We start from the raw sequence: 70,962 nt of genomic DNA on the forward strand, positions 1-70,962 counted from the left end.
CCTTCCCTTCCCTTCCCTTCCCTTCCCTTCCCTTCCCTTCCCTTCCACAAGGTGCCAGAGGGGCCGGACAGCAGCCAGGCATAAAGGGACCTGCAGGGACTGATGGACAGCAGGCTGGACATGAGCCAGCAGTGTGCCCAGGTGGGCAAGAAGGCCAATGGCTCCTGGCCTGGATCAGGAATGGTGTGGCCAGCAGGAGCAGGGCAGTGATTCTTCCCCTGTGCTCAGCACTGCTTGGGCAGCACCTTGAGTGCTGTTTGCAGTTCTGGAGCCCCCAATTAAGAAGGACATAGAGGGGCTGGAGCGTGTCCAGAGAAGGACAACAAGGCTGAGGATGGGTCTGGAGCACAAGAGCTTTGAGGAGTTGCTGAGGGAGCTGGGGTTGCTTATCCTGCAGAAGAGGAGGATCAAGGGAGACAGGGCAGTGTCAGGACACAGGGTGGACTTGATGATCTCCAAGGTCTTTTCCAGCCTTGCTGATTCTGGGATTCTCTGGAACCACCCTTGGAGCAGTTGCAGGAGGAGCCCTGGGCCTCCTCTTCAGAAGCTCCAGCAGCCCAGGCCTCTCAGCTTCTCCTGCCAGCCCCAAAGCCCATCCTGTCAGTCCTGCAGAGCCTCTGCAGCTCCTCCTCACTGCCCAGAACAGGGAGCCCCAGAGCCAGACACAGCAGCCCAGATGTGCCTCTCTGGCCTGGGGTGCCTCTGGCAAGGGAGCAGCACCAGGCACTGCAGGAGCCTGCAGACAATTCCTGCAGCACTTGTAGGATAATCCTGCTGCCCAAGGGACGTTCCCATGGTGCCAAGTCAGGAACTGCAATGGGGAGTGGGGCCAGAGAGGAAAGGGCAAACAGGGATGGGCTGTTTGCAGGGGAGGGGACAGGGCTGGGCAATAGGAAGAAACTTGCGGCAGGAAGAGTGAAAAAAGCAAAGGTGAAGTCAAGGAAATGCTGAAGGCATTTTGGGGGTGGCTGCTAGGCAGCCCTGGCTCTGAGCAACAGCGTCTGCACTGGGACAGGGAACTCTCAGCGGATGGGAACAAACTCTCTGCCTGACTGCAGAAGCCAAGAAAAAACTGAGTGGTTTCCCCGGTGTCCCCCAGCCCTTGCTGGCCCATGGGGCTGATGGCATTTGTGCTCCCTCAGGTTCATGTCCCCACACCAACAGCATGGGGGTGCTCCCTCTGCTCTGTGCAATGCAAACAGGGGCTGCTGAGCCAGTGCTGCCGTGTCTGTGCCTGCAAGGATGGGGCACCTGTGTGAGCTGGGGAGAGGCCAGGGCTGCAGAGGGGGGATGTTGTTGGCAGCTCCATGAGGATGCTCTGGGACGCTGCCCTGAGCTGTGCAGCGCACTGGGGATGGATCAGCCCCTGCTCTGCTGCTCCTTTCTGTCTCCCCCAGGGCCCTTGCAGAGCCCCAGCCATGCTGTTTGCCCCCAGCCTGCCCACGGCCAGCCTGGAGCTGCTCATGGGGGTTTCTGTGCTGAGCATTGGCCTGGGCGTGTTCTTGAGAGAGCCTGGGCAAGGAGCCTGGAGCCCCCAGGCCCTGGGCTGAGGCGTCAGCACTGCCCCAGCAGTGCCCATGGCCTGTCCGTGCTGCAGCCCCGGCAGTGCCACCCCCAGGGCTGTGCCCGGCCCCGAGAGCACTCAGGCCCTACAGCAACACCAGGGCCACCAGGGCAGCGGGGCAGGGCCACGGCAGCAGCACTGGCAACACCAAGTGCTGCTGCTGCTGCTGGGCACAGCTGCTGGGCCAGCCCTGATCTGCCCCCAGCTCTGCACATAGACATTGCTGCTGCAGCTCCAGAGAAGGCAACAAAAGGGTATCTCAGCAGAAAACTTGGCTGGGAGATCCTTTAGTTCCTTTAAAGCCACCAAGACTGCAGCCCCTCCTTGACACAGTCTGTGGCCACAGGAACTCTTGAGATACACAAAATGTGAAATGGAATGAACTGTGGCTTTTCTTTTGGAAAATATGGAAAAACTACAATCAAGGGAAAAAAAACCACCAGCAAGAAAACCAACAAGAGCTATCTAAGATGACTTTTATTACAAGTGATTTGCAAAAACTGTCATCTAATTTAGTCTTTCTGAATGCATCCAGCCATCAGTCTCCACACGGCAGCCTTGAGCTCCTGGTTCCTCAGGCTGTAGATGAGGGGGTTCAGGGCTGGAGTCGCTACCGAGTACAGAACTGACAGGGTCAGATCCAGGGATGGAGAGGACATGGAGGGGGGCTTTAGATAGGAAAATATACCAGTGCTGATAAACAGGGAGACCACAACCAGGTGAGGGAGACAGGTGGAAAAGGCTTTGTGCCGTCCCTGCTCAGAGGGGATCCTCAGCACAGCCCTCAAGATCTGCACATAGGAGAAAACAACGAACACAAAACAACCAAAAGCTAAGGAGGCAGTGAAAACAGAAACTCCAAGTTCCCTGATGTAGGGTTTGGAGCAGGAGAGCTTGAGGATCTGGGGGATTTCACAGAAGAACTGGCCCAGGGCATTGCCATGGCACAGGGGCAGGGAAAATGTATTGGCCGTGTGCATGAGAGCAGTTAGAAAGGCACTGGCCCAGGCAGCTGCTGCCATGTGGGCACAAGCTCTGCTGCCCAGGAGGGTCCCGTAGTGCAGGGGTTTGCAGATGGACATGTAGCGGTCGTAGCACATGATGGTCAGGAGAGAAAACTCTGCTATGATAAAGAAGAGAAAGAAAAAGAGCTGAGCAGCACATCCTGTGTAGGAGATGTCCCTGGTGTCCCAGAGGGAATTGTGCATGGCTTTGGGGACAGTGGTGCAGATGGAGCCCAGGTCAGTGAGGGCCAGGTTGAGCAGGAAGAAGAACATGGGCGTGTGCAGGTGGTGGCCGCAGGCTACGGCGCTGATGATGAGGCCGTTGCCCAGGAGGGCAGCCAGGGAGATGCCCAGCAAGAGGCAGAAGTGCAGGAGCTGCAGCTGCCGCGTGTCTGCCAATGCCAGCAGGAGGAAGTGCCTGATGGAGCTGCTGTTGGACATTTGCTGATCCTTGGCATGTGGACCTGTTCATGGAGAAAAAGACAGTGTAGTGATAGAGGAGACACCCGTAAGCAAAATCAAAGCAATTTCCCATACGCTGTCCCCTGTAAGTGACACGGACCTCCTTTTGTGTTCAAGTGTTCTGCAGTTTTCTTTTTAAGCTCCCTCCATGTCTGTCTTGGTATTCTTGGATATCATAAGCCCTCAGCATTTTTGCTGCCCCCCGGGAGAATAGAGTGATTTCTCTGAGACAAAGTGATGAGTGGAGACTAAGGGGAGGTGTTCTTTCATTCTGATCTGTTCAGATTTTGTCAGGGGTTTAAACTTTAGCAGGTGGAGGGTGATCGACTTCCCATGTTTATTCCCAAAAATGCCTTAGGTACTGCTGAGAGCAGATGGATCCACCACAGCCCAGCTCCACATTTGTGGCCAAGGACTCTCTTTGCTCATTTCACCAACCCAGCAGCATTTTCAGTGTAACAACACCGCTGCCTTTCCCCACCAATCTTATATCTCAGAGATACTCCAGGACAGGTTTGCGCCCTGGATTGAAGCTCCCAGCTTGGACTGAAATCTCAGGGACACTTCCAAGTGTCCTTATGATGGTATTGGATGAAGGGAGATGCAGCTCCTTCCCTGGCTGCACTGACAGCATTGCCCAGAGCCGGGCACTGGGGACAGCGTCACCCTGAGCCAGCGGTGCCCCCTGCCAGAGCCCCCAGGGCCGGGCAGATGCTCCCAGCCCTGTGCTCTGCAGAGGGAACTGGGCCCGGGGCTGCAGAGCTGCCCCACGGCTCTGCTGCAGTTCTGCCTGCACAGGAGGGGCTGTGCACGCCTTGGAGCCCTGGCCCTGAGGGCAGAGGCTGGGCTGGGGCACAGGAGGGAGGGGGCTTGTTCAGAGGGAGGGGCTGCACTGGAGGGGATCCTGTGGGCATCTCTAAACTCTCCCTGCCACAGCATTGCTGGGTTTTGTTTTCTTTCATTCCCTGATCTTCTCTCTGCTTCCTGCAGATTTCCCTGCTGCAGGTGTTTCCCTGTGCCTGATCTCTCTGTGCCAGCACTCACAGACCCCAAAAAATCTCTGTGCACTCTCCTTGGTCCTACAGAACCCTGCCTGTTTGCAGGGCACTGGATGGGGCAGGTTCTGTTTGCAGCTTGGAGAAAGGACAGCTCAGACTGAGCCTGATGGGTCATGCAAAGGTGATGCTGGTGCTGTCCATGGGCAGAGGAGTGGCTGAAAGTACATTAGGAATCTCCTGTGAACCTATTGATCACTAAAAGTAACAGTTCAGATTTCTCAGGTACTTGTCAAAATTCATAATCATCCTTTAATATTTATACCCCCTCCCCGTCATCCTCCAATAGTAGGAAACTGAATACAGTCTTAGGAATTTTCCTCATTTTTATCAAAATCCTTGTCTTGGAAATATTCTGTGACTGATCAGAACCCCTCAGTACATCAGAGCTTCATGAGCATTTCACCTCCCCTGCACCAGAAATACCCAGAGTTGTACTCACAGAGTCTATAGGCATTGGAATGGTCCAGCAGCAGGAGATGGCTCCAGGAGCTGCAGCTGCATTGTCCTGCAGCCAGAGGTTCCTGTGCCAAGGGCTGGCAGTGATTCTGCCCCAGGCACTTCTCAGCACCTTCCCAGCCCTGACTGATTGAAGCTCTCTGTGCCTCTGTGCTGAGCCTGGGCTGGCTGCAGGCAGTGTCCCAGCCCTGCTGGGCTGGCAGAAGAGTGCTCATCATAAGAAATGTGCTTTTGAAGCTCTTCCTGGTTACCAGGAGCTGCATCTGTACCAGGAGCCCAGCTCAGCTCAGCAGCACAGATACAGAACTAGGACTGTAATGAGCCTCTGGGGCTTTGTGCTCAGGCCCTGAACATCAGTCCCTGAGAGGGAGCTGAAGAAACCTCTCCAGAACTCCAAGTCAGAATCCAACTCCAAAGTTTCTTGGACTTGTAATGGGTCCCACTGAGGGACACGACTGAAAAAGTGTCCCCAGACCCCAGGCAGAGCAGAGAACTGGAGGCAGTGATGACAGGTGGGGACAAAGAGAAGCCAAGTCTTGCTGCCCTGGGCCACAGCAGGGTCTGTACCACCAAGGGCTGTGAGGAGACACCTTGTCCTGAGGCCCTGGGGCCTCCTGGCGCAGCCCCAGCCAGGCTGGGCACTGTCAGCCCCTTGTCCTGCCCTCAGCATCCCCCCCTAGCCCACATCCCAGTGGCCTCAAGGATCTGCTGGAAGGAGTCCCTGGGGAGCCTTGCTCAGGAATGGGGACTCCTGAATGCTCCCTGCAGGGATTGCAGGTTTTTCAAAGGACTTTGGGTTTGGCTTTTGCCTTGGAGTCTCTGAGAGCTTTGTGCAATGATGGCCTCCAATTATCTGCTGTAATTAGTCCCTGGAGAGGCTTTGTCAGTAACAACACTCAGTGGGGCTCATTAATGCTTCAAGGTACTTCAGTTCCTTTAAGGTACTTGGTGTTTCTGTTTTGATACAGACTCTGTGAGAGGTTTGTGCAATCATGACCCCAATTATCTACTTTAACAAGTCCCTTGGGAGCTTTGTACTGACACTCAGTGGGGCTCATTAATACTTTGAGATACTCAAGGTTTTTAAGGTACTTTGGAATTTCCTTTCCACGCTGAGTCTCTGAGAGGTTTTTGTGCCATTCTGGCCTTCAATTCTGTCCTCCAAGGAGTCCACGAGGAGCCTGTGTTGGGGATGGACCTCAGTGGGAGCCATGAATGCCTTGAGACACTTTGCGGTTTTCTTCTGACTTTGACTCCTGGAAAGGTTTGTGCAATCTCCTCTCAGGCCCTAAGGTTCAAGGGCTCAGCTCCAAATGCACAGTGAGGCGCATGAGGATCAAGCAAATCCTGACAAACCATGGCTCTGCCTTGATTTCCCTCTGCTCTCATGGAGCTCATCAGGAAGCTGTCTGTAGTGGTTTTTGTTCACTAATTTGAGATTTCTTGGAGAATACAGCAATGATTGTGATGGGTTCAGTGTTGGCTATATACCAGTACACTCACTAGATTATACGTACTTATTTCCTGCTGTGAGGTAGGATTAGGAGAAAGGCAAAGTAGCCTCAAAACTTTAAAAGGGTATAAAGAAAAGTTTATTACCAGTAACTAGAAGAAAGAGTAATATGAATGCAAAAAAAACTTTTGGAACACTTCTCCTCTCCCTGCAAGCTTTTCTTTCTTACTGACAATGAAAGAGACAAAACCTCAAATTTTCAGTCACTTTGCCACCTCTAGAATAGTTTTTCTTCAATTCACGTAGGGAAAGGAGTCTCTCTTCCATGCTATGGAAGCTTTACAAGAAAACATATTTCTCGTGGCTCTCAATTCCCATGAACATCAGCCTCCCAGAAAATCTGCAATCGTGAAGTCCCTCCCATTTTTTCACATCTTTTGCCACATCTGTGTTTATGGGCATGTTAGTTTATGGGGTATTAGTTTAAAGATGAGCTGCTTAGGAACAAAGGTTCTCTTCATCTATTTCTGAAATCATCTTCATATCTACAAACAGAGGTCTTCTTCTCTTCATGAGGCACAGGGTCTCATCACTCGTCTCTCTTTCTCTGTTCAAATTTCTCATGGGATCATAGCTACTTCAAGGTTTGCTTACTTTAGCATGGAGGTTTTTGCTGAACAAGTCATCTTCCCATGCTTTTCAATGCCTTATAGGGAAAAAGAGAGTCTGATGTATCAATGACATCCTTCTCCATTGCTTTACAAGAGGATTTCAGCTCCAAGATCAAGACATCTCCTCATCCCTCCTATCTGGGACTCAGCTTCCACTTCACTGACCTCCATGTCTTTGTGCTGCTCATGTATGTATCTGCACTTTGTCCTTTTCTCTCCCTCGAGGGAGGATGGAAGCACTGAAAGAGTTCATATCTCACCCGGGGCCTGCAGATGGTTCTGTGACCCCAGCCGGGCTCGGTGCTTGTGGCCGGAGCTGTTTTATGATGGAGGTTTCTGCAGCAGCTGCGCTGGGGCTGTGTCAGGATGGGCCGCGCTGGGGCAGGGCCAGGATCTCAGCAGCCAGGCCAGAACTCAGCAGCAGCAGCATGGCCGGGGCCGATGGCTTCTCCTCCCCCTGCCTGGGGCTTGCGGCTGAACCCCAATGGTGGCAGAATCTTGGCCGAGCCGGCCCGGCCCGGGGCTGCTCCTGGGGCCCGGTGGATCATGGCTCAGCCTGGGCTGGCGGCGGGGCAGGGCTCAGCAGAGCCCAGATGGTCACAACTGCAGCCATGGCCCGGCCGGGCCTCAGCCCCGCGGCCTCCCCTGCCCTGCCCAGCAGCCGATGGGGCCTGGCGGGGTCCCTGGGAATGGGCCCGGCCCCACGGCAGGAGCCGCCCGGCCCGGCCTGGCTGAAATGGGGGCCGGGTCGGCCTTGTTACCTCTTTGCCAGCCAGAAGGGAAAGAGACCCTCTGTCCTGGTTTGAAAAGCAAGTGAGTTTTTTGGGATGCTGTAGTTAAACCAATAGGTGCCCAGATTTGAATATTGGCACGTGGTGTAGCCACTGAGGACATGGGTACGCCTCTGAGAACACAGGGGGTTAAAAGCAGAGAACTGCCAAGAAAACTTTCTTTTGGTTCTGGTGGGTGAAAGAAACCTATGTTGTTAGCTTTTTCTGCTATTTGAAATATTCCTGATTGTTGGATCCAAATTATTCCTAATTGCTGTAAGTTTCTTGTTCACTGCATGTATTATTTTGCTATGATGTTTCATCATACTTATAAAAAAAGACATGCATCTCATTCTTAAAAAACAAAAAAGAAGAGGAATGAACGCCTTATGAACATTCAAGTAATGCAATATGTACATGAGAAATTTGGACAACTAATCATTTTGAATAATGCAATATTTACATGAGAAATTTGGAAAAAAGATCATCACATCTAAATCCCAATAGGCTCTATCACAGTGAAGCCTAATTAATTCATTAACTTCAGGAGAAGATGTGCCTGTGTTTTATCATCAGCAGTTCAAAGCAGTCACCTGGTCATTCCATCAGATACTGATCAGTTCTGAAAAAATGAGGCCCAGTGAAAGGAGAAATAACCTCATCACCTTGCAGCCTTTGTGGCCAGAGCAGGAGCAGAAGGAGCACTGCCAAGACATGGCTGTGGCTGGAAACTGACAGAGGCAATTTGCCAACAAAAGCCTCATGGCATCCTCATAGTACAGTGCTCCTACGAACCTTCTGCAGTTATTCCCTGTTCCAGTGCCCAGGAGGACATTCAGTGATGTCAAAGATCAGCATTTCCAGCTCACAGACTTTCTCATCCTTCTCAACTAATTGGAAACAATGGTCATTTCTTTTCATTTCCCTAAGAGACATTGGACATTTTTCTTTTGTTTTCTCATGCTGCAAAACCCTGTGTCAATGACTTGATAGAATTTGGTAAGTTTTGTTGATTGTAATTGGTCATTTATCTATCTTATCCCATATCTAATAGATAACCAGGGACAACTGTGATGAGATAATACCCTCACAAGAGTGAGCTGTTTCAACATCAGAACATAGGAGCCTTTTTTAAATGAACGAAAAGGGGGAGATGTCATAGACCAGTAGAATAATGATAAAAGAAAGGCCTTTTGAAATCAGGCCTTCTTCTGCCATATTAATAGCTGGCCTGTCATCTCTTCTGAGTGCAGCTAAGCAGTTACAAGTTCCCATGTGAAGCTATTTGGAGAATGAGACTTTGTGAACAATCTATTCTGAGGGTGAAAAACTGCAAAAATGCACCTGCAACAACAAGGGATTAGTCCCATGAGACTTGGTGAAGAGAACAGGTAAACAATACAATAGAGAGATTTGATGCACAAGTAAAATCTAATTTATTAACCAATAACAGAAGAACTGCTAGGAAATCTATGAACTAACTAATGTTGCACACGAGGTCTGTCAAACTGTGTAAAACGAATTTTGTGAATAAAGAGTAAAGAGTTCTCCAGCTCAGCTGGGTCTTCTGGGATTGCAGTTCCCCCCTTCTTTAGGGCTTTGCTTTCGCACTTCTTAGGGCTTTGGTTTCGCTCTTCTCTGGAGCTTTGGGTTCCTTCTTCTTTAGGGCTTTGGTTTCCTTCTTTTCTGGCGCTCTGGTTTCCTTCTCTGGGATTTTGGTTTTCTTCCTCTCTGGGAATTTGGTTTCCTTCTTTTCTGGGATTTTGCTTTCCTTCTTCTCTGGGATTCTGCTTTCCTTCCTCTGTGATGCTTTCGCATGGGCTTCTTTCTTCTCCCGGGTCTTGGTTTTCCCCTTCGCTGGTTTTGGAGCTTGCTTGCCAACAGAGACACTCTTCTTTTCCTTCTTCTGCCTCTCTTCCTCCTTCCCCCTGTCTTCCTCCTCTAAGGCTTTTGCCTCCTCCTCGACCTTTTGAGCTGGCTCCTTCAGCTCCCTTCTGCAGACAAAACAGAAAACATGGCTGAGAGTCCCACCAGAAACTTGGGCTCCCTAGTCCTGGCTGGCCCTGCACTTCATTCCTTGACCCTGAGGCCATTTCCATGAATTCTCCTCAACCCACAGAGGTTGGGAACATCCCAAGTGAGGGCATGGGTGGAAGGGGACCTCCAGGACCAGCCAAACCTGAGCTTTGCCATCATAAGGTGTTGACTGTGCCAGCTCCCTCTGAAGGCACAGCCAGACCCCTCCAGCCCCTGCCAAAGGCTGATCCAGCAGCTCTCTGCGCTGGTGCCTGGAAACGCCCTTTGTCTCTTGGCTTCCCAGTTTAAAGCAGAGCACAGATTGCTGACATCTGCTTAGCTCTCCTACAGTTCTTACTCAGCTCATTCAGCTCCCTTCTCCCTGGGCATAGCTGAAGCATGATTTTAAAAAGTTCAGATTTCAGCTGAGGGTTAGAAGCAATTCCCATTGATCAGGATGTAGGTTAGATAGGCAGACCATAGGTTAATGATTATGAGATGCTTAAGCTGGAGCTGATTGTGCTATTGTTTACCATTAGGAGCTTCTTTCTAGAAGGAAGTGGAGGAAGTGAACTGTTATAAGAACATCTTGAAACCAGTAGAACAATGGTTAGCACCTGGGCTTGATGTCAATCAATCACTAAGTTGGGGACCTTGGATGGTGCCAGAGGGTCACAGAGATCTGATGAAGACATTCCTGACTTCATCCCTTAAGACCACTGACCCAATTCGAGACCATTGACCCAATTCAAGGGAAGAATTGCACAGGAGTGAAGGACCAATGACCTCATTTGAATACAGAGCAGGGATGGGAGGTGCTGGGGTTGTGCAGATGTATTGTATGTAAGATCTTGGGAAATAAGGAGAGGGCAAAGAACCTTGGACAGTGTGGTCATGCCTTTTAGGGACGGCTCTGGTGCCGCCCGCCGGTGTTATTAAACATCCCACAATCTAACTTTAATTAGTTAGAGTCTCTGTCCATGATCTTCGGTTTTAATGACTCCTAGCCTGCTCCTTCATGAGAACAATCCTATCAGTCAGAAAGCAAAGGCTGCAGGAACCCCTCTCCTGCAAGACAGGCTCTTGTCAGGCAGATTTCCTGCTGGAACCCAGCTGGGACCAAGCAAACCAGTGCTGGCTGCCATGGAAACCATTGGAAGCAGCCTCATCCATCTCCTCCCCATGAAACCAACTTCAGCCTGGCCTGAAGAAGTCCTGCTGCACAGGCTTGCTTTAAGCACCTCCACTCCCAGCTCCACACTTGTGCCTGTGTGTCCTGAGCTGGGCTGCCTTGCTGGAGCTGAGCTTCTCCTGTGCTTGCCTACGGCTGCAGCTGCAGGGGAACCTAAAGGACAGGAGCTTTTCTGGCTGCTGTCCCACCATAAGGAGAACCCTGGCAGATCAGCAGTGCAAGGACTTCATCTGTGGCAGGAGCAGGACCTAAAGCAAGGTTTGCTCTGTGCCCCACGCTTGCCCATACCACAATCCCACTGTTCTGGTGAAGAAGGCAGATGATGAAGAAGATGCCACTCAACACCATGGACTTCAAGACACCTCTAGATGCGGTGCCAAGGCAAGCCCAGAGCCCAGCTCCCTGCAGACAGCAGCTAAGCCAGGAGGGCTCAGCACTCAAATAGAGAAGAAGATGTTCTGTCTCAACAGAAGAAGGTCCTTCCTCTCTTGGCAGCCAGGGAGCTCAGAGTAGCCATCCCTGTGTTGCTGCTGGCCTTTGCTCTGCAGCTCCTCTGAGCTCAGAGGCCTTGGAGCAGGGAAGCCCTGCAGGGACAATAACCCATGGCAGAGCAGGAACCCACGGAAGGCTGACTCACCTGTCCCTGAGAGGGGCCTGTGAGCCACAGTTGATCTCCTGGGGGCTCAGGGAGGAGCTGACACGTGAGGCCGCCCTGGGCACCAGCACCTCGGAGGTGGAGCCTGCCTCCATGTGGCACAGCTCCGGGACATTGCAGGTGGTGTTGAGCTGGCCAGAGAAGGTGGAGGAGACCTGCTGGCTCTCTCCTGGCTGCAGCACACCTGGCAGTGGCAGGATACTGAAAGCCTGGACGGAAGACAGGAGAGATTGAGGTGTTGAGCATGGAAATGGAGGCAGAAGAGCATCTTGGAGCAATCTGCTGCTGTAGCCAGAGGGGCTTATTCCCCAAACACTGCCAGAATCACCCTCACCTCATCCTGCATCCATGCCATTGACCAGTGCAGGGACCATGGGGAAAATCTTCTCCCATACTCACAGCTCAATGCATTAATTAGTACATGACATGAAAGTGAACTGGGATGGCTCCTGGCAGTAGAAATTCTCTCTGATGCCCAACTTGCCTTTAAAAAGTTTCAAAACTTCCTGCTTTTAGGAAAGGAGGAGACTCAGAGTGAGAGCTCTTGGAGCTGAGGGAAGGAGTCCAGCCCAGCTCATCTGACTCCTGAGGCTCTCCCCCTCTCTCTCTGATTTAAATGCTTCTTTCTAAAGGTGCTACAGCAAAAGCTCCTGCAAAAATTTCCTATGGAGCACCTGAGGAGTTCCAGGGGGAGCAATGCCCTCCACAGGTGCCGCACAGCGTCCTTGGACATCCCTGCACGGCCTCTCCAACAAGCAGCTGCTCCGGCAGCACTTTGTGATGGGCCTGCAGGGATGGGAGGCCCCTCTGTGGCCAATGCTGAGGGCCCCCAGTGGCACTGGCAGCTCCAGCCCTGCTTGCCACACTGACAATGGGCACGGGAGACAGATTCCCTCTTGCCTTCTCCGCTCCCAGGGGAGTGTGCGCCACGTCCAGGGAGCACCTGAATCCCTCCAAGCCTCGAGGGAGGTGAGGGTGCTCAGCAGTTGGTGCTGGCACCCAAAAAACAAGCCATTTTCTATGGTGGGAGGAAGAGACAGCCCCCCTGCAAAGTCTCCCTTTGTCAGACAGCTCCAGGGCCAGCAGTGCAATAGCAGCTCTGGGTGAAAGCAGAGCCCTGCAAACAGGGAGTCTGGCTGCCTTGGGAAGAGGCTCCATGGAGATCAGGATCACCCCAGCTTGCTCTGGGAGGGAAGCTGGAGGTGTTACCATGATGATGCAGAGAAAAGCCTCATCTTACATTGGGAAGGAAACAAGGCAAAAAATCCCACACTCAGCACAGGCCTGTAGGATCTAAGTCAGCTTCTCCAAGGAAAACTGTCCTATTTCTACCTCTCCCTCAGCCCATGTCCAGCCACTGGCCCTGCTGCCCAGCCCACTGTCAGGGCACAGCACAGCAGGGCAGCAAAAAGGGAGCTCAGCATGAGCAGGACTTAGTGCTGGCAGGCTGGGGAGGCAAAGCAAGCAGTAGGTGCACAAGAAAATCTACCTCTGCTCCTGAAGATTGGCTAAAATCCTGCACTTCTTTCAGGGCTCTGGCTGCCTCCTCCTGTCCAGTCCTGAAGTGCCTCCATCCAGTTGCTGCACAATCCAGACTGGTTCTTCTCTCCTTCGGTGGCTGGGGTTTGAATTTAGGTGGGTGGAGCTCATCTCTGGAAAATAAATAACTATGAACAGGGACCTGCAGTGGGACGGAGGGAGGGACACCTGCACGAGCAGCTCCTGGCCAGGATGCAGCCCCTGGGTGGGTGCTGGCACGTTGAACTGAGAAATGGTTTGATCCAGCCCTTCCCAATCCAGGCTGGGGCAGGTCTGTTCTAAAGGCAGCCCAGGGGTGACACTGAGGTGCTGCAGCAGCTGTACCTGCTTGCATTGAGCAACTACAGAGGACAGGCATTTACACCTGGTGGGGATGCAAAAAGCACAGTGGGAGAGGAAAAGACAGAGAAGGCAGCAAAAAGGTGAGATTTGAGACACCGAGGGGCAGACCCAGCCAGTGCCAAGCCAGCACAGCCCCCCCAGTGCCCAAGGCCAGAAACTCTGCAGCTCCACCTGGGATTTATCAGGAACGTTCCCCTGACACCGCTGGGGGATTGGTTGACATTTTCCAACACTCCCAGGTGACTCAGGTCGCATTCCCCATCCATCCATCCTTCCATCCATACATACACAGGCTGTGGTGCTGGGATCCTGCCAAGCTCTGCCAGCCTTGGGCTTGGGGAGATTTCTGCCAGCCGTCCTGAGCTCCGTAATTGTGCCCTCTGTTCCAGGAAGCAAGCAAGAAAGATTTTAAAAAACCCAAAACAAACCACAACAGAGAAACCTAAAAAACCTTCAACAGCTCAACCTGGCTCAAGTTATTTCTTTAGGGACAGCTACCACTCTCCAGCTGAAATGCTGGGCTTTTGGGGAAAAAGAAAATTACATGTTCACCTCCAAATTGAAAAGGATTAAGGTAAGAGAACCTTTCAAACTAAAAATTATTGGCCCAAAGCTTTAATCTTTGCAAAAAATCTCTAGGTAAGACCAGCCTGACAGTTAAACAACTGGTTCTTCTGGTGGGGAGAAACCCTCCTCTTTAAGAGAAGCAGCCTGATAGTTAAAAGCAACTGTTTGGTCAAACTTCAGGCTCCCTGGCACAGCCTGCATTGCCTTTCCTTCCTGTTCACTGATTTACAGGCAGTGCCACAATGGCCCAGGTTCAGAGGTTTGGTGCCATCCAAGGAATTTGGCATTGCCATTTCCATATGTTTTAATCGAAGTTTCAATCCTTTCAACCAGTCTTCAAATGCCAGCTTTCCTTTCTTTTACAGAAAGCTCAAGGTTCCTAGAAGACTTTTGACATCCTCTTTTGTGCTCAGAGAGATGACATTTTCAAACAGATGTTTCCAAAGTTAACAGCATTTGAAAGAATAATGAACTCAAATGCCCCTGGATTCCAGCTTAGCCCAACTCCATTCTGTGTCAGACACTGAGATTCCCACCTCTAAGGCAGGAGCCGTTTGTGCCCCCCATCCCTCCTGTCCTTCTCCCCAGCAGCTTGTGCCTGTTTTCCCCGGCACAATCCCTGTCCCTGTGCACCCTGCCAGGAGCAGCTGCACACAGGCTCACATCTCCCCTTGCCCTCACCAGGGGGTTTCTCTCATCCCCGAACACGCCGATGAGAACGTTGGTGCGATGAGTGCCCAGGGCCTGCACTGCCACCACAACTGGGATCTCTGCTGTGCTCTGGGGCTGCACAATCCCACAGGGCTTGGGGCTGGAGTAGAGCACAGCAGAGTCCTCCTTGCGTTTCTGGAAGGGACACAATGAAATGCAGATTCAGATGGACCTCTCAAGAAACTTTAGGCTCCTTAACATCCACCACAACAGCAACTTACACACACCTTTAAAACTCCCCAGGACAAAGGTCAAAGGCACAAACAAGATGCAAGAATTGTAGGTTTAGCACTCCCAGGGCATCCTGCAAGGAGGCTGCCAGCACAGGCACTGGTGTCTGTGGGTGCAGCAGCTTTTCACAACCCTCTAAGATCTCCCACAGGAAAACACCCTGAGGACTAGAACATCAACTGTTTCCTCAGGAGCTTAAACTGCCTCCTAAAGTTTACAGTTGGGTAGGATCCTGTTCTCAGCAGATCTTTAGGACTGATTAGAAACCAGCAAGGTCTTATCCAAACCCTTTTTTCCCCTAATAATCTCCTCAGGAATATTTGATAGGAGGAGGTGGATGTGATGCCAAACCTGGGGAATAAGCCCGTAGCAGCCAGGAAGGTGGCTGGGATTCCTAATGAGGATCTTCCTCTCATAGGGCACCTTCAGGTGGCACTCATCACACAGCAGCACTTGGGGGGACACTTGGAGCTCAGGAACGAGACATCTGGGCAAAGAGATGACCCCAGGACAATCAGAGATACTGAGAGAATGGAGAATGCCTACCCCCAAAGATTGTGAAATGGAGCAGAACACATTGGTCACTGTCAAATGCACATTGAAGAGCCCTACAGGGATAAATTGCCTTCTACCTCTTCCCACTCCAACATGTCTTGTCAAGGAGGGGCAAACCCTGAGAGGCAGCACCCAGAGGCTGCCAAGTGCCCCAGGCAGAGCACTTTGCCCTACAGCTGCCTCAGCCCCTCCTTTACCCAAGAAGGCTTGCAAGGACTCCTGGAAGAGTCCCAGTGACCCACGAGCTCTGGGGGAGCCTTGCCAACAAGGATCAGTGCTCCCTAAGGCTCAAGGAACACACAGCTCCAGGGTCTCAGTAAAAATGACTCGCTTCTCTGCCATGGTGCTGTTGCCCTGCCTGAGAACTCAGCTCTTTGCCCCAGCCCTGGAGGGCACGAGACAGCAGCTGCCCCACAGAGGGGCTGACCAGCCCCTGCCAGGCCCTGCAGCTCCCTGGCTCCTTCACTGCACAGCTCCAGGCACTGCCTGGCCCCAGCTCCACCTGCTGTACACAATGGCAGCCCAGGCACTGCCTGGATGGCTCTGCCTGGCACAGGGAACAGCACCAGGGAGCTGCATCCCTCTGGCCATCACACTGACACCCACAGCAGCACAGCAGCACAGCAGCATGGAATTCTGCTGCAGCAACAACGACTTTTGGTCTCAACTCTGACAACATTAAAGGTCAAAATGGGAAGCAGAGGGAAGGACAAAAACTGGAGCTGACCTGCCACATCAAGGGCTGCTTTCCCCTTGTCAGACCTTGCCCTCCCCACTCTTGCTGGGAGCCACTTCCCCCCTGCCATGTGCCCCCACAGACAGAGCCAGAGCCTGACTCTCAGCAGCTGCTTGCTGTGGCCCAAACCAGTGCACGGTGCTCACAACCAGCACAACCCCACCTCTTGCAGCCAGAAGGAGAGGAGGCCCTCAGGAAATTTGTTCCACCTCAAGCACCAAAAACAAGGCCAATCAATGATATCATTCCTGGTGCCTTTAGAAGAGGGCCCAGGACCATGCTGGGCTGTGAGCAAACGTGCTTTTCACCAAGGGCTGCGGCCCACGCACTGCTGTTCTCATGTCCAGCTGGCACAACATGAGGGCATTCAGCAGCACTTCTCCTTGGCAGCTGCAGCCAGCACAACCTGGGCAAGGCAGTGCCTGCGGGAGGCCAGGCAAGGGCTGGTACCTGGCTGTGATGATCAGGGCTGCCACTCCCTTGCCAATACCCTCCAGGTCCACCAGCAATCTCCGGTAGAACTCCATCACCGTGTTGGAGCACAGGGTCACCTGGTGGAAGAGAAGAACAGTCAATTCTTCCTTCCAAAAGCTCATTACCCACGGGTGATATCCTCCAGTTCCTGAGGGAGGATTTGCCCTTCATTCTTCTGCTGCTCCATGTGTAGAGCACAGTCTCAGAGTAACAAAAGCCTTCTGGCAATACCAGATTTGTTTAACACACCTTGCTATCAGGGCACAGGTCAGCTACATTAAAACATTAGACTACAGCTCCATGCACCACTGCATTCAAATTAAGAGGCCAATTGCTCATCTGACTACAAAGACATCCATGCAGAGGAAATCTGACTTGACCACAATGAGTTCAGCTTTACAGCAGGAGGCTGAGGGCAAAGTGTGGCCCAGCAGGTGCTGGGCAGTTCATGGCTGCCCTGGGACCCCGAGCCCAGGCTGGCTCTGAGAACTCCAGCCCCAAGCCAGGAGTGGGGAACTGTGCTGGGGTGGGCATTGACCAGAGGCAGAATCCTCAGAACTGCCCCAGGGTGGGCATTGACCACAGGCAGAACCCTCAGAGCCTCTTGCTCAACACCGCAAGAGACAAGCCACCAACGGGACCAGGCAGAGAAGAAAGGAGAAGGATCTCTGTCTTGAAGTTCCACAAGGAAGGGTTTATTCCAAGCAAAAGGATCAGAGCCAAAACAGCCCTGGACACTCCGGTGCAAGGAATTTTGTACAGACACAAAGCAGGGGGTGGATACAAACAGCAAACCAAAAGAGAATCCTCAGCAGAGCACTGAGGGGATTACATCAAGTGTCTGGGGCCACTTTGGATAGGAGGGTGGGGAGGATGGCTCACATGGGCCAATGGGGCCTCCAGGAATAGGGGAATTCCAAAGGGGTGTTGCAGACAGGGATTGGCTCCAGGTTAAATTGGCAAAGAAGGTTGGGGAACAAAAGGGGCTGGGTTTGACAGGAAGGGAAAGAGCTGGAACAAAGGGCAGGGCATGGCATGAGGGACAGCTTTGAGGGAGGGTAAAACCCAGGGGTAAACCAACTCGGGGAGAACACGGGGTACAACAGAACAAACCACTTAACAAGGAATCAATACAATAAATTTGAACCGCTACACATGGCTGCAGATTTTTTGTCTCCACTGGAGCTTCCTGCAGTGAACACAAATCATTCTGCTCCCCAGGAGGAGGGAAATGACACCACGAAGAAAAGCTCACTGCTTTATACAATGACATCTCTCTAACAGTCACCTTCTGCCCTCATCCTTGCTCTGCCCCATTGCAATCAAATCAATCGCTCTCAAAAACACAAGAATGGCTTCAGGCCTTGACCATAAGGTCTGTGAACTCAGGCATATGATTTTGGAAAGCAAACAGTGCTCCCTGAGGAACATCCCGAGTAAGCCAGCTAGCAGAGGCCCCCAGCAGTGCAGATCTCTCAGTGCCAGGATGCTCCAAGCTGGCACCAGAGCTAAAGCCCTCCCACCCTGCAGTGCAGCTCCAGCCCTGGTGCTGCAGCGGCTGTGGCTGGGCTCTTGCCGTACCTCGATGTCCTGGTGTCCCTGGGGGAGGATGGTGCCTTGGCTGGGATTCATGGTGAACTCCCTGGGCTCCACATGGAAATGGATTCCCTTGCTCCAGGCCAGGTCGGTGTCCCTGCGGATCTGATCCACGCTGTCCACAGCCGGCTGCGTGCCATCGTCCGACATGCGGAGCTGGAACGTCAGGGGCACCGCGGAGCTGTTGGTGAGGCGGCAGCGCTGCGTGTAGGGAAAGCCTGGACAAGGACACAAATATCCATTCAGGCACCCAGCAGGGCATGATCCTGGGGGCAAGATCCTGGCAGGATCAAAGTGGGATTGGAGCTGAGCTTATTATTATCTGAACTACAGCTCACCTAGAAGCTGCATGAGGAATTAATCGTCACTTAGTTCCCTTCGACACAAATTCCAGACTGCAGCCTTGAAAATGCCCACTCCTAGCCCTGCTGAACCCTGCAAGCTTCTCTCTTTGGGATGGGGACCAGCTCCCTCACCTGCCCCAAACCAGCACCAGTTCTCTCTCAGTGATGAGTGTGCACCCAGACCCAGCATTTACTCTGAGAATTCAAGCTGTCCAATTCCCTGCTCAGCCTGCCAACACTCCCACCTTTTTCAAGACATATAAACAGTGAGTTGTCAGTGAGAAGAAGCTACAGCGAAAGAAAATGAGGATGGAATCAGGAACTAGAACGTGATGCAAACACCCTAATGCAGCTTCTCTCTGCAGGACCCTTAAGGCATCTCTTGCTTTGGGCCAAACAGATTGAGCACGTGACAGCTCAGAGCCCACTCAACTGGGGGCACAGACAAGCCTTGCTTTGAGATTAGCAATTAGGAACCAGGTCCCACCTCAGCCCACAAACAGGGACATCACAGCCATGATGCTCACTGAGAGTGCTGCCTGCAAGGGTTTACCCCACCTTGGCTCTGAGATATGCTTTCCATCCTGCAAAGCCAGAGATACAGCCACTCATGGTGGGGATGTCCTGCAGAGCGCGCAGAGCAGCCACAGCCTGCTCTGCACTGCACATCTGTCTGGGCAAGCCAGCTCTGTGGGGAGGAGACTTCTCCCCAGGCCTGCTCACCAAGAGTCACTGGGACACAGATGGGGAGAAAAAACAACTGCAGCTGCAGCCCAGAGCTTCTCTGTGCCCATCCAAGTGACCACTGCCAGCTCCAGCAGGGACTCCAGCAGGGAGGCAAGAGAGGCACAAAAAGGACAAACCCAGATGTCAAAACCTCCAATGAGACTGAGGCCAGCACATGCAGACAACAGTCAACAGTTACAAAGAAGCAAAGATACAACAGCTGCCTTCAGCCCAAGAGCCCTTAGGAATGAAATTGGATTCAGCAGGATCTGAATCTCCTGCTTCAGACCCATATTTCCATCTCTTGCCTTTCGTGTTTCATTCCTTCCAAAGGCAACTTGACAAGCGCCTCCATGGTGATGCAGGCTGGGGAAGAAGCAGCTCAAAAAAGACAATGAGTTTCCTTCAGAAGTTCATGAACTTCATTGTTCTGGGTTTAGGCTTGGCAGTGAATGTTGCCCTTGGTCTGGGAAGGGGGATAGGGGTTCTGGGGGGTTCTGGGGGGGTTTGGCCCTGGGCTGGGCTTTTCCCTTGGGGTTTTTTGGCAGTTGTGGCGTGATGCCGTGGGCGGCTGTGCAGTGGGAGCTGAGGCTGGGCAGGGAGCGGAGCTTCCCTTCCTCCCGCTCGGGGATCGCAGCTCGGCCGCTGCTGCTGCGGGAGGTTTGTGCTTGGCCCGGGGCTGCCCTGGCCGCAGCTCAGCGCTGGCACCGACCCTGCCTGCCTGTCCCGCTGCTGCTGCTGCTGCTGGGCACTGCCCACATCCCCCTGCCCTCTGGGGCTTTGCAAAAGGAGCATTTCCTCCTTCCCTTCCCTTCCCTTCCCGCACCGGCTGGGGGGGGATCACTGCCCTGCCAGAGCCCACAGCTCCTCCTGCTGTGACCACAACTCCACCAAAGGGGAAAAACCGGACTTGGCATCTGGGAAATGTCTGTTCTTGTCTTGTCTGTGCTCTCCTGAGATAGTCTAGCAAAGAACTGTTATTCCTTTTCCCACAGTTTTGCCTGGGAGCCCTGTCATTTCAAAGGGATAATCATTTGGAGGGAGGGGCTCATCTTTCCATTGCAGCAAGATTCCCACCTTCCTTGGCAGACATCTGTCTTTTAAAGCAGCACAGAGACACCAGAAAATACTGCCTTTCTATTCCTTGCTTCCATTGGATCTCACAATGGCAAAATGCCCCCTGAGGCAGCAGCAGCAGCAGCAGCCCTGCAGTTCACAGCCTGAAGAGGCTGCTGGGGCAGAGCAGGAGTGAGGGATGCTTTTCTGTTGGAAGGCACAGATCCCTGAGGCTGTGTCCCAGCCCAGGGAACACTCACCAAAGGAGATGTCCCCGAAGTCGAGCTCAGCCAGGTCGAAGTGTAAACTCGGTGCAGTGACGCTGCCCCTGGAGGCCGAGGACAGAGCAGGCAATGGCTCGGTTAAAGGCACAAGACTCTGTGCTTTGATGCTCAGGGACAGCTCAGGGGAAATGTGCTTCTGCCCAGCAGCTGCTGGGCTTTGTGCCCTTCTACAGCCCCAGTGAGGAAACAAAAGTTCCTGGCCCTGGTGCTTTGTTGCTGGTCAATCTGTCACTTCAAATGTGTTCTGGGGACTTTGCTGATGAATGCATCACACACAAAAACAAAGAGAACATCTGCCAAGCTGAACTTTGTTCATGTCAGTAGTAACAACTGATGAACTCACTTCAGGTTCTGCTCATTAAGGACCTTTTGCTGTAATTATGGGCTGACCTGTTCCCATTGCCACTGGTGAGAACATCACTGCTGGCTGATGGAGAGGCCTTGGGCCAGCAATGTTCATGTGCTGGACGTGAGACTTTGGAGGCAGGGGAGGAAAGACAAGGCCCCAGCAGCCCCACAGCCAGATCAGTGCTCATGCTCCTGCATCTGCCCCGGGGCTGATGCCAGCACGGCTGCAGCTCTGCTGGGGCTGGGGGGATCAGGGCCTGCTGGGGGCAAGGCACAGCATTCTGTTCTTAGTCTTTGGCTAGAAATTTCACCACAATAGAGAAGCTGCCAGTTAGGGGAATCCCTGGCCAAGCTTCAGCACTACCTTCCATTCCATTCCCTTCCCACTTCTGCCCCATGTTACATGCTCCTGCCTTCAGGTGGCAGGATGGGAATAACATTTCCAATAACGACTTCAGGGCTTGCCTGAGAAAGAAGGTGTCTTCTTCTTTTCAAATTATCAGGAGAAGAGGATCCAGCCAAGTCCAGGACTCAGCCGTCAGCACTGAAAAACTGAGTGCAAATCAGCCCCCGCATCTCTTCAATCCCTGGGCGGTACCCACCAGACTCCTCTGTTCCTGCTGTAGCAGTCATCTCTCACACACACCTGGCTCCCCAAGACTCAAAGACACAAGCTCTACAAGCCTACAGCTAAACGTAACTCCTCTGAATTTCAGCCAACACCACTAAACTGTTCCCTGAGCCCACAGCTAGAAGAGCTGTGAAGGAGACATCCCTGACACTGTAAGAACCAAAGGAAAATCACTGCCAAGAGATAGGCCTGGAAAGCTAAATTTTGGGCTTTTCTCTGTTAATTGTGAGCTGCTCCCTAAGACACTTCTCATCCTGTTAGATCCATCCTCTCAATGAATCACTGCTGCACCTGACAGGCAGAAAAGATAAGGTATGGAGGGGTTTTAAAAAGGTTGTTTTCTTCTGCTTTTATAACTAGGTCCATTGACATGTTTGTTTTCTTGTATGGCATCTAAAGACAGGTCCATGTCTCCCAATGGCACCTTGCAACCCCCAGACACTGCTCTTGCTTTGAGCAGTGTGTTTGCTCAGATGATTTCCAGAGGTCCCCTCCAGGACCACTGCAAAGCCACGTGCCTGTGGCCTCCCAGAGAATGGCTCTGTTTGGCTGACAGTGCTGAGGAAGCATTTCAGAAGCTGCTTGTGCTCAGCAGGGTGCAAGCCAGCTCCCAACATGTTCCAGCAGCCTCCAGGGAATCTGGGACAGCGAAAGCTCCAAGGCCACTGAAAGCAAGAGCAGATGCCATCCATCCTGCTCACTTCCAGCCAGGCTGCAGGGCAGCAGATCCGATGCTTGGTTCCGTCTGTAGCTCTTTCCCAACTCCGCTCTCACCCAAAGGTGTTTGCACAGGGACAGATGAGCTGCCTCACCTCTGGGTGCTCAGCTGGTACCGAGCTGCCCGGGCACTGACATTGCGCACCAGCCGAGTCTGCTGGGCGCTGACCTTGACTGGACACTTGGAGAAGTCCAGCTGGGCAGGGAAGTCCAGCACAGCTCGGGCACCAATGGCCCGAATTGGCACAACGATCCTTTCCCTTGCAGTGAGGCACACCAGCTCGTGGCAATAATCCTGCAGGAAAAGAAACTGGCTCAGCACAGGACATTAAGTGCCATCCCCATGGCAGAAGAAAAACCATTTCCTATACCCCTTCAAGGCCATCAATTTACCTATTGCACCCTCAAATGAACACTAAGTTCTACTACTATGTCACATTTTAAAGGCACCAGTGCACTTTGCAAAATCTGTCTCAGTGGCATTCAGCTCTTGTGTCACTTGGCTCATACAGATAACAGCCCTAGGCCACCATCATTCCTACTCTAAACTTTAATGATGTTAAAGAATTCCTAAGCCCCTTCTAAGCAACATGGAGCTGGGGAACACAGGACATTGCTCTTTAGGCTTCTATATTCCCACTGTCTGAGAATAGGACAAAGTGTTCAACTGACTCTAAGCAGCAAAAGGAAGAGGAGAAAACAGCTGCACCCAAAGACATCCTGCACCTCTGGCCTGGTGCAGAAACATCAGTTGGCTCACAACTCCCCTCTAACTTTGCCTGTCCAACCAAGTCAGCAGAAGAACAGTGCTAAGAGGTAGCAGGATGCTGTTGGAAAGGGCCTCTCTTTGTTTCCCTGCCAGGCTTCCTCCCTTCCATGCCATGCCCTCAACCCTTCTGTATGAACAAGCCTCCAGATCAGAACATGAACCCTCCAGATCCCAGCACTGAGATCAGACTTGCCAGGGCCTCAGCACTGCTGTTCAAACCTCCCCACAAAAGCACCTTTGGCACGGAATGGGTGCCAGCTGACAGAGCAAGCACAGCGACAGGCATGAAGACAGAGCCCCAGCAGTGTCACTGCCACGGGCTCTGGGCTCACAGCTCTGCCTGCAGCTTGTACCTGCCCTACACCAGCTCCTTCAGGCAGGTGTCCAAGTCCCCTGCAGCTCAGCAATCTCCTGCTGACCAAGGGCACCCAGAGCCCAGTGTGCCTGTGCCAGGCCGGGCTCACAGGCACAGCACATCCTCTGCCCTGGCCCTGCAGCTGTGCCATGCTCACTTGTGCTCTGGGACAGCACAGCTGCAAGGCTGCACAACAGAGGGAGTGAAAAAGCACCGGCTTTGCTCCAGCCCAGGGGCAGGCAGGGAAGCTGTTGGCAGTCCAGGAAGGACGAAAGCTCTCTGACCTCTTTGTTCCTCTGGTGTTTTCCATCAGAATGAAACCCCTTCCACTGCACCTAGAGATGGCCCAACATCTATCAGCAGCCCTCTGTCATTTTCATCCTGTTTCCTGTGCATCTTCCCTTGGCAATGCTCAGCAATGTGCACGGAGGGGAAGCAGAGCCTCTCAGGCCTGGCTGCAGTGCCTGCCAGCAGTGCCCAGGTGTGACTGGCTGCAGGCTGCCTGCCCACGCCTGGAGCCCAGCTCACAGCATGCAATGGGCTGGAGCCAGAGTGCAGGGAAAACAATGGCTGTGGAGATCATTGTGTGCTGTGGCTCCTCCAGCCTCACCCTGTTCTTGCTGGGGGTGAAGCGGATGCGCACAGGGGCAGAGGCACCCGGCGGCACGGCACGGTACGCATCGCTGGAGCTCACCAGCTGGAAGTAAGGTGAGCTCTCCATGGAGACCTTCACCACGTGAAGAAACTGCAGCAAAGACATGAAATTTGATTTTGCCACTTGTGGAAACAGGACGAGAGGAGACCTGTCCATGCCCTGCTACCATCCCTCCCTTGCCCCTTTTCCAAAGCACTTTCAGCTGAGCAGGCACAGGCACATCATTCACAAGGCTGAACTTGAATCCCTTCTCTCTGGCTCCCGCATTTTGGCCAGGGGCAGTAGGGCAGTGCCTGCTGGGAAGGAAGGGCCGAGCAGGTCAGCACCAGCAGGATGGAGACACAGCATCTGAACCAAGTCACCTGCGTATTCAACAAGGCCAAAAAAACCTGCTGGCTTCTGCCTGCACACAGCCATGAAGTTGTCATGTTCCAGAGGGGGAATGTGCTACCTAAAAGCAAACCAGCACATTACTGTGGGGCAAGGAAGAAATTCCCTTCCAGCAGATCAGGTTTGGGTAGGGACCTTCTGGGGATACAGTCAGGCAGGCAGAGCAGCAAGACAGGAGACCAAACACTGTGGTCTTACTGGGAATAAAAGCAAACCTGAAAAGCAAAAGAAGGAATGAACACAGCAAGACAATCCCTAAAACAAGGAGATGGCAAAGAGAACTTAAATGGGCAGTAAAGCAGCAAGGAAGAATCATAAAACCATGAGGGCAACCAGCTTGCCAACAATGACAGAAACAGAGACAGGCGGTGTCTATTGACCATGGGGCTTCAGAGGCATTTTCTGCCTGGAGAAACAGGACCAGCACTGACTGACAGTGTGGTTCCAGTATGCAAAGCCAATCTTGGCTCTCCAGGGCTTCCTGCGGCCTGTGAAGGCAAGCTGGGCTGCTGGGCATTCCTGCCTGCAGCCAGGAGGCCAGGTTCTGCCCTCTGGGGTACCCATGCACAGCACACATGCATTTTCTAACACACTGATATCATAACCCCTGAGCACCAAAATGCTCTCCAAAAGTCTAAACCAGATGATTTGGACTCCCTCCTGTTTCCTCCCACCAGCCCACTCTTGGCACAAGCCTCACTTGAGAAAATGTTTCCCTGACTGAAATTCAAATGGTCTCAAGTTTTCCTCTTTACAGTGGAACACAACTGACATTTTTCAACTTTTCCCCTCTCAGCTCTCTTGGGAAACTGCAAAACAATCCCAATTTCTTCAGATGAAGGTGGAAACCTCCAGGAGCACATGGCTTTGGATGTGCTGTGCTTCTGCAAAGGGAAAGCAGAGCACCGTGTTGCTTTTGGAAAAGCTGAGCAGAGCTGGATGAAGCTGAGCAGGAGCCTCAAGTGGCACCTAAAGGCCTCTCACTGCTTCTGCTCCATCACTCTGATTGCAGGGCTCTTGCAGAACACGGTTCCTGCAGGGCCAATGCCATTAATGAGAAGTGATTCCAGCATAAAGTGCAGGAGGCTCAGCCCCTGAGCTTTGCCTGTGAGCTGCATAAAGGGAGCCAAACTGGCTGAGAGAGGCAGAGATTCCTACCAGGAGCCAAGATTAACCAAGGACACACAGGGTGTGCTATAGACCCAAGGCAAAGCATGAGAGCAGGTAAGAACTGTACAGCCCTCAACATTCCTGTCAATCCAGAGCTTTCAAGAGAAGGAAACTCCTTTAGGATAGACACCATCAATGCCTGGCCAAAATCTGGGCACAATTCCCAGCACAGGAAGATTTCCACCATCTTGCAGAACAAGGTGCTGAGACATTTTCTTCTGCATGTGCTGCAGCACATAACTTGCTTTGCTCTACACTGAGGGAATGACAGCACTCTCCTCTTCCAGCACAGTGTTAAAGCTTCACGTGCCAGAACTTACCTTGTCCTTATTCATGAGAGACAGCACCATTTCAGAGACCTCCCGAGCGACGAAGTTCTGAAATACCAGCTCTGGTGGGGAAACCCCAAACCAGCTCTGTTTCGGAGCAGCTGACGGCAGCTGGAGAGGACAGAGAGCAGGGAGAGCTTCAGCTGCTGGGAGGAAGGTTCATGCAGGAGAATCTTCCACTGATCCCCAGTGAAGTACAGACTCTGGGGGAGCACATCTGCCCAGCCCACACTGGGCAAACAGGGGCTCACCCACCTCTGCTCTGAGCTGATCCACAGCTGCTGGGCCACACAGAGCAGGCTCAAGCCAAGCTGCTCTTCTGGCATGGATTTCTCCAGGTTTCTTTCTCCAGAATGCCAGGCAGAACTTTCCTAAAACACAGCCCTGTGCCCACGTCGTCACAGAGCTCTGGGGCACTGACTGAGCACTCATGGAGTAAGTAAAACCCATGAATTTACAGGAGACTCCATGGGAAAGGATTTGGGATGTCTTTTACTCTGAGACAGGGAAACCGAGGCCCACACAACTGCAAATATCTTTTCTGCTCGACAACTTAGACATCAGTAAGAAGAGCACAGGACCAGAGAAGGTTTGAGAGATGAGGTGACACTTGGCTGAAGCCAAAAGGTTATTAAGCAAAAGAATGGAATTTGTTGGTTCTGTGTGTTATTTTTGGTTTGCATTTGTTCAGGTTGGTTTGTTGAGTGTCACAGTGAGAGGGACAGGGTTGAAGACCTGACCAAAAGGAAGGAGGACGAGAAGGGAGGGCACAGAAAAGTTGGTGCTCAGTAGAGAATGGAAGCTCCTGAGTACCCATCCAATGGCAAAGGGCACAGGGACCGCCCCAGCCGGGTACAAAGGGGATACAAAGATTGCCATTTTCTCAGAGGGTGTGTGTGTGTGCTTGGCTCTCAGGGAGGGAGACATCCCCAGCTCAGCTGAATCCTTACTAAGAAACACTTTTCTTTTGCTTTGATGATTTTGTTCCTTTTCATTGTATTTAAAAGTTAGTGTGTTCCAAAGAGAGGAAAAGGCAAAAATAAAAAGACAAATGAGCTGAAAATAAAAAGACAAGTGAGGTGAATGCTGAATGAGGATAAGTTTCAGTTATTTTCTCAGCAACTTGGGTAAAAGTAGAGTTGGTATCTCCTTTTTCAGTGGCCTTTAAATGGGTGCTTTCTTGTCATTACTGCGATCTTATTTCATGCCATTGCAGAGGCACGTCTGGAATGACACAACAACAGCAAATGCTTCTGGAGCAGAGACATTGCTTGGAGAAAACTCTGCCCTGCTTTGTCTGCCTTCTCCAGCCACACTGCTGTCACTGCAGAGACACAAGCAGGTCTCCTCTGTGACTTCACAGCAGACACATTCTGCTGAAGGGAGTGGCTGCAGCACACTGTCCCTTAGCTGTGCCCTTCCCTGAGGTGTTCCCAAGGCTCCTCTCCAGGACAATCCTTTACCTGGATTGTGTTCCATGTCTCTTGCTTCCAATTTCCTACTCAACAGCCCACCTCAGTCACCTACCCATTTGGACTGTGCTTTATACCAAGCTAGTCCTGCCAGAAAAGCAGCTTTAAACACACCTCTGAGTAGGCACTGATCCAGACAAAGCACATCCATTCCCCTCTGCCCAGAGCCAGTCTCCTGTACATCTGGCAGCCTGCAAAATCTAACACCCCGTCAGGGTCCAACACATTGTTCCAGCCCAAAGCAGAAATGCAATTTGTTGTGTTCAATCTGAAGTAATTCCTGCAGATCCTTGGCCTTCAAAGGCCAACGCTGCCACTCTGCAGCGAATCCTGTGACCCCGAGCATTTGATGGTGACCACACCAAAGTAAGAGGTGGCTCCTTCAGCAGCAGAATGGCAAAGGGCAATTTTGGGTCTCTGTGTCCCCAGCCTTCCTCCCATTGTTTTAGCAATGGCAGCTGCACTCCAGCACACCCCAGCAGCTTCAGCAGAGGGTATTTGTGTTGCCTTAGTGCAGATCAGGACTCCCAGCCCACCACTCCCAGCACTTTGCAATGACAGCAGGACCTGGACACTGAGGTATTTTGCTGGAGGCAAGCCTGTCACAAACACACACCCTCTTCAAACTTCATGTGAAACAGAAAGGAAACGAGCAGGAAAAGGCTACCTTTGGGCGAGTCTCACTCCTGTCTAGAAATGGGCCAATTCTGGGCAGAATACTCCCCCCAGTGCTGGCCTCCTTCTTCCTGCTGAGAAACTTCTCCCTCTGGAACTTAGGGGGAAGCAGCTGAAAGGCAAAAGTAAACCAGCTAGAGCCTCAGAGTTGTGCTTGTTCAGAAAGGCTTTTCTTGAACAAGTGGCACTGGTGAATAACTTGTGATCACAGCCACTAGGACATTCCTGGAAGCCCTGGGGGTTTCCTGCTGAAATACTTAGCATCAGTGAATTAATACAATTAATAATACAGAGTGGAACACACATACTCCAGCCATATGGCTCTGTCCCATTGCCTTCTCCATGATTGGATGGGACATGGTTGGGGATTTCTGCTCTTTGGGCATTTGTTTCCTCTTACGTTTCATTGGACTGAGGCAGTGACCTTTCCAGAGAATGGGGAGGAGCTCTCCAGAACTGCCTGAACTCCATCCCTGCACAACGCTCAGAACTCACAGCAAGGAGATATCGCTGCTGGATGAGTCCAAGAGATGCAAGAAGGGAACACTGTACCAAGAGTGAGGTGCACAGGAATGTGTCCAGGTTTTAGTTCTCCCTGTTAATTGTTTTCTCTGTCTGGGCTGACAGAGCCCTCCACAGAAGAAAACAGAGGCATCTCCTTGACAGAGCCTCAGCAGTGGGGCATCTTCAGCCAAGTGAGCTGCAGACAGCAAGGGACCTTTGTGGCCCTGGCTCCAGCGCTGCCTGCAGGGCTGCATCTGTGCCCACACAGGAGCTGGGAGAGAACAGCTGCTTTGGAAGCTCTTCCAGCTGGGACCAGCCGTGGCTCTCAAGGCTTTGGGCAGAGTTTGAGCTTCCCCCCACCACATGCCCAGGTGCCCAAGGGCAGGATGGTCAGAGCAGCACAGGTGAGTGCCCAGCCTGACAGAAGGAATTCCTGTGGCAAAGGGAAAGGGACAGAACACATGCTCAGGCCTTCAGCTGTGCATTGGTTTCACTTGGCTCTGCTGGCACAGCCAGGCAAGACACAGCTGAAGCATCCCACAGTGTTCCCTATTGCACCAGGACAGCCCCAGCAACAGCAGCACAGCACAAAGGGCTGGGCAGGGGCTCTGCAGCTTCACAGCACTGCTGGACAACAGGGGCAAGGAGAGCAGGGACACCAGGGCAGTGCCAGCCTTAACACAGCCCCAGTGGGTACTCACAGTATGAGGCTTCAGCCCTTCCCTGGACAAAAGACGAGGTGTTGGTGTCTTCTTTGGCAATCCAGACGCCATTTCCAAGGGACGATGTCGCAGGTGAGCGACAATGCCTCAACAAAACTGGAAGGAGCAACAATGGAACTCTGAAAATCCACAACCCAATTCATGGCAGCTTCAAGGCATATTCTGGTGCTAAAAATGGTACATTACTTGAAAGTAGCTAAGTGCTTGTTTGGTGTAAGTAGCTAGTATAGTTAGGCCACTAGTTGGACTTTATTTGAACTATATGGCTACCTTGTGCAATTCAAAGTTAGATCATACTGAAACCTGGAGCTAAAAATCTGAACATTAATAACAGTTCGAAGAGACAAAACTGTAGCCTAAATATTACTCAAAAATAGCTAGAGTGGGCCTCCTCTTCTTTAGGCTAAAGCACCCTTGCTCTATCAGCTGCTCCTCACAGCTGAGAGACTAATGAGAGACTGGAATGTTATGGCTAATGGCTTAAATATCATTATAAAGGACTTTCTGTCCATTGTGACAAAACTGTATAAAGAAGCTGCGACCACCCAAGCCCACCCCTCCTGACTGGAACTTGGCACTGTGAGTTAAGCTGCCTAAGGGAACTTGAGACAAGATCAAGGTGACACTATTGTCCCATTAGCTCAGGTCTGGGGAGAAGTAAACAAGGCTGAGGAGAAAAACCTATCCACAACAAAGCCAAACCCAGCAGCTGTCCTGAAAATCAGCTCTGTCTGGGTTCAGGCTGGGGAAGTCATAGCCATAGACTCTTCTGCTGAGGCCAGGTTTGCACACAAACCTCCCAGCTAAGACCTCCACAGTGCCTCCAGACCCATTCCTGAGGCCTTGCACCAGACGACTGCAGGGCATGCAAAGCAACACAACAAATCTGAAAATCCAGAACCCAACTCATGGCAGACTCAAAGGATATATGGGTGCTAAAGATTTTATATTATTTGAAAGTAGCAAGAGACACATTCCAACTTGCCCCACCCCTGGGAGGTACCTGGGCAAGGTATCACCTTGCCCAAATCTGCATTAACCCAGTGGAGTCTTACATTTTGCCAGACCTCACCACAGAGAAGACCAGAAGAGGATTTAATGGTAGGCCAATGGGATCCATGGAATGGTGATATTTTCTACTAAATCTCTCTCTGTCACTCTCTTTCTCCTCCCCCCCTTCCCAACCTCCATTCCACTCCCACTTTTTCTTTTCTTTCTCTCTCTTTCTCCCTCACATTTACTGTTCCATAAAATCCAGACCATTGGCTTTGGCATATGGTCTCGTCTGCACCTCAATACAGAGGCATCTCCCTAAAAATTTTAAAACCCAGATGATAAAAACCCACTGAAACTTGAACAGAACTCATTCACCTTTAAGCAGTTTAAGCAGTTACTATAGGGAAAAAATGTATAGACTACTATCTTTAGAAAATGTTGCACTTCTTCAGTAAAAAAAGCACAATCAGTAGTCCATTTATTGTTCATCCTCTCAGGTGTACATGTCACTGAACTACTGCGCCAGAAGACTGGCATGATCACATTCTCTGTATCCCTTTGGCATTCTCTTTCAGAGCACAGATGAAACAAAACCAAAAAGTTCAACTTTAGTCGGTCTTTACCTTCAAATGAAATTCAGGACTCCCTAGCAGACACCAGTGTTCTGCACGCTGCGGAGCTTTTCGCAGAGGCCAATGCTCTGCACCTTTAGCAATTCTCTACGCCGACAGTTCCCCTGGCGAATGGCCCGGTGCAGCCGCCTGCAGGAGCCCAGGCTGCGCACACCCAGCCAGGGCCGCGCTCTCAGGCAACTGAGGCCGCGCCGCTGTCACAGACGCTGAGGGCCCGGGCGCGGTTACCGGGCAACCGCGGCACCGAGTGCGGGGCCGGGTGGGGCCGGGCTGGGCCGCAGGGATTTGCAAAGGAGATTGGCACTGCAGCGACCGACTGCAGTTTGGGGCTTCCCAAGAGTCTTTCTGTAACTAATGAAAGGTTAAAATGTGGTGACGAAGGCACCTATGCCAGGTCTGTACATTGCTCTTTGCAGCACTAGTATCCGACCCTGGCTGGAACAGCAGGAGGGGCTGAGGCAGCAGGGAAGGGGGCTCAGCCTGGAGGAAAGGAGGCTCAGGGGGGACCTTCTGGCTCTGCGCAACTCCCTGACAGGAGGGGACAAGAGGCTGCTGCAAGTTCAGGCAGCGCCGGAGCCGCCTGGCTCCCCCTCTCCTCCCCCGCTCCGCCTCTTCCTCCCTCCCTCCTCCTCCTCCTCCTCTCCCGCAGCCCTCGCAGCCCCTGGGAGGGGCGGGGATGGAGCCGGAACAGGTCGGAACGCAGAGAGGCCTGGGGAGATGCCAGGACTGGGAGTGACTGGGCTGTACTGGGATCATCCTGGGAGCAGCTCCTGGGTGACTGAGTTCTACTGGGATCATCCTGAGATCACACTGGCAGGGAGGAGGAGCAGCGCGATGGCTCCAGCACTGGGGCTGAGGGCGCTCCTGGGGGGCCAGGGGCGAGTGGGACCCCTGGCACCGGGACCCTGAACCGCCACTGCCAGCACCGGGACCCCCCTGCTCCCCTTAGCCTGCACAGGGACCCCCTGAATCCCCCTGTTGTGGACATCAGGACCCTCTGCTCCCCTTTTCCCGGGCATCCCATGGCTCCCAGGCTCCAGACTTGGCGTAGGCTTGACTCTGGGACAACCTGGAGCGCCTTGGTCTCCCATTCCTGCCTTTCCCAGGCACACCTTTCTGCAAAAACAGAGACCCCCTGAACTCCCCCTTTCCGAACATCCCGGGTGTCCTCACTCTGGTCCCCACTTTTAGGGAAACCCTGGACTCCCCTTTCCTGGGCTCAAGGACCCCCTGGTACTCCCTTCTACCTCTCCACGTCCCTGTCCACCCCACCCATGACCCTGAGACCCCCTGGCACCCCCATTCCTGAGAACCCAGACCCCCCTGCATCTCTTCATCGAGCACCACACCAACGTTTTCCTCACCCCCCACCTCTCCCAGCCCCCAGCCCCACCCTTCTCTCTTCCCACAAGTGCAATTGACTGAAAACAAATGTGACAGAAAGGAATAATTTTGCACCTTTTATTTACTATTGAAATACAATTTCCTCCCTTTCTCACAAATCTCCTCTCTGTGTCATTCAGCAGGGCTGTCAGAAAGTCCTTAATTCTGAGTGGGTGTTCCAAGCTGCAGCCACAAGGAAACAGAGAATGGGGATTTTCCTGCTCCTGGGAAGTTTGACATCCTCAGCTGAGGAGAGGAGGAGTCACCGGAAGGAAAGGGCAGCTGGGCTTCCTCTTTCCACAGGGAAGAGGGGGGGAAAATCTCTCATCCTGTCTGCATCTTCTCCCACAGGGATATGAGGGCTGATCCCAGAGCCCTAAGGGTCACAGTCAGGGCTGCCCTCAGGGAATGCTTGCCTGGTATGGAGGGGCAGTGTGCGAGCACCTGGATCTTGGGGCACCCAGCTGCCCCTCATGTTTGGAGGTGCCTGAGGAGGGCTAGGATGATGCCAGGGACATCCTGCAGTGACATCCCCTCTGTCCCGCTCTGGATGAGCTTAGTCCCAAACCTGACCCTGATTCTGGTCTCAATCTCACTCCACGTTTACACACACACACAGTTCTGTATTTAATCACATCCCAATTCCAAACTTGTCTAGCCCCAGACCACAACCCAACCCCAGCCCAAAGCCAATCCCATGTCTAGCCTTAACCCCAATCCCAGCTCTAATCCAAATCTCAGCCCCAACTCCAACCCAGCCCCAATTCCAGCCCCTTCCTAAATCCTCAGCCCCAAACCAAATCCCAGGTTCTGCCTTTCTGGGGGTTTGCGGGTGTCTCTGTCCCTCTGACCCCGATGATGTTTGGGTGGGGTCACACCAGGGCTGAGAGGGACAGAGACTGCCCCGACCTCCGCAGGTGTGAGAAGGTTGGAGAGCCCTCCCAGCCCCGAGCACCCTCATCTGTGAGCAGCACCCCTGCCGTGTCCTTTCTCCGGTGACAGCACAGACATTCCTCTGTGCCCGGGTCCCTGCCAGTCCCGCACACGGCGCTGCTCTGCGGCAATGGGGACACGGGAAACGGTGCCCGTTGTGTGTCCCCTTTGTGTTGCTTTGTGTCCCCCCATGTCCGGCTGTGTTCCCCCGGCCAGGTAGCTGCTCTGGCCCGGGATGGCCGGGCCCAGCCGCCGGGCCTCGCCGGCAGCGGGCAGGAGCCGGCCCGGGCTGCGGGACACGGCGGGGCTGCCCAGCTGGAAAGCAGCTCTGGCTCCTGCCAGGGAGCTGTGGGCAAGGGGCTGCCGGATGTGCGGGAGGAAAGCCGCTGGGCCGGCCCCTAACGCTGCCCCGCAGAAAGGAAGGGGAGGAGGGAGCTGACAAATGAGCTCGGAATGTGGCAGTGCAGAGATGAAGGGACAAGTGCCCTTGGCGGCCGCGGGTCGGGGCCAGCCCTCGGGCACGGCTCTGAGCGTCTCCTGAGCCGGCATGAGGGCTGCCTGTAAGGATTGCAGGCAGCAGCCGAGAGCAGCAGCGCCGGCAGTGCCAGCCGGGCCCCATGGCCATCTGCCCGTGCCTTCGCAGCCCGTGAGGGCCGCGGGCTCTGCAGCGCGGCTCCTGCTCCCACAGCCGGCCTGGAGCCTCAGGGCTGCCCCGCAGGCTGCGCGGGAGCAGCAGCGGCCTCAGGGCCTGGCCCGGGGCTCGATCTGCTCAGCCCGGGGGCAGAGCCACAGCAGGAGGGAAGGAGCTGAAGGAGCACCAGGGAGCCCGGGGAGAGACAGGCTGTGAGACAAGGCTCTGCCCGTAATTTTAACAGTTTTTATTAACCTAATAACTATATACAACTAACTTAGTTATTATATACAAGTAAAAAGTCAAGTTCCTTATGACAGTTGTCACAGGTGTTTCTCGCTTCGGACAAGATGTCCCAGGCCGAGCATTGGGCGCTGAGTCCTTTCCAGCTGGCCGGGGCCTGTTGATGTCTGGCGGGGCTGGAGAGGCTGCTTGAGCCCTGGGGCCCATGAGACCTGTCGAGGAGCTGTGCCTGGCTGGTGCTCTCCTGAGGCGGCAGGGCCTGGGTGGTGAAGGACAAGGGTGAGCCGCCACAGGTGCTGGCCCCAGCGCACCAGGACTCAAGGTCTTGTCCCACACTGGGCATGGCCATTCTCCCACGTAACTCCAGCTCCAAGCTCAGTTGCCCCATGTGCCAGTCCTCCTGCTCCATTCTGCCCCTTCCTTCTTACCCCAGACGCAAAATACCCATGCCACATTACCCAGCTCACTACACACTCATCCCCCAGCTAGCACCCTGCAGATAATCAGCCCCCTGTCGTCACTGACCCCCTCGCCCTGACAGGGCCATATCTGACGCATCCTGTGTCCTGATCACCGTGCGATGCTGGTCATTACGGCCCCTCGAGATGTGTCCATCACCGTGCAGCAGGGTCACACTAGGCTGAGGAGGAGAGGGCAGCTGGCTGCAATGCAGGGCCCAATCCAGCACCCCCCAATAATCCTCCCAACCCAGGTCTCCCTGGGGACTGAAGGCACAGATTCCTCCTGGATAGTCAGCAATGCTTAAAGCCTCAGTCACCATTCTGTGTCTCTACCTTCACACCTACCTTGTTGTGGTGTACCAGGAGACGCTGCAGCTGTGCACTTGTATGTGGGGAAGTCTTGATGTTCTGCATCGTGAAACTGCTGCTTTGATGGTCCCCAGAGATCTGAGGCATACGGGGGACACTGGCACAGACCAGTGGCCTCCTGTGGGATGGGACAGAGGAGGCTCAGTGCCCAGCCCTGTGGCATGCAGGGCATCACCCTGCTGTGCCAGGGAGGGCACTAGCAGTGCTGCTTGCAGGGGCATGTCCCTGCCAGCTCCTGTCCACCTGCTGCAGGAGCCCCAAGCCCATCCCACCAGGCTTGATCTGCTGGCTATGTCCCCACAACAAGGTGTGCTGGCCATGGCCATGGCAGGTCCCTGTGCACAGGACACCAGCTGGCAGGAGCTGCGCTGTCCCAGCTGCAGGGATTGGTTTTGGGAACTCCTTTCACAGGAGGCACACAACTCCCCACCAAGCCTGAGCTCAGACTGAAAACAGACACAGCTCATCAGATGTGCTTTCAGCAACCTTGGGACAGAGAGGTGGGCCGGACAGGGCAGTGCAAGGCAAGGAATGCAAAAGCCCCCAGCCCTGGGGCAAGCACTGGCCCTCCACAGCTGCCTTCTGCTCCCCTACGCTGCCCCATCCCCCCAGGCTCCTCTGCCCCAGCCCAGGTGCAGAGCCCTTTTTGCTGTGTCAGGGCTACCCTGCACCCCAGGCACGGGGAATGTGTCCTCAGAGCCCTTACCTTTGGCTGGGCGGTGGCTCCTTGCTAGGGGGCATCGGCTGCAAATACAGGAGTTTTTCGGGGTACCTGGGGAGGGCAGGGGTCACAGGTGTGTGGCAGGGGACAACGAACCTGTTCCTGTTGGAGGCAGCACCCCCAAAGCCATGGGATTGTAGCCCATGGCATCTCGCTGCCTGTAGCCCTTGGGATGAGCCCCCACAGGCCCTGCTGATGGGCAGGGCTGCACAGGGGCTCCCCACATCAGCCCCTCCCAAGCAGACACTGTCACCCCTGTGCCCAGCACAGTGGGTCACTGCTGGCACCCATCTCCCCCCATGCCAGCCCTGCTGCCCTCGATGCACTGGTGCTACTCACTGGCCAGGAACCTGCACGCTGAGCATGCGGTCACAGGACAGACACGTGAAAGGGACTGGCAGCTGCCTATGGAGGGTGAGGGAAGAGGGCCAGCTGAGCTCTTGGGGCCACAGGCCTGCAGCACACAGGCAGCAGCTCCCTGCAGCAGCCAGCTGCAGGGCAGGTCATTGCACAGGGTCACGGCCATTGCAGGGTGAACCGTGGGCTGTTGAGCCTGTTTCTCCCCATCCCCAAGGTGCTGGCTGATGCCAGGTGAAGGGCACAGGCACCCATGCCACCATCTCAAGCAGCCCCTGCAGCGCTTTCAGCCCCTCTCTGGCACCAAAGACCCCCCGTGTGCACGGCCAGGAGGGCAGGGCATGGCCCAGCTCAGGGGCATGGTGTGTGACAGCCCTGCCTGGGAGGAGCAGTTCCCATCTCCATTCCCAAAGCCCTCAGAATCTCCATTGCACTCACTTCTTAATCCCAGCGGTGTTTTCACGCAACAGCCTATCCTCGAGTTCCTCCATGCTCCTGTTCCAGGAGTCTTCCAGGTGTTTACGGAAAGTCTTCAGGTCCAGGCGATCCAGCTGTGAACAGGTGCACAGCCTCAGCCAGCTGCTCCAGGATGTGACATGGAGCTCTCCAGGGAAAAGCCTGGAGGGGGATCCTCAGAGGGATGCTGCCGCAGGCTGTCAAGTCCTAAAGGTGCCAGTTCCTCACGGTGGGGACGAAATACCCCTCACCTTGTCTTCAATTGCATTGCTGAACTGCTGCTGCATATTGTTCCAGTGCTGCTCCTGGCCTGAAATCTGGCTCTGCAACTCCTGCATCCTCTCATCCAGCTCCTCCATGTTCTCTTCAAACTGGCTGCAATCGACTTTGCTGTCCAAGGCAGCTTTGTCCGCCTTCTAGCAGAGGGGAACGGCAGGAGAGCGGCGGGAAAAGGGATGAGGAATGCCAGGCAGGGCCAGCGTGTGAGGGGCAGAGGGAGGAGTGCTTCCTCCAGGACATCACGCCCCTTTCAGGGTGCTGTGGCCCCATTTGCCCCATCACCCTGGTGAGCTTGGTCCCACCATGTGAAGGGTGAGAGACCCCATGAGCTCAGGAAATTCCCCCTCCCAAGGGGACAATTTCTGCCACCCAGCCCCCAAGGGACAAGGGGCATTTGTCACCCTGCCTGGGAAGCCCTGGGCTGGCACAGAGGCCCCTTAGACTGTACCATGTCCATGGCAGCCATCATGTCCTGCTGATCTGCTTTCTCCTTCTGCAGCTTCTCCAGAGGCTGGGACAGCATCTTTCAGCACAGAAAGGAACCCATGACACCACAGCAAGGTTGGGGCACACCCCAGAATGTAGGAGCACACTCCTCTCCCCCTGTCTGCACACACTCTGTCCCTGATTTGTCACAAGCCTTCTGCCCAGTTGGGTCTGTCAGAGACGAGCAAAATGGACGACAAACAGGGTGAACAAAAGGGTTGATAGAAGCAATAAGCAAAGCAATGATAAAAAGGATGAGCAGCCAGCAGGCTCCTTCTCCTTCCAAATCCCTTGCAGGACTGAGGCCCTCCTCAACACAACTCCTGTTGCCAGGCAACGCACCCCACTCCACTCCTGGGAGCCAGTGGGTCCCATGAAGTCATAGATTAATGGAGTCTTGGAATGGCATGGGCTGGAAGGGACCTAAAAAATCATCTCGTTTCACCCCCTGTCAGGGACAGGTAAAGGAACATTTTCCACTAGACCTGGTTGCGACAAGATCCCATCTAAGCTGCTCTTGGACACTTCCAGGAATGGGGCAGGCTCTGTTAAGGCATCACCATGCTCACAGGGAAGAATTTCTTCCCAATATCCCACCTATCTCTCCCCTCTGTCATTGTGACGCCATTTCCATGCCAAGCCCTTGTACAAAGTCCACCTCCAGCCCTTTTATAGTCCTTTTAATTCCCATAAAGTGCTCCAAGTTCTCCCAGGAGAGTACAGCCTCATTGTTTTTCTTTTGATCAGTTTAAGATGTGCGTCACATCTGAGCCAGTTCCCCCACTGCTGCAAACCCTCAGCCTGGTTTGGAGCATCCATTGGGATCAGCCTTTGCCAGGGGGGCTGTGCATGAGCCCCTGGCTGAGCTATGGGGTTGTTGGGGCACAGAATCCTTTCTTCTCAGGAGTTCAGGGCAAAAAGTCTCTGTGGGTGAAGCCTTTGGACATTTTCGTCCAAGTCAGGTTTTATGTCAGCTTGACAGTCCATAAAGAAGACAATGACATAATTGCTCCTGCCAATGTCCCCAAGACTGTTGGGGAAGACAGATCAAGTTCTTCCCTTCAATACCTGCCATTTACTATATGTTCTACTTTAGGTGTCCACAGAGCCCCATAATTACCTTGGGCCGCCTTGATTTGTTACTGAGCTCTCAAGGTAGCGCTGACTGTTCCATTAACTGCCACTTTTGCAAAATTTGCTACAGTTTCAGTGAGGTTTCATTGTCCCCTGGGGAATGGCCTGGGGTGACAGGGACAGGGACAACCCTCCCAAGCCCCTCCCAAGCATCTCCCAGGGCGAGAGGCACAGAGACCCCTTGAGCATCTCCTGGGAACTGGACAAAATAAACTTGGCAGAAATCAAACTGAACTCTGCATAAATCACTTTGAAGAATATTTGCTCTTCCCACAAGTAACTTGTGATGGAAATGCAAACAAATCCCAAATATGAATAAACCGACAATCCAAGCATTGATGTGGCAATTCCAAGTTTCATTGGTTCCTGCACAGCTCCAGCTCAGCTGCTGGCAGCTTCTGATAGAAGAAAAGAGAAAATTTGGCCCAATACAGATTATTAAAAGGAAGGGGAAGTTCTGTGTAGCTGCCACAAAGGTAACAGGGATCAAGAGAAAAATGATTCATTCTCACATTTGGCAAAGAACCCAAGCCTGGGAATTCAGGAGATATTCGGGAATTTAGGTACTTGAGCTGGGCTTCTTGTAGGACTTTCAGCAGCCTTGTGTTCCTCACCGTGGGGTGAATGAACCTTGTCAGTCTCGCTGGTAACATTTGCTCCCTTTCCTCCAATGATTTTAACACACTTTTCAAGGAAGGACAACAAAATATTTTCTTTTCACTGGCCACCCACAACAGCCATTTTCCTCATCAGTTCTCCCGTAAGTTGCTCAGAGGAAGCTGCATCCAAGTTTCCAAGAGTTCCTCCAGAGAGAACCACAACCTCCTCAGAGGACGGGAACCATGCTGTTGTCAAAGGCACTCGGGGACAGACAACAGTGCCCTGAACTCACTGTGCCAAAATCATGTCGCAATCTGGTTAAGAAAATTGTTAGAGAGATGCCTCAGCCCCAATTAAGGCACTAACGAGACCAAATCCAAAGTGGATTTTATTGAACAGTAAATGTGAGGTAGAGAGAGAGATGGAAAGAAAGAGAAAAGGGGAGGAGAGCAAGGGAGTGACAGGGACAGAGACCTCCCCTTGAGCAGGTGTAAGAGTCTGTCCAAATTTTCCCTCATCTGCCTCACGATCATCATTTGAGGACCACTGAAGAGAAGATCCCCCCGTCTCCTCTGTAGGAGAAAGTCATATGCCACAAGGCCCTGAGACCTGAGAGCATTGCTAAGCTACTGTTTCCACAGGTGGTGTTTGCTGTATGCTACACTGAGCCCAATGACAAGAAGGGGGCACCGTGCTCTTTTTGCATCAACAGCCTTGGAAGCTGCCCCACCTCTCGGTCTGGCTGGACTTCTCCTGAGTGCTGGAACCCTGCCGAAAACCCCTCTCACTCGTTTGCAACCACCGTGACACACAGACTGAGATGTAAGAAGCCTCTTCATCAAGAGACCAAGACATCAAACCCCCATGTGAGAAAGCCCCCTCTTATACTTTCCAAGGACTGGGACTGAGACCCCCAACCCAGGGGAGGTGTGTGGGGAGAGGCAAGCTGACCAAAGCAAGATGGATGTTGCAGGTGTGAGCATTGGACCACAAAAACAATGGCTCACGCCCACTGCCGAACATGAACTGTGTGTACCCTTTCGAAACACCATTCTTTCCCCAAAACTACCTTTGATTCAGTTGCAAAATTCATTCTCCCTTCCCCCATTGAAAAAGAGTATAATTGGGGTCCAGATGAACTGTGCCTCTGAGATCTCCCCGACGTAACAGGCGGATCCTCAACTGGACTGGACCAAAGGACTTCATCTTTACGTTTGGTAGCTATAGCCCCCTCTCTCTCTCTCTTTTCTCTCTCTTTCTCTGTATTTTTCTCTCCCTTAATCCCTCTATCGCATTTTGCTGTGGTCATTCAATAAAGGTGCATTTGTTTTGATTATTACTGCAAATCCCCCTGTACTGTGTCGGCTTTTTGCACCCTGAGATCAATCCATGAACAATCACGAAACCCGTTCATAAGGATGGATTGTGACACTGGGGTTACTGGGAGCTACCAGGCCCATGCTGGGAGCTCTCTGTGCACACAGTGGGAGGAACTGGGAGCAACTGGGAATGACAGGATGCATGCTAGTGACAACTGGGATGTCCTGGCAGTGACTGGGATAAAACTGGGGGCAGCTGAACCATGCTGAGGTAACTGGGAGTGCCTGGCAATGACTACGAGAATGTTCAGGGCAGCTGGGATATACTGGGAGTGCCTGAGACCATGCAGGCAATGACTGGGACTGGACTAGGAGCGACTGGGAGCCACTGGGAGCGTGCTGCGGGGAACTGGGACCATGCTGGGGGCAACTGGGGGCAAGTGTGAATGACTGCGGCCCTGCTGGGAGAGACTGGCATCATACTGGGAGTTACTTGGGGCTACACTAGGGGCAACTGGGAGAACTGGGAACACACTGGATCAAAGAGGGAGCAACTGAGACCAACTGGAACTGTGCCAGGGGCAAATTGCATCATAATAAAGAATGACTGGGAGCAACTGGGATCATACTAGGAGCAGCTCCTGGGTGACTGAGTTCTACTGGGATCATCCTGGGATCACACTGGCAGTGAGGAGGAGCAGCGCGATGGCTCCAGCGCTGGGGCTGGGGGCGCTCCTTGGGCCCCAGGGGGGAGTGGGACCCCCGGCACTGGGACCCCCCTGCTCCTCTTATCCTGCACAGGGACCCCCTGAATCCCCCATTCTGGACATCAGGACCCCCTGCTCCCCTTTTCCTGGCCATCCCATGGCTCCCAACCTCCAGACTTGCCATGGGCGTCACCCTAGGATGCCCTGGAGCACCTTGGATCCCCATTCCTGCCTTTCCCAGCCCCCAGCCCCACCTTTCTGCAAAAACAGAGACCCTCTAAACTCCCCCTTCCCGAACATCCCATCCCGAGTGTTCCCACCCTGGTCCCCCCTTTTTGGGAAACCCTGGACTCCCATTTCCTGGGCTCAAGGACCCCCTGGAATTCCCTTCTACCTCTCCACGTCCCTGCCCCTGTCTCCTGTCCCTCAGCTGTCCCCTGTCCCTTGGCTCTGTGAGGCCAGGGACAGCAGCAGGACGCAGGGCAGCCCAGGGGGAGAACAACCCTCAGCCCCAGCTGGGCCAGTTCCCCCAGTTCCCCCCAGGTCACTCCCAGCATGGGCCCTGTGGCTCCCAGTCACTTCCAGTTACACTCAGTGTGATCCCAGTATCATCCCAGTCACTCCCAGTATGATCCCAGTATGATCCCAGCATGGTCCCAGCACAGTCCCAGCTGTTCCCATTCACCCCTACCATAGTTCCAGGCACTCCCAGTATGGTTCCAGTCCTTCCCAGTATGATTCCAATATGAACCCAGTCACTCTCAGTACAGTGCCATTTGCCCCCAGTATGATTCCAGTCACTCCCAGATACTCCCAGTATTATTCCAGTAACTTGAAGCTTCCTCTGTGATCCCAGTCACTCCTGGTCTCCCCCAGTATATCCCAGTTGTCCTTAATGTGTTTCCACTCACTCCCAGTTGCTCCCAGTAGTTTCTAGCATTATTCCAATTGCTCATAACCACTCCCAGTAACCTCCAACATGATTCCTGTCACTTCCTGTATATCCCAGTTGCCCCAGCATGGTCCCAGTTGCCCTCAGCCTGTTCCCAATCACTTCCAGTATGATTCCAGAAGGATCCCAGTCACCCTCAGTGTGGTGCCAGTTGCTCCCAGTATGATCCCATTGGTCCCCAGCATGTCCCCATTTCCTCCCAGTGTGATCCCAGTTGCCTCTAGCACAGACCCAGTCCCTCTCAATATGATCCTTCTCTGATGCCATGATGATCCCAGTTGCTCCTAGTATGGTCCTGGTTGCTCCCAGTTGCTCCCAGTCCGATCCCAGTTGCTCCCAGCGGCCCTGTGTTATGCTTTGGAGTGGGAGGAAATTTAGGGAAGTGATGCAAAGTTTTTTGTGTATCTGACAGTCTGTTGAGCTACTGAAAGCTAGACACGCTTTTGTGAAACACACATGGTAAAGATGAAAAAATTCAGAAACTTTTTTTCTTTGTTGGTCAGCAGGGAGCTGCTGGGTTTTGGCTTCTGCTCTGTGTCTGGGCTGGGCTGGGCTGGGCAGTCTTGCTGCAGGCTGGGCTTCTTTTCTATTTTCTGGGCTGCTTGCTGGCTTCTCTCTCCATGGGCTCTGGTTTGGCCGGGCTGGGCTTCAGCAGCTGCCGGGCAAGGAGACAGGGGAGGCTGCGGAGCTTTAGCCAGAGCAGGGCTGGCTGTGGCTGTGAAGATCTCGCTGTCAGGCTGCTTCTTCTTCTTCTTAGCGTGGCTGAGACCAGAGACTTCTGTGGCTGGTGTAGAAAACTAAACACTAACTATAAAGCTGATCTGAACACAACTGAGCCACAGCTTTCTGTTAGTAGTAATTGGTGGGTTAGGTAGGCCTCATGCGTGATGTTAAGTTTTTCAGTACTTCAGTCTTCTTCTGAGTGAGAGAAAAGAACAAAATGCAAGTATATAAAAAACAACATGAAGACACTAAAGTCAATAAAGAAGAAGTTAAGTCTTAGATGAGAGGGCTGAGAAGATGCTTTGTTTTTAGAGCTGAAATCTTCTTGTAAGCTGTAAAGGAGAGGAATAGTGGATTTGTTTTTACTAACAATCTGTGGGTCTGCTCGTAGATAAAAGCAGCTCTGGAAGATAAAAGAAACAATGGGAAGGATTCCACTGATTGATTATTGGAAAAAGATATTTGCTTTTACAAATACACTTTAGGTTTGCAGATAAACAAAATAAGCCATTGAGAAATGAAAGAAACAATGGGGAAGAAAAACCCCTAAACTCCGTAAGAATTAAAAACTAAAAGGGAGGGTTATACATTAGAGGGAAATCTTTGGGAAATCTTCGGTGTCAGGCGTATCAGGGCATCTGTACCTCTCAAGCACCTCAGCCAAGGGGAAAGAGAGAAGGGAAATGTGGCCAGGAAATTAGGATAAAAAGAAGGTTGCATGCTCCAAAATTTCAAGAGATCCCAGGGGAATGCCCCATGGCCTCTCCCTTTATTCGAATAAAGCCAGAAAGGACTCCTCTGTCTCCTTTGTGAACATAAACCTCTGGTGTTTCTGGATTAATTTTCCCAACAAGAAAATACTCCCCCCAGGAGCGCCCTCAGCCCCAGGGCTGGAGCCATCGCGCTGCTCCTCCTCACTGCCAGTGTGATCCCAGGATGATCCCAGTAGAACTCAGTCACCCAGGAGCTGCTCCCAGGATGATCCCAGTACAGCCCAGTCACTCCCAGTCCTGGCATCTCCCCAGGCCTCTCTGCGTTCCGACCTGTCCCGGCTCCATCCCCGCCCCTCCCAGGGGCTGCGAGGGCTGCGGGAGAGGAGGAGGAGGAGGAGGGAGGGAGGAAGAGGCGGAGCGGGGGAGGAGAGGGGGAGCCAGGCGGCTCCGGCGCTGCCTGAACTTGCAGCAGCCTCTTGTCCCCTCCTGTCAGGGAGTTGCGCAGAGCCAGAAGGTCCCCCCTGAGCCTCCTTTCCTCCAGGCTGAGCCCCCTTCCCTGCTGCCTCAGCCCCTCCTGCTGTTCCAGCCAGGGTCGGATACTAGTGCTGCAAAGAGCAATGTACAGACCTGGCATAGGTGCCTTCGTCACCACATTTTAACCTTTCATTAGTTACAGAAAGACTCTTGGGAAGCCCCAAACTGCAGTCGGTCGCTGCAGTGCCAATCTCCTTTGCAAATCCCTGCGGCCCAGCCCGGCCCCGCCTGGCCCCGCACTCGGTGCCGCGGTTGCCCGGTAACCGCGCCCGGGCCCTCAGCGTCTGTGACAGCGGCGCGGCCTCAGTTGCCTGAGAGCGCGGCGCTGGCTGGGTGTGCGCAGCCTGGGCTCCTGCAGGCGGCTGCACCGGGCCATTCGCCAGGGGAACTGTCGGCGTAGAGAATTGCTAAAGGTGCAGAGCATTGGCCTCTGCGAAAAGCTCCGCAGCGTGCAGAACACTGGTGTCTGCTAGGGAGTCCTGAATTTCATTTGAAGGTAAAGACCGACTAAAGTTGAACTTTTTGGTTTTGTTTCATCTGTGCTCTGAAAGAGAATGCCAAAGGGATACAGAGAATGTGATCATGCCAGTCTTCTGGCGCAGTAGTTCAGTGACATGTACACCTGAGAGGATGAACAATAAATGGACTACTGATTGTGCTTTTTTTACTGAAGAAGTGCAACATTTTCTAAAGATAGTAGTCTATACATTTTTTCCCTATAGTAACTGCTTAAACTGCTTAAAGGTGAATGAGTTCTGTTCAAGTTTCAGTGGGTTTTTATCATCTGGGTTTTAAAATTTTTAGGGAGATGCCTCTGTATTGAGGTGCAGACGAGACCATATGCCAAAGCCAATGGTCTGGATTTTATGGAACAGTAAATGTGAGGGAGAAAGAGAGAGAAAGAAAAGAAAAAGTGGGAGTGGAATGGAGGTTGGGAAGGGGGGGAGGAGAAAGAGAGTGACAGAGAGAGATTTAGTAGAAAATATCACCATTCCATGGATCCCATTGGCCTACCATTAAATCCTCTTCTGGTCTTCTCTGTGGTGAGGTCTGGCAAAATGTAAGACTCCACTGGGTTAATGCAGATTTGGGCAAGGTGATACCTTGCCCAGGTACCTCCCAGGGGTGGGGCAAGTTGGAATGTGTCTCTTGCTACTTTCAAATAATATAAAATCTTTAGCACCCATATATCCTTTGAGTCTGCCATGAGTTGGGTTCTGGATTTTCAGATTTGTTGTGTTGCTTTGCATGCCCTGCAGTCGTCTGGTGCAAGGCCTCAGGAATGGGTCTGGAGGCACTGTGGAGGTCTTAGCTGGGAGGTTTGTGTGCAAACCTGGCCTCAGCAGAAGAGTCTGTGGCTATGACTTCCCCAGCCTGAACCCAGACAGAGCTGATTTTCAGGACAGCTGCTGGGTTTGGCTTTGTTGTGGATAGGTTTTTCTCCTCAGCCTTGTTTACTTCTCCCCAGACCTGAGCTAATGGGACAATAGTGTCACCTTGATCTTGTCTCAAGTTCCCTTAGGCAGCTTAACTCACAGTGCCAAGTTCCAGTCAGGAGGGGTGGGCTTGGGTGGTCACAGCTTCTTTATACAGTTTTGTCACAATGGACAGAAAGTCCTTTATAATGATATTTAAGCCATTAGCCATAACATTCCAGTCTCTCATTAGTCTCTCAGCTGTGAGGAGCAGCTGATAGAGCAAGGGTGCTTTAGCCTAAAGAAGAGGAGGCCCACTCTAGCTATTTTTGAGTAATATTTAGGCTACAGTTTTGTCTCTTCGAACTGTTATTAATGTTCAGATTTTTAGCTCCAGGTTTCAGTATGATCTAACTTTGAATTGCACAAGGTAGCCATATAGTTCAAATAAAGTCCAACTAGTGGCCTAACTATACTAGCTACTTACACCAAACAAGCACTTAGCTACTTTCAAGTAATGTACCATTTTTAGCACCAGAATATGCCTTGAAGCTGCCATGAATTGGGTTGTGGATTTTCAGAGTTCCATTGTTGCTCCTTCCAGTTTTGTTGAGGCATTGTCGCTCACCTGCGACATCGTCCCTTGGAAATGGCGTCTGGATTGCCAAAGAAGACACCAACACCTCGTCTTTTGTCCAGGGAAGGGCTGAAGCCTCATACTGTGAGTACCCACTGGGGCTGTGTTAAGGCTGGCACTGCCCTGGTGTCCCTGCTCTCCCTGCCCCTGTTGTCCAGCAGTGCTGTGAAGCTGCAGAGCCCCTGCCCAGCCCTTTGTGCTGTGCTGCTGTTGCTGGGGCTGTCCTGGTGCAATAGGGAACACTGTGGGATGCTTCAGCTGTGTCTTGCCTGGCTGTGCCAGCAGAGCCAAGTGAAACCAATGCACAGCTGAAGGCCTGAGCATGTGTTCTGTCCCTTTCCCTTTGCCACAGGAATTCCTTCTGTCAGGCTGGGCACTCACCTGTGCTGCTCTGACCATCCTGCCCTTGGGCACCTGGGCATGTGGTGGGGGGAAGCTCAAACTCTGCCCAAAGCCTTGAGAGCCACGGCTGGTCCCAGCTGGAAGAGCTTCCAAAGCAGCTGTTCTCTCCCAGCTCCTGTGTGGGCACAGATGCAGCCCTGCCGGCAGCGCTGGAGCCAGGGCCACAAAGGTCCCTTGCTGTCTGCAGCTCACTTGGCTGAAGATGCCCCACTGCTGAGGCTCTGTCAAGGAGATGCCTCTGTTTTCTTCTGTGGAGGGCTCTGTCAGCCCAGACAGAGAAAACAATTAACAGGGAGAACTAAAACCTGGACACATTCCTGTGCACCTCACTCTTGGTACAGTGTTCCCTTCTTGCATCTCTTGGACTCATCCAGCAGCGATATCTCCTTGCTGTGAGTTCTGAGCGTTGTGCAGGGATGGAGTTCAGGCAGTTCTGAGAGCTCCTCCCCATTCTCTGGAAAGGTCACTGCCTCAGTCCAATGAAACGTAAGAGGAAACAAATGCCCAAAGAGCAGAAATCCCCAACCATGTCCCATCCAATCATGGAGAAGGCAATGGGACAGAGCCATATGGCTGGAGTATGTGTGTTCCACTCTGTATTATTAATTGTATTAATTCACTGATGCTAAGTATTTCAGCAGGAAACCCCCAGGGCTTCCAGGAATGTCCTAGTGGCTGTGATCACAAGTTATTCACCAGTGCCACTTGTTCAAGAAAAGCCTTTCTGAACAAGCACAACTCTGAGGCTCTAGCTGGTTTACTTTTGCCTTTCAGCTGCTTCCCCCTAAGTTCCAGAGGGAGAAGTTTCTCAGCAGGAAGAAGGAGGCCAGCACTGGGGGGAGTATTCTGCCCAGAATTGGCCCATTTCTAGACAGGAGTGAGACTCGCCCAAAGGTAGCCTTTTCCTGCTCGTTTCCTTTCTGTTTCACATGAAGTTTGAAGAGGGTGTGTGTTTGTGACAGGCTTGCCTCCAGCAAAATACCTCAGTGTCCAGGTCCTGCTGTCATTGCAAAGTGCTGGGAGTGGTGGGCTGGGAGTCCTGATCTGCACTAAGGCAACACAAATACCCTCTGCTGAAGCTGCTGGGGTGTGCTGGAGTGCAGCTGCCATTGCTAAAACAATGGGAGGAAGGCTGGGGACACAGAGACCCAAAATTGCCCTTTGCCATTCTGCTGCTGAAGGAGCCACCTCTTACTTTGGTGTGGTCACCATCAAATGCTCGGGGTCACAGGATTCGCTGCAGAGTGGCAGCGTTGGCCTTTGAAGGCCAAGGATCTGCAGGAATTACTTCAGATTGAACACAACAAATTGCATTTCTGCTTTGGGCTGGAACAATGTGTTGGACCCTGACGGGGTGTTAGATTTTGCAGGCTGCCAGATGTACAGGAGACTGGCTCTGGGCAGAGGGGAATGGATGTGCTTTGTCTGGATCAGTGCCTACTCAGAGGTGTGTTTAAAGCTGCTTTTCTGGCAGGACTAGCTTGGTATAAAGCACAGTCCAAATGGGTAGGTGACTAAAGGTGGGCTGTTGAGTAGGAAATTGGAAGCAAGAGACATGGAACACAATCCAGGTAAAGGATTGTCCTGGAGAGGAGCCTTGGGAACACCTCAGGGAAGGGCACAGCTAAGGGACAGTGTGCTGCAGCCACTCCCTTCAGCAGAATGTGTCTGCTGTGAAGTCACAGAGGAGACCTGCTTGTGTCTCTGCAGTGACAGCAGTGTGGCTGGAGAAGGCAGACAAAGCAGGGCAGAGTTTTCTCCAAGCAATGTCTCTGCTCCAGAAGCATTTGCTGTTGTTGTGTCATTCCAGACGTGCCTCTGCAATGGCATGAAATAAGATCGCAGTAATGACAAGAAAGCACCCATTTAAAGGCCACTGAAAAAGGAGATACCAACTCTACTTTTACCCAAGTTGCTGAGAAAATAACTGAAACTTATCCTCATTCAGCATTCACCTCACTTGTCTTTTTATTTTCAGCTCATTTGTCTTTTTATTTTTGCCTTTTCCTCTCTTTGGAACACACTAACTTTTAAATACAATGAAAAGGAACAAAATCATCAAAGCAAAAGAAAAGTGTATCTTAGTAAGGATTCAGCTGAGCCGGGGATGTCTCCCTCCCTGAGAGCCAAGCGCACACACACACCCTCTGAGAAAATGGCAATCTTTGTATCCCCTTTGTACCCGGCTGGGGCGGTCCCTGTGCCCTTTGCCATTGGATGGGTACTCAGGGGCTTCCATTCTCTACTGAGCACCAATTTTTCTGTCCCCTTCCTTCTCGTCCTCCTTCCCTTTGGTCAGGTCTTCAACCCTGTCCCTCTCACTGTGACACTCAACAAACCAACCTGAACAAATGCAAACCACAAATAACACACAGAACCAACAAATTCCATTTTTTTGCTTAATAACTTTTTGGCTTCAGCCAAGTGTCACCTCATCTCTCAAACCTCCTCTGGTCCTGTACTCTTCTTACTGATTTCTAAGTTGTCGAGCAAAAAAGATATTTGCAGTTGTGTGGGCCTTGGTTTCCCTGTCTCAGAGTAAAAGACATCCCAAATCCTTTCCCATGGAGTCTCCTGTAAATTCATGGGTTTTACTTACTCCATGAGTGCTCAGTCAGTGCCCCAGAGCTCTGTGACCGCATGGGCAGAGGGCTGTATTTTAGGAAAGTGCTGCCTGGCATTCTGGAGAAAGAAACCTGGAGAAATCCATGCCAGAAGAGCAGCTTGGCTTGAGCCTGCTCTGTGTGGCCCAGCAGCTGTGGATCAGCTCAGAGCAGAGGTGGGTGAGCCCCTGTTTGCCCTGTGTGGGCTGGGCAGACGTGCTCCCCCAGAGTCTGTACTTCACTGGGGATCAGTGGAAGATTCTCCTGCATGAACCTTCCTCCCAGCAGCTGAAGCTCTCCCTGCTCTCTGTCCTCTCCAGCTGCCGTCAGCTGCTCCGAAACAGAGCTGGTTTGGGGTTTCCCCACCAGAGCTGGTATTTCAGAACTTCGTCGCTCGGGAGGTCTCTGAAATGGTGCTGTCTCTCATGAATAAGGACAAGGTAAGTTCTGGCACGTGAAGCTTTAACACTGTGCTGGAAGAGGAGAGTGCTGTCATTCCCTCAGTGTAGAGCAAAGCAAGTTATGTGCTGCAGCACATGCAGAAGAAAATGTCTCAGCACCTTGTTCTGCAAGATGGTGGAAATCTTCCTGTGCTGGGAATTGTCCCCAGATTTTGGCCAGGCATTGATGGTGTCTATCCTAAAGGAGTTTCCTTCTCTTGAAAGCTCTGGATTGACAGGAATGTTGAGGGCTGTACAGTTCTTACCTGCTCTCATGCTCTGCCTTGGGTCTATAGCACACCCTGTGTGTCCTTGGTTAATCTTGGGTCCTGGTAGGAATCTCTGCCTCTCTCAGCCAGTTTGGCTCCCTTTATGCAGCTCACAGGCAAAGCTCAGGGGCTGAGCCTTCTGCACCTTCTGCTGGAATCACTTCTCATTAATGGCATTGGCCCTGCAGGAACCGTGTTCTGCAAGAGCCCTGCAATCAGAGTGATGGAGCAGAAGCAGTGAGAGGCCTTTAGGTGCCACTTGAAGCTCCTGCTCAGCTTCATCCAGCTCTGCTCAGCTTTTCCAAAAGCAACATGGTGCCCTGCTTTCCCTTTGCAGAAGCACAGCACATCCAAAGCCATGTGCTCCTGGAGGTTTCCACCTTCATCTGAAGAAATTGGGATTGTTTTGCAGTTTCCCAAGAGAGCTGAGAGGGGAAAAGTTGAAAAATGTCAGTTGTGTTCCACTGTAAAGAGGAAAACTTGAGACCATTTGAATTTCAGTCAGGGAAGCATTTTCTCAAGTGAGGCTTGTGCCAAGAGTGGGCTGGTGGGAGGAGACAGGAGGGAGTCCAAATCATCTGGTTTAGACTTTTGGAGAGCATTTTGGTGCTCAGGGGTTATGATATCAGTGTGTTAGAAAATGCATGTGTGCTGTGCATGGGTACCCCAGAGGGCAGAACCTGGCCTCCTGGCTGCAGGCAGGAATGCCCAGCAGCCCAGCTTGCCTTCACAGGCAGCAGGAAGCCCTGGAGAGCCAAGATTGGCTTTTCATACTGGAACCACACTGTCAGTCAGTGCTGGTCCTGTTTCTCCAGGCAGAAAATGCCTCTGAAGCCCCATGGTCAATAGACACCGCCTGTCTCTGTTTCTGTCATTGTTGGCAAGCTGGTTGCTCTCATGGTTTTATGATTCTTCCTTGCTGCTTTACTGCCCATTTAAATTCTCTTTGCCATCTCCTTGTTTTAGGGATTGTCTTGCTGTGTTCATTCCTTCTTTTGCTTTTCAGGTTTGCTTTTATTCCCAGTAAGACCACAGTGTTTGGTCTCCTGTCTTGCTGCTCTGCCTGCCTGACTGTATCCCCAGAAGGTCCCTACCCAAACCTGATCTGCTGGAAGGGAATTTCTTCCTTGCCCCACAGTAATGTGCTGGTTTGCTTTTAGGTAGCACATTCCCCCTCTGGAACATGACAACTTCATGGCTGTGTGCAGGCAGAAGCCAGCAGGTTTTTTGGCCTTGTTGAATACGCAGGTGACTTGGTTCAGATGCTGTGTCTCCATCCTGCTGGTGCTGACCTGCTCGGCCCTTCCTTCCCAGCAGGCACTGCCCTACTGCCCCTGGCCAAAACGCTGGAGCCAGAGAGAAGGGATTCAAGTTCAGCCTTGTGAATGATGTGCCTGTGCCTGCTCAGCTGAAAGTGCTTTGAAAAAGGGGCAAGGGAGGGATGGTAGCAGGGCATGGACAGGTCTCCTCTCGTCCTGTTTCCACAAGTGGCAAAATGATAATTTCATGTCTTTGCTGCAGTTTCTTCACGTGGTGAAGGTCTCCATGGAGAGCTCACCTTACTTCCAGCTGGTGAGCTCCAGCGATGCGTACCGTGTCGTGCCGCCGGGCGCCTCTGCCCCTGTGCGCATCCGCTTCACCCCCAGCAAGAACAGGGTGAGGCTGGAGGAGCCACAGCACACAATGATCTCCACAGCCATTGTTTTCCCTGCACTCTGGCTCCAGCCCATTGCATGCTGTGAGCTGGGCTCCAGGCGTGGGCAGGCAGCCTGCAGCCAGTCACACCTGGGCACTGCTGCCAGGCACTGCAGCCAGGCCTGAGAGGCTCTGCTTCCCCTCCGTGCACATTGCTGAGCATTGCCAAGGGAAGATGCACAGGAAACAGGATGAAAATGACAGAGGGCTGTTGATGGATGTTGGGCCATCTCTAGGTCCAGTGGAAGGGGTTTCATTCTGATGGAAAACACCAGAGGAACAAAGAGGTCAGAGAGCTTTCCTCCTTCCTGGACTGCCAACAGCTTCCCTGCCTGCCCCTGGGCTGGAGCAAAGCCGGTGCTTTTTCAGCCCCTCTGTTGTGCAGCCTTGCAGCTGTGCTGTCCCAGAGCACAAGTGAGCATGGCACAGCTGCAGGGCCAGGGCAGAGGATGTGCTGTGCCCGTGAGCCCGGCCTGGCACAGGCACACTGGGCTCTGGGTGCCCTTGGTCAGCAGGGGGTTGCTGAGCTGCAGGGGACTTGGACACCTGCCTGCAGGAGCTGGTGTAGGGCAGGTACAAGCTGCAGGCAGAGCTGTGAGCCCAGAGCCCGGGGCAGTGACACTGCTGGGGCTCTGTCTTCATGCCTGTCGCTGTGCTTGCTCTGTCAGCTGGCACCCATTCCGTGCCAAAGGTGCTTTTGTGGGGAGGTTTGAACAGCAGTGCTGAGGCCCTGGCAAGTCTGATCTCAGTGCTGGGATCTGGAGGGTTCATGTTCTGATCTGGAGGCTTGTTCATACAGAAGGGTTGAGGGCATGCATGGAAGGGAGGAAGCCTTGCAGGGAAACAAAGAGAGGCCCTTTCCAACAGCATCCTGCTACCTCTTAGCACTGTTCTTCTCCTGACTTGGTTGGACAGGCAAAGTTAGAGGGGAGTTGTGAGCTACCTGATGTTTCTGCACCAGGCCAGAGGTGCAGGATGTCTTTGGGTGCAGCTGTTTTCTCCTCTTCCTTTTGCTGCTTAGTGTCAGTTGAACACTTTGTCCTATTCTCAGACAGTGGGAATATAGAACCCTAAAGAGCAATGTCCTGTGTTCCCCAGCTCCATGTTGCTTAGAAGGGGCTTAGGAATTCTTTAACATCATTTAAGTTTAGAGTAGGAATGATGGTGGCCTAGGGCTGTTATCTGTATGAGCCAAGTGACACAAGAGCTGAATGCCACTGCGACAGATTTTGCAAAGTGCACTGGTGCCTTTAAAATGTGACATAGTAGTAGAACTTAGTGTTCATTTGAGGGTGCAATAGGTAAATTGATGGCCTTGAAGGGGTATAGGAAATGGTTTTTCTTCTGCCGTGGGGATGGCACTAAATGTCCTGTGCTGAGCCAGTTTCTTTTCCTGCAGGATTATTGCCACGAGCTGGTGTGCCTCACTGCAAGGGAAAGGATCGTTGTGCCAATTCGGGCCATTGGTGCCCGAGCTGTGCTGGACTTCCCTGCCCAGCTGGACTTCTCCAAGTGTCCAGTCAAGGTCAGCGCCCAGCAGACTTGGCTGGTGTGCAATGTCGGTGCCCGGGCAGCTCGGTACCAGCTGAGCACCCAGAGGTGAGGCAGCTCATCTGTCGCTGTGCAAACACCTTTGGGTGAGAGCGGAGTTGGGAAAGAGCTACAGAATGAGCCAAGCATCGGATCTTCTTCCCTGCAGCCTGGCTGGAAGTGAGCAGGATGGAAGGCATCTGCTCTTGCTTTCAGTGGCCTTGGAGCTTTCTGTGTCCCAGATTCCCTGGAGGCTGCTGGAACATGTTGGGAGCTGGCTTGCACCCTGCTGAGCACAAGCAGCTTCGGAAATGCTTCCTCAGCACTGTCAGCCAAACAGAGCCATTCTCTGGGAGGCCACAGACACGTGGCTTTGCAGTGGTCCTGGAGGGGGCCTCTGGAAGTCATCTGAGCAAACACACTGCTCAAAGCAAGAGCAGTGTCTGGGGGTTGCAAGGTGCCGTTGGGAGACATGGACCTGTCTTTAGATGCCATACAAGAAAACAAACATGTCAATGGACCTAGTTATAAAAGCAGAAGAAAACAACCTTTTTAAAACCCCTCCATACCTTATCTTTTCTGCCTGTCAGGTGCAGCAGTGATTCATTGAGAGGATGGATCTAACAGGATGAGAAGTGTCTTAAGGAGCAGCTAACAATTAACAGAGAAAAGCCCAAAATTTAGCTTTCCAGGCCTATCTCTTGGCAGTGATTTTCCTTTGGTTCTTACAGTGTCAGGGATATCTCCTTCACAGCTCTTCTAGCTGTGGGCTCAGGGAACAATTTAGTGGTGTTGGCTGAAATTCAGAGGAGTTACGTTTAGCTGTAGACTTGTAGAGCTTGTGTGTTTGGGTCTTGGGGAGCCAGGTGTGTGTGAGAGATGACTGCTACAGCAGGAACAGAGGAGTCTGGTGGGTACCGCCCAGGGATTGAAGAGATGCGGGGGCTGATTTGCACTCAGTTTTTCAGTGCTGACAGCTGAGTCCTGGACTTGGCTGGATCCTCTTCTCCTGATAATTTGAAAAGAAGAAGACACCTTCTTTCTCAGGCAAGCCCTGAAGTCATCCCTGGAATGTTATTCCCATCCTGCCACCTGAAGGCAGGAGCATGTAACATGGGGCAGGAGTGGGAAGGGAATGGAATGGAAGGTAGTGCTGAAGCGTGGCCAGGGATTCCCCTAACTGGCAGCTTCTCTATTGTGGTGAAATTTCTGGCCAAAGACTAAGAACAGAATGCTGTGCCTTGCCCCCAGCAGGCCCTGATCCCCCCAGCCCCAGCAGAGCTGCAGCCGTGCTGGCATCAGCCCCAGGGCAGATGCAGGAGCACGAGCACTGATCTGGCTGTGGGGCTGCTGGGGCCTTGTCTTTCCTCCCCTCCCTCCAAAGTCTCACGTCCAGCACATGAACATTGCTGGCCCAAGGCTTCTCCATCAGCCAGCAGTGATGTTCTCACCAGTGGCAATGGGAACAGGTCAGCCCATAATTACAGCAAGAGGTCCTTAATGAGCAGAACCTGAAGCGAGTTCATCAGCTGTTACTACTGACATGAACAAAGTTCAGCTTGGCAGATGTTCTCTTTGTTTTTGTGTGTGATGCATTCATCAGCAAAGTCCCCAGAACACATTTGAAGTGACAGATTGACCAGCAACAAAGCACCAGGGCCAGGAACTTTTGTTTCCTCACTGGGGCTGTAGAAGGGCACAAAGCCCAGCAGCTGCTGGGCAGAAGCACATTTCCCCTGAGCTGTCCCTGAGCATCAAAGCACAGAGTCTTGTGCCTTTAACCGAGCCATTGCCTGCTCTGTCCTCGGCCTCCAGGGGCAGCGTCACTGCACCGAATTTACACTTCGACCTGGCTGAGCTGGACTTCGGGGACATCTCCTTTGGTGAGTGTTCCCTGGGCTGGGACACTGCCTCAGGGATCTGTGCCTTCCAACAGAAAAGCATCCCTCACTCCTGCTCTGCCCCAGCAGCCTCTTCAGGCTGTGAACTGCAGGGCTGCTGCTGCTGCTGCCTCAGGGGGCATTTTGCCATTGTGAGATCCAATGGAAGCAAGGAATAGAAAGGCAGTATTTTCTGGTGTCTCTGTGCTGCTTTAAAAGACAGATGTCTGCCAAGGAAGGTGGGAATCTTGCTGCAATGGAAAGATGAGCCCCTCCCTCCAAATGATTATCCCTTTGAAATGACAGGGCTCCCAGGCAAAACTGTGGGAAAAGGAATAACAGTTCTTTGCTAGACTATCTCAGGAGAGCACAGACAAGACAAGAACAGACATTTCCCAGATGCCAAGTCCTGTTTTTCCCCTTTGGTGGAGTTCTGGTCACAGCAGGAGGAGCTGTGGGCTCTGGCAGGGCAATGGTCCCCCCCCAGCCGGTGCGGGAAGGGAAGGGAAGGAGGAAATGCTCCTTTTGCAAAGCCCCAGAGGGCAGGGGGATGTGGGCAGTGCCCAGCAGCAGCAGCAGCAGCGGGACAGGCAGGCAGGGTCGGTGCCAGCGCTGAGCTGCAGCCAGGGCAGCCCCGGGCCAAGCACAAACCTCCCGCAGCAGCAGCGGCCGAGCTGCGATCCCCGAGCGGGAGGAAGGGAAGCTCCGCTCCCTGCCCAGCCTCAGCTCCCACTGCACAGCCGCCCACGGCATCACGCCACAACTCCCAAAACCCCCAAGGGAAAACCCAGCCTAGGGCCAAAACCCCCCAAAACCCCCCAGAACCCCTATCCCCCTTCCCAGACCAAGGGCAACATTCACTGCCAAGCCTAAACCCAGAACAATGAAGTTCATGAACTTCTGAAGGAAACTCATTGCCTTTTTTGAGCTGCTTCTTCCCCAGCCTGCATCACCACAGAGGCGCTTGTCAAGTTGCCTTTGGAAGGAATGAAACACGAAAGGCAAGAGATGGAAATATGGGTCTGAAGCAGGAGATTCAGATCCTGCTGAATCCAATTTCATTCCTAAGGGCTCTTTAGCTGAAGGCAGCTGTTGTATCTTTGCTTCTTTGTAACTGTTGACTGTTGTCTGCATGTGCTGGCCTCAGTCTCATTGGAGGTTTTGACATCTGGGTTTGTCCTTTTTGTGCCTCTCTTGCCTCCCTGCTGGAGTCCCTGCTGGAGCTGGCAGTGGTCACTTGGATGGGCACAGAGAAGCTCTGGGCTGCAGCTGCAGTTGTTTTTTCTCCCCATCTGTGTCCCAGTGACTCTTGGTGAGCAGGCCTGGGGAGAAGTATCCCCCCCACAGAGCTGGCGTGCCCAGCCAGATGTGCAGTGCAGAGCAGGCTGTGGCTGCTCTGCGCGCTCTGCAGGACATCCCCACCATGAGTGGCTGTATCTCTGGCTTTGCAGGATGGAAAGCAAATCTCAGAGCCAAGGTGGGGTGAAGCCTTGCAGGCAGCACTCTCAGTGAGCATCATGGCTGTGATGTCCCTGTTTGTGGGCTGAGGTGGGACCTGGTTCCTAATTGCTAATCTCAAAGCAAGGCTTGTCTGTGCCCCCAGTTGAGTGGGCTCTGAGCTGTCACGTGCTCAGTCTGTTTGGCCCAAAGCAAGAGATGCCTTAAGGGTCCTGGAGAGAGAAGCTGCATTAGGGTGCTTTGCATCATGTTCTAGTTCCTGATTCCATCTCACTTCCTTTCGCTGTAGCTTCTTCTCACTGACAACTCACTCTTTATATGTCTTGAAAAAGGTGGGAGTGTTGGCAGGCTGAGCAGGGAATTGGACAGCTTGAATTCTCAGAGTAAATGCTGGGTCTGGGTGCACACTCATCACTGAGAGAGAACTGGTGCTGGTTTGGGGCAGGTGAGGGAGCTTGCCCCCATCCCAAAGAGAGAAGCTTGCAGTGTTCAGCGGGGCTAGGAGTGGGCATTTTCAAGGCTGCAGTCTGGAATCTGTGTCAAAGGGAACTAAGTGACGATTAATTCCTCATGCAGCTTCTAGGTGAGCTGTAGTATCTTGCCCCCAGGATCATGCCCTGCTGAACACTGCCCAGGCTTTCCCTACACGCAGCGCTGCCGCCTCACCAACAGCTCCGCGGTGCCCCTGACATTCCAGCTCCGCATGTCGGACGATGGCACGCAGCCGACTGTGGACAGCGTGGATCAGATCCGCAGGGACACCGACCCGGCCTGGAGCAAGGGAATCCATTTCCATGTGGAGCCCAGGGTGTTCACCATGAATCCCAGCCAAGGCACCATCCTCCCCCAGGGACACCAGGACATCGAGGTACGGCAAGAGCCCAGCCACTGACGCTGCAGCACCAGGGCTGGAGCTGCACTGCAGGGTGGGTGGGCTTTAGCTCTGGTGCCAGCTTGGAGCATCCTGGCACTGAGAGATCTGCACTGCTGGGAGGCCTCTGCTAGCTGGCTTACTCGGGATGTTCCTCAGGGAGCACTGTTTGCTTTCCAAAATCATACGCTGAGCTCACAGACCTTATGGTCAAGGCCTGAAGCCATTCTTGTGTTTTTGAGAGCGATTGATTTGATTGCAATGGGGCAGAGCAAGGATGAGGGCAGAAGGTGGCTGTTAGAGAGATGTCATTGGTCTCATTTCCCCCCTCCTGGGGAGCAGAATGATTTGTGTTCACTGCAGGAAGCTCCAGTGGAGACAAAAAATCTGCAGCCATGTGTAACGGTTCAAATTTATTGTATTGATTCCTTGTTAAGTGGTTTGTTCTGTTGTACCCCGTGTTCTCCCCGAGTTGGTTTACCCCTGGGTTTTACCCTCCCTCAAAGCTGTCCCTCATGCCATTCCCTGCCCCTTGTTCCAGCTCTTTCCCTTCCTGTCAAACCCAGCTTCTTTTGTTCCCCAACCTTCTTTGCCAATTTAACCTGGAGCCAATCCCTGTCTGCAACACCCCTTTGGAATTCCCCTATTCCTGGAGGCCCCATTGGCCCATGTGAGCCATCCTCCCCACTCTCCTATCCAAAGTGGCCCCAGACACTTGATGTAATCCCCTCAGTGCTCTGCTGAGGATTCTCTTTTGGTTTGCTGTTTGTATCCACCCCCTGCTTTGTGTCTGTACAAAATTCCTTGCAGAGCAGTGTCCAGGGCTGTTTTGGCTCTGATCCTTTTGCTTGGAATAAACCCTTCCTTGTGGAACTTCAAGACAGAGATCCTTCTCCTTTCTCCTCTGCCTGGTCCCGTTGGTGGCTTGTCTGTTGCGGTGTTGAGCAAGAGGCTCTGAGGGTTCTGCCTCTGGTCAATACCCACCCTGGGGAAGTTCTGAGGGTTCTGCCTCAGGTCAATGCCCACCCTGGGGCATTTCTGAGGGTTCTGCCTCTGGTCAATGCCCACCCCAGCACAGTTCCCCACTCCTGGCTTGGGGCTGGAGTTCTCAGAGCCAGCCCGGGCTCGGGGTCCCAGGGCAGCCATGAACTGCCCAGCACCTGCTGGGCCACACTTTGCCCTCAGCCTCCTGCTGTAAAGCTGAACTCATTGTGGTCAAGTCAGATTTCCTCTGCATGGATGTCTTTGTAGTCAGATGAGCAATTGGCCCCTTAATTTGAATGCAGTGGTGCCTGGAGCTGTAGTCTAATGTTTTAATGTAGCTGACCTGTCCTCTGATAGCAAGGTGTGTTTAACAAATCTGGCATTGCCAGAAGGCTTTTGTTACTCTGAGACTGTGCTCTACACATGGAGCAGCAGAAGAATGAAGGGCAAATCCTCCCTCAGGAACTGGAGGATATCACCCGTGGGTAATGAGCTTTTGGAAGGAAGAATTGACTGTTCTTCTCTTCCACCAGGTGACCCTGTGCTCCAACACGGTGATGGAGTTCTACCGGAGATTGCTGGTGGACCTGGAGGGTATTGGCAAGGGAGTGGCAGCCCTGATCATCACAGCCAGGTACCAGCCCTTGCCTGGCCTCCCGCAGGCACTGCCTTGCCCAGGTTGTGCTGGCTGCAGCTGCCAAGGAGAAGTGCTGCTGAATGCCCTCATGTTGTGCCAGCTGGACATGAGAACAGCAGTGCTTGGGCAGCAGCCTGTGGTGAAAAGCACGTTTGCTCACAGCCCAGCATGGTCCTGGGCCCTCTTCTAAAGGCACCAGGAATGATATCATTGATTGGCCTTGTTTTTGGTGCTTGAGGTGGAACAAATTTCCTGAGGGCCTCCTCTCCTTCTGGCTGCAAAGGTGGGGTTGTGCTGGTTGTGAGCACCGTGCACTGGTTTGGGCCACAGCAAGCAGCTGCTGGGAGTCAGGCTCTGGCTCTGTATGTGGGGGCACATGGCAGGGGGGAAGTGGCTCCCAGCAAGAGTGGGGAGGGCAAGGTCTGACAAGGGGAAAGCAGCCCTTGATGTGGCAGGTCAGCTCCAGTTTTTGTCCTTCCCTCTTCTTCCCATTTTGACCTTTAATGTTGTCAGAGTTGAGAGCAAAAGTCTTCGTTCCTGCAGCAGAATTCCATGCTGCTGTGCTGCTGTGGGTGTCAGTGTGATGGCCAGAGGGATGCAGCTCCCTGGTGCTGTTCCCTGTGCCAGGCAGAGCCATCCAGGCAGTGCCTGGGCTGCCATTGTGTACAGCAGGTGGAGCTGGGGCCAGGCAGTGCCTGGAGCTGTGCAGTGAAGGAGCCAGGGAGCTGCAGGGCCTGGCAGGGGCTGGTCAGCCCCTCTGTGGGGCAGCTGCTGTCTCGTGCCCTCCAGGGCTGGGGCAAAGAGCTGAGTTCTCAGGCAGGGCAACAGCACCATGGCAGAGAAGGGAGTCATTTTTACTGAGACCCTGGAGCTGTGTGTTCCTTGAGCCTTAGGGAGCACTGATCCTTGTTGGCAAGGCTCCCCCAGAGCTCGTGGGTCACTGGGACTCTTCCAGGAGTCCTTGCCAGCCTTCTTGGGTAAAGGAGGGGCTGAGGCAGCTGTGGGGCAAAGTGCTCTGCCTGGGGCACTTGGCAGCCTCTGGGTGCTGCCTCTCAGGGTTTGCCCCTCCTTGACAAGACATGTTGGAGTGGGAAGAGGTAGAAGGCAATTTATCCCTGTAGGGCTCTTCAATGTGCATTTGGCAGTGACCAATGTGTTCTGCTCCATTTCGCAATCTTTGGGGGTAGGCATTCTCCATTCTCTCAGTATCTCTGATTGTTCTGGGGTCATCTCTTTGCCCAGATGTCTCGTTCCTGAGCTCCAAGTGTCCCCCCAAGTGCTGCTGTGTGATGAGTGCCACCTGAAGGTGCCCTATGAGAGGAAGATCCTCATTAGGAATCCCAGCCACCTTCCTGGCTGCTACGGGCTTATTCCCCAGGTTTGGCATCACATCCACCTCCTCCTATCAAATATTCCTGAGGAGATTATTAGGGGAAAAAAGGGTTTGGATAAGACCTTGCTGGTTTCTAATCAGTCCTAAAGATCTGCTGAGAACAGGATCCTTCCCAACTGTAAACTTGAGGAGGCAATTTAAGCTCCTGAGGAAACAGTTGATGTTCTAGTCCTCAGGGTGTTTTCCTGTGGGAGATCTTAGAGGGTTGTGAAAAGCTGCTGCACCCACAGACACCAGTGCCTGTGCTGGCAGCCTCCTTGCAGGATGCCCTGGGAGTGCTAAACCTACAATTCTTGCATCTTGTTTGTGCCTTTGACCTTTGTCCTGGGGAGTTTTAGAGGTGTGTGTAAGTTGCTGTTGTGGTGGATGTTAAGGAGCCTAAAGTTTCTTGAGAGGTCCCTCTGAATCTGCATTTCATTGTGTCCCTTCCAGAAACGCAAGGAGGACTCTGCTGTGCTCTACTCCAGCCCCAAGCCCTGTGGGATTGTGCAGCCCCAGAGCACAGCAGAGATCCCAGTTGTGGTGGCAGTGCAGGCCCTGGGCACTCATCGCACCAACGTTCTCATCGGCGTGTTCGGGGATGAGAGAAACCCCCTGGTGAGGGCAAGGGGAGATGTGAGCCTGTGTGCAGCTGCTCCTGGCAGGGTGCACAGGGACAGGGATTGTGCCGGGGAAAACAGGCACAAGCTGCTGGGGAGAAGGACAGGAGGGATGGGGGCACAAACAGCTCCTGCCTTAGAGGTGGGAATCTCAGTGTCTGACACAGAATGGAGTTGGGCTAAGCTGGAATCCAGGGGCATTTGAGTTCATTATTCTTTCAAATGCTGTTAACTTTGGAAACATCTGTTTGAAAATGTCATCTCTCTGAGCACAAAAGAGGATGTCAGAAGTCTTCTAGGAACCTTGAGCTTTCTGTAAAAGAAAGGAAAGCTGGCATTTGAAGACTGGTTGAAAGGATTGAAACTTTGATTACCACATATGGAAATGGCAATGCCAAATTCCTTGGATGGCACCAAACATCTGAACCCGGGCCATCGTGGCACTGCCTGTAAATCAGTGAACAGGAAGGAAAGGCAATGCAGGCTGTGCCAGGGAGCCTGAAGTTTGACCAAACAGTTGCTTTTAACTATCAGGCTGCTTCCCTTAAAGAGGAGGGTTTCTCCCCACCAGAAGAACCAGTTGTTTAACTGTCCGGTTGGTCTTACCTAGAGATTTTTTGCAAAGATTAAAGCTTTGGGCCAATAATTTTTAGTTTGAAAGGTTCTCTTACCTTAATCCTTTTTGATTTGGAGGTGAACATGTAATTTTCTTTTTCCCCAAAAGCCAAGCATTTCAGCTGGAGAGTGGTAGCTGTCTCTAAAGAAATAACTTGAGCAGGGTTGAGCTGTTGAAGGTTTTTTAGGTTTCTCTGTTGTGGTTTGTTTTGGGTTTTTTAAAATCTTTCTTGCTTGCTTCCTGGAACAGAGAGCATAATTACGGAGCTCAGGACGGCTGGCAGAAATCTCCCCAAGCCCAAGGCTGGCAGAGCTTGGCAGGATCCCAGCACCACAGCCTGTGTATGTATGGATGGAAGGATGGATGGATGGGGAATGCGACCTGAGTCACCTGGGAGTGTTGGAAAATGTCAACCAACCCCCCAGCAGTGTCAGGGGAACGTCCCTGATAAATCCCAGGTGGAGCTGCAGAGTTTCTGGCCTTGGGCACTGGGTGGGCTGTGCTGGCTGGGCACTGGCTGGGTCTGCCCCTCGGTGTCTCAAATCTCACCTTTTTGCTGCCTTCTCTGTCTTTTCCTCTCCCACTGTGCTTTTTGCATCCCCACCAGGTGTTCATGCCTGTCCTCTGTAGTTGCTCAATGCAAGCAGGTACAGCTGCTGCAGCACCTCAGTGTCACCCCTGGGCTGCCTTTAGAACAGACCTGCCCCAGCCTGGATTGGGAAGGGCTGGATCAAACCATTTCTCAGTTCAACGTGCCAGCACTCAGCCAGGGGCTGCATCCTGGCCAGGAGCTGCTCGTGCAGGTGTCCCTCCCTCCCTCCCACTGCAGGTCCCTGTTCATAGTTATTTATTTTCCAGAGATGAGCTCCACCCACCTAAATTCAAACCCCAGCCACCGAAGGAGAGAAGAACCAGTCTGGATTGTGCAGCAACTCGATGGAGGCACTTCAGGACTGGACAGGAGGAGGCAGCCAGAGCCCTGAAAGAAGTGCAGGATTTTAGCCAATCTTCAGGAGCAGAGGTGGATTTTCTTGTGCACCTACTGCTTGCTTTGCCTCCCCAGCCTGCCAGCACTAAGTCCTGCTCATGCTGAGCTCCCTTTTTGCTGCCCTGCTGTGCTGTGCCCTGACAGTGGGCTGGGCAGCAGGGCCAGTGGCTGGACATGGGCTGAGGGGGAGGGAGAAATAGGAGAGTTTTCCTTGGAGAAGCTGACTCAGATCCTACAGGCCTGTGCTGAGTGTGGGATTTTTTGCCTTGTTTCCTTCCCAATGTAAGATGAGGCTTTTCTCTGCATCATCATGGTAACACCTCCAGCTTCCCTCCCAGAGCAAGCTGGGGTGATCCTGATCTCCATGGAGCCTCTTCCCAAGGCAGCCAGACTCCCTGTTTGCAGGGCTCTGCTTTCACCCAGAGCTGCTATTGCACTGCTGGCTCTGGAGCTGTCTGACAAAGGGAGACTTTGCAGGGGGGCTGTCTCTTCCTCCCACCATAGAAAATGGCTTGTTTTTTGGGTGCCAGCACCAACTGCTGAGCACCCTCACCTCCCTCGAGGCTTGGAGGGATTCAGGTGCTCCCTGGACGTGGCGCACACTGCCCTGGGAGCAGAGAAGGCAAGAGGGAATCTGTCTCCCTTGCCCATTGTCAGTGTGGCAAGCAGGGCTGGAGCTGCCAGTGCCACTGGGGGCCCTCAGCATTGGCCACAGAGGGGCCTCCCATCCCTGCAGGCCCATCACAAAGTGCTGCTGGAGCAGCTGCCTGTTGGAGAGGCCGTGCAGGACACGTTGCAGGGCTGCCCAAGGACGCTGTGCAGCACCTGTGGAGGGCACTGCTCCCCCTGGAACTCCTCAGGTGCTCCATAGGAAATTTTTGCAGGAGCGTTTGCTGTAGCACCTTTAGAAAGAAGCATTTAAATCAGAGAGAGAGGGGAAGAGCCTCAGAAGTCAGATGAGCTGGGCTGGACTCCTTCCCTCAGCTCCAAGAGCTCTCACTCTTGAGTCTCCTCCTTTTCTAAAAGCAGGAAGTTTTGAAACTTTTTAAAGGCAAGTTGGGCATCAGAGAGAATTTCTACTGCCAGGAGCCATCCCAGTTCACTTTCATGTCATGTACTAATTAATGCATTGAGCTGTGAGTATGGGAGAAGATTTTCCCCATGGTCCCTGCACTGGTCAATGGCATGGATGCAGGATGAGGTGAGGGTGATTCTGGCAGTGTTTGGGGAATAAGCCCCTCTGGCTACAGCAGCAGATTGCTCCAAGATGCTCTTCTGCCTCCATTTCCATGCTCAACACCTCAATCTCTCCTGTCTTCCGTCCAGGCTTTCAGTATCCTGCCACTGCCAGGTGTGCTGCAGCCAGGAGAGAGCCAGCAGGTCTCCTCCACCTTCTCTGGCCAGCTCAACACCACCTGCAATGTCCCGGAGCTGTGCCACATGGAGGCAGGCTCCACCTCCGAGGTGCTGGTGCCCAGGGCGGCCTCACGTGTCAGCTCCTCCCTGAGCCCCCAGGAGATCAACTGTGGCTCACAGGCCCCTCTCAGGGACAGGTGAGTCAGCCTTCCGTGGGTTCCTGCTCTGCCATGGGTTATTGTCCCTGCAGGGCTTCCCTGCTCCAAGGCCTCTGAGCTCAGAGGAGCTGCAGAGCAAAGGCCAGCAGCAACACAGGGATGGCCACTCTGAGCTCCCTGGCTGCCAAGACAGGAAGGACCATCTTCTGTTGAGACAGAACATCTTCTTCTCTATTTGAGTTCTGAGCCCTGCTGGCTTAGCTGCTGTCTGCAGGGAGCTGGGCTCTGGGCTTGCCTTGGCACCACCTCTAGAGGTGTCTTGAAGTCCATGGTGTTGAGTGGCATCTTCTTCATCATCTGCCTTCTTCACCAGAACAGTGGGACTGTGGTATGGGCAGGCGTGGGGCACAGAGCAAACCTTGCTTTGGGTCCTGCTCCTGCCACAGATGAAGTCCTTGCACTGCTGATCTGCCAGGGTTCTCCTTATGGTGGCAGAGCAGCCAGAAAAGTTCCTGTCCTTTAGGTTCCCCTGCAGCTGCAGCTGTAGGCAAGCACAGGAGAAGCTCAGCTCCAGCAAGGCAGCCCAGCTCAGGACACACAGGCACAAGTGTGGAGCTGGGAGTGGAGGCTGCTTAAAGCAAGCCTGTGCAGCAGGACTTCTTCAGGCCAGACTGAAGTTGGTTTCATGGGGAGGAGATGGATGAGGCTGCTTCCAATGGTTTCCATGGCAGCCAGCACTGGTTTGCTTGGTCCCAGCTGGGTTCCAGCAGGAAATCAGCCTGACAAGAGCCTGTCTTGCAGGAGAGGGGTTCCTGCAGCCTTTGCTTTCTGACTGATAGGATTGTTCTCATGAAGGAGCAGGCTAGGAGTCGTTAAAACCGAAGATCACGGGCAGAGACTCTCTAACTAATTAAAGTTAGATTGCGGGATGTTTAATAACACCGGCGGGCGGCACCAGAGCCGTCCCTAAAAGGCATGACCACGCTGTCCAAGGTTCTTTGCCCTCTCCTTATTTCCCAAGATCTTACATACAATACATCTGCACAACCCCAGCACCTCCCATCCCTGCTCTGTATTCAAATGAGGTCATTGGTCCTTCACTCCTGTGCAGTTCTTCCCTTGAATTGGGTCAATGGTCTCGAATTGGGTCAGTGGTCTTAAGGGATGAAGTCAGGAATATCTTCATCAGATCTCTGTGACCCTCTGGCACCATCCAAGGTCCCCAACTTAGTGATTGATTGACATCAAGCCCAGGTGCTAACCATTGTTCTCCTGGTTTCAAGATGTTCTTATAACAGTTCACTTCCTCCACTTCCCTCTAGAAAGAAGCTCCTAATGGTAAACAATAGCACAATCAGCTCCAGCTTAAGCATCTCATAATCATTAACCTATGGTCTGCCTATCTAACCTACATCCTGATCAATGGGAATTGCTTCTAACCCTCAGCTGAAATCTGAACTTTTTAAAATCATGCTTCAGCTATGCCCAGGGAGAAGAGAGCTGAATGAGCTGAGTAAGAACTGTAGGAGAGCTAAGCAAATGTCAGCAATCTGTGCTCTGCTTTAAACTGGGAAGCCAAGAGACAAAGGGCGTTTCCAGGCACCAGCGCAGAGAGCTGCTGGATCAGCCTTTGGCAGGGGCTGGAGGGGTCTGGCTGTGCCTTCAGAGGGAGCTGGCACAGTCAACACCTTATGATGGCAAATCTCAGGTTTGGCTGGCCCTGGAGATCCCCTTCCACCCATGCCCTCACTTGGGATGTTCCCAACCTCTGTGGGTTGAGGAGAATTCACGGAAATGGCCTCAGGGTCAAGGAATGAAGTGCAGGGCCAGCCAGGACTAGGGAGCCCAAGTTTCTGGTGGGACTCGCAGCCATGTTTTCTGTTTTGTCTGCAGAAGGGAGCTGAAGGAGCCAGCTCAAAAGGTCGAGGAGGAGGCAAAAGCCTTAGAGGAGGAAGACAGGGGGAAGGAGGAAGAGAGGCAGAAGAAGGAAAAGAAGAGTGTCTCTGTTGGCAAGCAAGCTCCAAAACCAGCGAAGGGGAAAACCAAGACCCGGGAGAAGAAAGAAGCCCATGCGAAAGCATCACAGAGGAAGGAAAGCAGAATCCCAGAGAAGAAGGAAAGCAAAATCCCAGAAAAGAAGGAAACCAAATTCCCAGAGAGGAAGGAAACCAAAATCCCAGAGAAGGAAACCAGAGCGCCAGAAAAGAAGGAAACCAAAGCCCTAAAGAAGAAGGAACCCAAAGCTCCAGAGAAGAGCGAAACCAAAGCCCTAAGAAGTGCGAAAGCAAAGCCCTAAAGAAGGGGGGAACTGCAATCCCAGAAGACCCAGCTGAGCTGGAGAACTCTTTACTCTTTATTCACAAAATTCGTTTTACACAGTTTGACAGACCTCGTGTGCAACATTAGTTAGTTCATAGATTTCTTAGCAGTTCTTCTGTTATTGGTTAATAAATTAGATTTTACTTGTGCATCAAATCTCTCTATTGTATTGTTTACCTCTTCACTGATTCTCATGGGACAAATCCCTTGTTGTTGCAGGTGCGTTTGTTTTTCACCCTCAGAATAGATTGTTCACAAAGTCTCATTCTCCAAATAGCTTCACATGGGAACTTGTAACTGCTTAGCTGCACTCAGAATATGTTCTGCCATATTATGCTATTAATATGGCAGAAGAAGGCCTGATTTCAAAAGGCCTTTCTTGTATCATTATTCTGCCTGTCTATGACATCTCCCCTTATTCGTTCATTTAAAAAAGGCTCCTATGTTCTGATGTTGAAACGGCTCACTCTTGTGAGGGTATTATCTCATCACAGTTGTTGTCCCTGGTTATCTGTTAGATATGGGATAAGATAGATAAAAGACCAATTACAATCAACATAACTTAGCAAATTCTATCAAGTCATTGACAAAGGGTTTTGCAGCATGAGAACACAAAGGAATAATGTCCAATGTCTCTTAGGGAAATGGAAATAAATGACCATTGTTTCCAATGAGTTGAGAAGGATGAGAAAGTCTGTGAGCTGGAAATGTTGATCCTTGACATCACTGAATGTCCTCCTGGGCGCTGGAACAGGGAATAACTGCAGAAGGTTCGTAGGAGCACTGTACTATGAGGATGCCATGAGGCTTTTGTTGGCAAATTGCCTCTGTCAGTTTCCAGCCACAGCCATGTCTTGGCAGTGCTCCTTCTGCTCCTGCTCTGGCCACAAAGGCTGCAAGGTGATGAGGTTATTTCTCCTTTCACTGGGCCTCATTTTTTCAGAACTGATCAGTATCTGATGGAATGAACAGGTGACTGCTTTGAACTGCTGATGATAAAACACAGGCACATTTTCTCCTGAAGTTAATGAATCAATCAGGCTTCACTCTGGTACACTCAATTGGGATTTAGATGTGATGATCTTTTATCCAAATTTCTCATGTAAATATTGCATTATTCAAAATGATTAGTTGTCCAAATTTCTCATGTACATATTGCGTTACTTGAACGTTCTTAAGGTGTTCATTCCTCTTCTTTTTTGTTTTTTAAGAATGAGATTATAGTCTTTTATTATGAGTACGACGAAACATTATAGCAAAATATTACATGCAGTGGACAAGAAATTTAGAGCAATTAGGAATAATTTGGATACAACAGTCAGGAATATTTCAAATAGCAGACAAAGCTAACAGGTTTCTTTCACCCACCGGAAAAAAAGAAAGTTTTCTTGGCAGTTCTCTGCTTTTAACCCCCTGTGTTCTCAGAGGCATATCCATGTCCTCAGTTGCCACACCACGTGCCAATATTCAAATCTGGGCACCTATTGGTTTAACTACAGCATCCCAAAAAACTCACTTGCTTTTCAAACCAGGACAGAGGGTCTCTTTCCCTTCTGGCTGGCAAAGAGGTAACAAGGCTGACCCAGCCCCCGTCTCAGCCAGGCCGGGCCGGGCGGCTCCTGCCGTGGGGCCGGGCCCATTCCCAGGGACCCCGCCAGGCCCCATCGGCTGCTGGGCAGGGCAGGGGAGGCCGCGGGGCCGAGGCCCGGCCGGGCCATGGCTGCAGTTGTGACCATCTGGGCTCTGCTGAGCCCTGCCCCGCCGCCAGCCCAGGCTGAGCCATGATCCACCGTGCCCCAGGAGCAGCCCCGGGCCGGGCCAGCTCGGCCAAGATTCTGCCACCATTGGGGTTCAGCCGCAAGCCCCAGGCAGGGGGAGGAGAAGCCATCGGCCCCGGCCATGCTGCTGCTGCTGTGTTCTGGCCTGGCTGCTGAGATCCTGGCCCTGCCCCAGCGCGGCCCATCCTGACACAGCCCCAGCGCAGCTGCTGCAGAAACCTCCATCATAAAACAGCTCCGGCCACAAGCACCGAGCCCGGCTGGGGTCACAGAACCATCTGCAGGCCCCGGGTGAGATATGAACTCTTTCAGTGCTTCCATCCACCCTCGAGGGAGGGAAAAGGACAAAGTGCAGGCACACAGAGAAGCAACATGAAGACACCGAGGTCAGTGAAGAGCAAGTTGAGTCCCAGATGGGACGGATGAGGAGATACCTTGATCTTGGAGCTGAAATCCTCTTGTAAAGCCATGGAGAAGATGTAATGGATACATTAGACTCTCTTATTCCCTATAACACGTTGAAAACTATGGAGAGATGACTTGTTCAGCAAAGGCCTCCATGCTAAAGTAAGCAAATATTGAAGTAGCTGTGATCCCATGAGAAGCTTAACAGAGAAAGAGAAAAGAGTGATCAGACCCTGTGCCCTCACAGGAGAAGAAGATCTCTATTTTCAGGGATGAAGATGATTTCAGAAATAGATGAAGTGAACCTTTGCTCTTAAACACCTTATCTTTAAACTAATACCCCATGAGTTCACATGACCAATAAACACAGCTTTGGGAAAAGCTGTGGAAAAATGGAAGGGATTCACAGTTGCAGATTTTCGGGGCAGCAGCTCTTCATGGGAATTGAGAACCACAAGAGAACTGTTTTCTTATAGAGAAATCTCCATAGCATGAAAGTGAGACTCCTCTCCCTAAGTGAACTGAAGAAAGACTATTCTAGAGGTGGTAAACTGACTGAAAATTTTAGGTTTTGTCTCTTTTCATTGTCAGTAAGAAAGAAAAGGGTGTAGGGAGAACTGTTTTGAATTCTTATTACTCTTAGTTACTATTGACAAACTTTTCTTTATACCCTTTTAAAGCTTTGAGCCTACTTTGCCTTTCTCTTAATCCTATCTCACAGCAGGAAATGAGTAAATGTATTCTAGTGAGTGCACTCATAATTACCCAACCACACCACACTAATTGATGCTTTGGCCAAGAAATCTCAAATTGGTGAACCAAAACCACTACAGAAACCTTCCTGATGAACTGCATGAGAGCAGAGGGAAATCAAGGCAGAGCCATGGCTTGTCAGGACTTGCCTGATCCTAATGAGCCCCCTGGTGCATTTGGAGCTGAGCCCTTGAACCCCAGGGCCTGGGAGGAGATTGCACAAACCTTGCCAGGAGTCACAATCAGAGGGAACGCCCAAAGTGTCTCCAGGCATTCATGGCTCCCACTGAGGTCCCTCTCCAACACAGGCTCCTCATGGACTCCTTGGAAGAGAGAATTGGTGGCCAGGATGGCACAAAAACCTCTCAGAGATTCAGTGTGGAAAGGAAAATCCAAAGTACCTTAAAAACCTTGAGTATCTCAAGGCATTAATGAGCCCCACTGAGCATCAGTACAAAGCTCTCCAGGGGCTCATCAACACAGATAACTGGGGCCATGATTTCACAAACCTCTCCCAGAGTCTGTATCCAAAGGGAAACACCAAGTACCTTAAAAGAACTGTAGTACCTTGAAGCATTAATGAGCCCCACTGAGTGTTGTTACTGACAAAGCCTCTCCAGGGACTAATTACAGCAGATAAGTGGAGGCCATGATTGCACAAACCTCTCAGAGACTCCAAGGCAAAAGCCAAACCCAAAGTCCTTTGAAAAACCTGCAGTCCCTGCAGGGAGCATTCAGGAGCCCCCAGGGCCATTGCTGAGCAAGGCTCCCCAGGGACTCCTTCCAGCAGATCCTTGAGGCCACTGGGATGTGGGCTAGGGGGGGATGCTGAGGGCAGGACAAGGGGCTGACAGTGCCCAGCCTGGCTGGGGCTGTGCCAGGAGGCCCCAGGGCCTCAGGACAAGGTGTCTCCTCACAGCCCTTGGTGGCACAGACCCTGCTGCTGTGCCCCAGGGCACCAAGACTTGGCTTCTCTTTGTCCCCACCTTTCATCACTGCCTCCAGTTCTGTGCTCTGCCTGGGGCCTGGGGACACTTCCTCTGTTGTGTCTCTGACGGGGATCTCTTCAAAGTACAAGGAACTTCAGTGTTTCAATAGAACTGAGTTCTTAAGGGTTCTGTGACATCACAGAGCTGGCTGTGACATCCCAGAGTGGGGTGTGAGGCCATAGAGCAGACTCTGCCATCATAGAGGGTGGCTCTGTGGCATCAGAGAGTGGGTTGTGACATCACCTGGTGGCTGTGTAACATCATAGAGCAGGCTGTGACATGACAGAACAGATTGTGACATCACAGGGTGACTTTGTAACATCACTCGTGTGATGTCACAACATTGCTGTATGACATCACAAGGTGACATAAAGCTCGTTCTGTGACATCACAGGGATGGCTGTGTGACATCACAGGGGGCAGTGTGACATCACAGGGGGCAGTGTGACATCACAGGGGCAGTGTGAGGTCCCCTGTTTTGCGGAGAAAAGAAGAAACCACACAACTTTATAAAAGTTGTAAAGCTCGGTATGTTTATTTACGGCGCGGGACACATGCGGAGAAAACTCTCCTCAAAAAGGCATGCGTACCTCTGAGAACTTCAGATCTCCTTTTATCCCCCTCTCAAATACATATGCATACAGTTTCACAATAGTTCATACATATTCATTTTTATGGGTTTCGTGTTTTCGTGTTTTTACCACTAGTTCCTTTTTATCAGAAAGAATTCTGAGGTCAGGCTGACTTGCCCTTACAGCAGTCCCTGTCTCTCTCTATCATCTTCTGTCTCCTCCCCTTTATCTCTGTCCTTCGCTGAAGTAACTTCACTGAGCTTAGGCCTTGCAGCCTGGCTAAATAACTACGATTTCTAACCAGAGACTCAACTCAAAAATGTACATTTCACCTAAATTAAAATGGATTTCTATCCTGGAAAATTTTCACTTTGCTTCATTCCCCCC

This window comes from Melozone crissalis, unplaced genomic scaffold (genome assembly GCF_028551555.1).
Source record: "Melozone crissalis strain CALT ecotype California unplaced genomic scaffold, PUWL_Pcris_2 ptg000061l_1, whole genome shotgun sequence".
NCBI classification, from domain to species: domain Eukaryota; kingdom Metazoa; phylum Chordata; class Aves; order Passeriformes; family Passerellidae; genus Melozone; species Melozone crissalis.